This window comes from Lactuca sativa, chromosome 6, assembly GCF_002870075.4.
Source record: "Lactuca sativa cultivar Salinas chromosome 6, Lsat_Salinas_v11, whole genome shotgun sequence".
NCBI lineage: Eukaryota > Viridiplantae > Streptophyta > Magnoliopsida > Asterales > Asteraceae > Lactuca > Lactuca sativa.
Genome location: NC_056628.2, coordinates 119,090,109 through 119,157,587, shown reverse-complemented (window position 1 = coordinate 119,157,587; position 67,479 = coordinate 119,090,109). Strand labels below are relative to the sequence as shown.

The 67,479-nt window shown below is 42.5% G+C and overlaps 1 protein-coding gene and 1 non-coding gene across 2 annotated transcripts; one reads left to right on the top strand and one right to left on the bottom strand.

The window, feature by feature from the left end:
• Positions 1–29,140: 29,140 nt before the first annotated feature.
• Positions 29,141–29,247, bottom strand: LOC111916483 (small nucleolar RNA R71). Its single transcript, XR_002858531.2, has one exon. It is a non-coding gene; the product is annotated as a small nucleolar RNA R71 (small nucleolar RNA).
• A 1,132-nt stretch (positions 29,248–30,379) lies between these two features.
• On the top strand, positions 30,380–30,961 carry LOC128126860 (uncharacterized). The gene has a single exon (XM_052765005.1). The coding sequence runs from the start codon at positions 30,380–30,382 to the stop codon at positions 30,959–30,961; it is 582 nt and encodes a 193-aa protein (XP_052620965.1).
• Positions 30,962–67,479: the final 36,518 nt, after the last annotated feature.

Genomic DNA, 67,479 nt, shown 5'->3' with positions numbered 1-67,479 from the left:
CGATGAATTAATGGATGGGGATTTGCAGGCGGGGAGTGTGATAGCCTATTTGTTTGTAAATAGGAAGTCGGTGTTATGAGTAAACTGTCAGAATTAATGTTTATGCATCCGCAGGGAGTTCTGATGTTAGAGGCAGTTATGATTGGGAGGGTTTTGAGGTCTCCATCTGAGATTCAGAGTAACCTTGAGTTCGCTTGGTGTTTATCTGGAAGACCAACTTATGTTGTGTTATATATTCTAGAGATTTGGGGATGTTACGCGTCCGGTTGAAACGGTTTGAGATGTGGCTTTTTTGCAACGTCATTTTGTGGTAGTTTGAACCATAAGTGGGGGAGAACTAGCTATTTTGCTTGAAGGATCATCGTTAGGCACGAGTTTATGATTTCAGAAGAATGGGTCTTAGGGATTTGTGGTTCGGGTATGCGAAACTTTGTTTAAGGATTTGGTTAGGATGGAGGTGTAGAGCAAGTTATCATCAGACGTATGTGTTCACGAATGCAAAAGTCATCTTCACGACAAGAAGATGTTGGATAAGGAGCTTGTTGTAGCCAGTGGTTCCTTTCAGAATGTCGCTAAATAGACTAAGAGGCTTTTGGGACGCTCAGGTTGAGTATCAGTTGCTAAGGGACTTTTCAGCTCGATGTATGGATTGTTATTTACAGTCTAGAGTGGGTAGTTGTCGATCGGTAAATCAGTTTTAGAGATGGGTATGTGCAACTCCAAGTGGGTTTTGGTTCACTAGATTAGGTGTCAATGTGTTCTCGATCATTGGTCATTTCATACATCATCAAAGCAGATATTCTTTGGAAGTTTTGGGCTGTATTAGTTGAAGTTCAACAGATTCATTGACCTATCATCAAGTTCAGATCGACTTTGGAAGATGTCCTTGGTTATTGGGGGTCTAGAATTTGGGATACTGTTGCTCAGTTTTCCATACGGGACATTAGATCTACGTGGAATTAATTTTTGGCATGTCGTGTTGTCCGGGTTGGTATTTGGATGGATCCAACTAAAGACTTAGCAACATTTCTAGATAACCTTCAGTGTTTTATTGAGATAGTTACATATTGATGGGATCTGTTATGTCACAATCAAGGAATCGAATCTTGTTTTGATCATTCATGAAGATCTCTTCTTCTAATGATTAGGGTTCGTCATTTCGTTAGAACTCTGGTACTCCGCCCTTTTGGGTAAGGTTATGGGTTCCCTAAGGGTGTGTATTATAGTAAGTTCATTAGATATTGTCGTGAGGGGTGTATATGGGTTGGACAAGATAGAAATGGAGCACTTGGTTCGAATTATATGCATGGTTCTTATTTGGGTTATACCCTTTGAATTAGAACAAGAGTGTGACTGTCTATTCCATTCTCGAGTCATGTGAGTCAATCTTTTCGTCGGATTTTGCGTTGGTAGCAGTTTGTACTGTGAAAGGAATTGTGCGTGGTAACAGAGTATGGAATTTTTTTCGCTCGGTTAGCATTAATAGGGACATTAATTAGGCTCCTGCAAGGCAGTGGAATGAGGTTGAGTATCTTGAGGCCCCCGTGGTGCTAGTCTTGAGTTTCCAGGCGAATGACGGAATGTCGACAAGATCGGTGTAATACTGGGAGCATTCCAGACATAGGATGTGGGCCCAATGATCATGATTGTTTATTTCTTCTGCGTGTGGTACTCTCGGTGTTGGTGTATTATTGGAAGCTGGGAGACTCACAAACCAGATGGATTGGGTAAAGTGAGCAGTGAAGGGTTGTTGGGAGTATCAGTCGTGCATTAGAAAGTCTCTGCGGAGTGTTTGCATTATAAATCCTGTTTGTTCGCGAGCTGTTATTAGGGGTTTGTTTACCAAGGTTGGTTATCGGTTATGGAGTCTAGAGTCATGAAGTTCATTGTAAATGTCTCGAGTGATTTGCCAGGTGGGGGTACACCTGAGCTGATAAGAGTTGGATGCAATCTGAAAATTTTGGGATTAATCATCTTTGCTTGTAAGAGCAGTGGTTGGTAATGGTGTGTCAAGGAGTCAAGGGTTTATTTAAGGTTTTAGATACATCTTATTGTTGGGTTTTTGAGCATTCTAACACTCCTAACTGTACATGCAACCCTAAATACCTTGGATCTATGTTTTCTCTGTTATACATGCAAATATCAATTTCCAAGGTATTTATCCTAACTAGCATATTATGAAGTACAAATAATATAAAATCTAGTAGAATGAAATACCTCTTTGTTGGTGCTTGATTCCATGTAGCTTGAGAGCCTAGTGCCCCAAGTGTGACACCTCAAATGGTTCACACAACATCAAATGCATTTGGAATAACTTAGAGAGAAAATAGAACACTTCAAAATCGGTTTGCCCTCACTTGTTTCACTAGTGGCCGATTTCTTCAATAATAAGATCATTATATAGTTAGTCACAATTAGGGTAAACTTTAATTGTCATGGCTTTCCATTTCCTTGGATCCATGGGTTCAAATACACCATGGAGCATCCTATGGGTTTTAGTCCAACTTGATAATCCATGGAGCATTAGCCCACTATATAAGTATGGATCATTTACACAATCAACCCATATATTTTAATTAGTCTTCTTTTGATCACTTAATTAATTCTAGATTAATTCTTGATTAATACAATTAAATAATCTTATTAATATATTAATAAACCTTAAGTGCTATTTCTCTCATTTTAGTCTATCCAAATGCATGATGTCATGCAACCCAAATGGACCATGTCGGGTCGGGTCAAGTCTTACCAATTATAGTTATGGACTTAGACATTAATCCAACACTTATGTATTTGGAATTGGTTGAAATTCACGATCGATGTGTTTCGAGATGGTCCTACCTGTATGGAGAACATGTAAATTTTTGGGGGTTTCGAAATTTTAGCAGAGAGGTGTTGGTATGTCAGTTATGAAGGGTTTTGAGCATTCTAATACTCTTATGGTGTACATGCAACCCTAGAAACCTTGGATCTATGTTTTATCAATGATACATGCAAAATTTGTTTTTTACAAGGTTTATATCCTATCTAGCATATATGGGGAACTTTTAATCATAAAAGTAAGCAAGAAAACATACCTTGTAGCAGATTGGATTCCTTAAAAACCTTGTGAGCCTAGCACCTCAAGTGTGATGCCTCAAATGTCTCACACAACACCAAATGAAATTGGAATAACTTAGAGAGAAATGAAGAACACTTAAAAATCTGCTAGCCCTCACTTGTATTCTTAGTGGCCAGTTTTGGTGAACAAAGTGATGCTTATATACTATGTTACAATTAGGGTTACACCATGTAAACCCTAATTGTCATGACCTTTCCTTTCCATGACCCATGGGTTCTATAAACACCATGGAGCATCCTATGGGTTTTAGCCCAACTTGTTAATCCATAAAGCATTAGCCCACTATACAAGTATGAGTGATTTACACAATCAACCCATATATTTAATTAGTCTTCTTTTGATCACTTAATTAATTCCAAAGTTAATTCTTGATCAATACTAATTAAATAATACCGTTAATATATTAAAACTTATAATATATTGATAAACCTTAAGTGTTATTTCTCTCATTTTAGTCTATCTAATATGCATAATGCCATGCAAACTGTAGCACCTGGTTTCCGGTATGTGAAATTTATTTGAGCATTGCCCTAATTTAGCCTTAGACTCGGCGAGTCACAGGGTCCGACTCGCCGAGTAGGGACGAGACTCAGGACGCGTTTTAAGTAGGCGACTCGACGAGTCCATATCCTGGACTCGGCGAGTCACCGCTGCGGGATGAAACCCTAAGTTTCAAGGGTTTGCACCCTATTTAAACTCTCATTCCGCCCCAACTCGTCCCCATTCACCCCCTAGAACTGCCCCTACATCGTTTTCCCTTGTTTTCTTGAGAGTTTGAGGTGTTCTTGGTGTGTTCTTGAAGGTTTTGAAGAGTTAGAGGAGTAGATCAAGAAGAGGAGAAGGAGATCAGCCATCCTTGTGTCATTTCAACATTTCCTTTGAGGTATAACCCGTTTTCCCCTTGATTCTATGCTTAAAACTTCATTTGGGTCCTTCTTGGTCAATTCCCCAAGTTTGCATGTTCATTATATGTTGTAATAAGGCGTTTGGCCTTTGGATCTATGTAAGATTGAGCTCCAGGAGCTCAGATCTGTTAGCTTTTTGGCCTCATGAGGATTGTTAGCCCTAGATCTACCATTTTGAGCCTTATAATCCATATTGGTGAATATCCACACGTAAAGTTGGAAACTTTACGTGTGATTCGTGTCCTAGAAGTCCAGATCTATGAATGGCATGGTCTGGAACCGAGCAAATCGGTATATTTAAGGAGTGCATGGCGACGACTCGGCGAGTCGCATAGGTGACTCGGCGAGTCTGGTCGCGAGTCACCGAATTGGTCCCTTCTTCATGTGTCGAGTTGAGCCTTGAGTCACAGGGGGTGACTCGGTGAGTTGGGAACTGAACTCACCCATGTTAGGACTCGGCGAGTCAATGCCCTGACTCGGCGAGTCCAAGGCAATCTTCTTAGCTCAAGAACAGACTCGGCGAGTTGTTCATACAACTCGGCGAGTCTTAGCATAAAGTGTTCATCGGATGAAGATGAACTCGACGAGTTGTTCATACAACTCGGCGAGTAGGATGAAGGTGTTGAATGGCAGTTAGAAGGTGAACTCGTCGAGTCATAGCCCGACTCGACGAGTAGAACCAGGGACCCAGGACATTGGTTTGCTAGGGACTCGGCGAGTGGTGATCCACTCGGCGAGTCGGGTCAACTGAAAGTTGACTCCAGCTTTGGCTTAGAGTTAATCCAGGGGTAAAATGGTCATTTTACCTAAAGGACAGTCAGCAGTGTTTGATTGAGTATGTCGTGGAAATTGCAGCCGGAGGACTCCCGGAGCAGCAGCAGTCAGTTAGTTCCCGATCAGTTCAGCAGCTACTTTGAGGTGAGTTACCTTCCAGTAGCGGTGGGTCTAAGGCCACAATGCCGACCCACCAGTAGGAGTTGTATGATAGATGATTGTCTTTGTGATATCATCTAAGTTCGCTAGTACCTGACATGTTATATGTTAGCATGATATGCTGTATGTGATAGTAGTAGAGTTTGGTTGTTCGGACCGAAGGGTAGTCAGACACCCCAGATACGTCTGACAGTATGTGACGATATGTATGCATGTTGGCTTGTTATGTTATATGTGATCGTAGTAGTAGGGGTGAAATAGTCCCCGAGGATCGGTTGTTAGGACCGATGGGTAGTCAGCACCCCAGAATGGCTTGACACGGGTAAGACGGCACCCCAGAATGGCCGTATGGGTAGGTCGGCACCCCAGAATGGCCGTACCGGGTAGTCAGGCACCCCAGAATAGCCTGGCAGTATATATATATGTTATGTGTTTGTATGGTATGCGGTACGTTGGGGGAACTCACTAAGCTTTGTGCTTACGTTTACAGTTTTGTTTTCAGGTACCTCTGCATCGAAGGGGAAGGAGCCGGCGCGGTAGCGGCACGTCATACACACACTCTTCGGTTTCCGCATTTATGAGATTTACTGGGATTGTACTCTGATATTTGATGGGATGTACGGTTTGGCTTTTGAGAACATGGTTGCAATGTGTTATGGTGTGAACAAACAATGTTTCTTTTATTTAGACAATGTTTTTATTTATTAATATTTTCTAAAGTAATATCAAAAAAAAAAAAATTGGGTCGTTACAAGTTGGTATCAGAGCCCTGGTTTGAGGGATTCGGACACGCCTTCGGGAGTGTTTGGACTCAAACCGAGGGATTGAAAGATTTTTCCAAAAGAAATTATTCTTTAAAACCCGGAAAAGAGTCACGAGAAAGAGTAAAGTGTGTGACGCGCACGACCGGCCGAGCTCAAGTAAGTATTCCCCATAGTACCCATACAAGTTTATGTTATGTTTATCAGCTTTATGAATATTGCATGCTAGAATAGGCTAAGGATCTAGGAGTGATGCCTTATGTGCCTGTTTATTTGTTCCAGCTTATTGAATATTGCATGTTAGAATTGAGTAGACAGCAGTAGGGTAGCCTGTTTAGGTTATGCCTGATAGTATGAGCTTAGCATCCTATGTTAAGTGTCGTTTCTTGTTCTAAGAACAGTTTTGGCTTGAGTCTGTTTTTCCTTATCCGAATGCTGCTTGCTTCGTGCTTGGTGGGATTCTGAGTAATGGGAGTGAGCCACTAGGTAAACACGTCACACCACAGGTAATCAGGGTTGAATAATCCCAAAGTGTTGGAACTGGCCCTATTGCGCAGCTCTTGTTTGAGTCCAACCGTTGTAGGGACGGATCTTTTACTTGAGGGATTATCTAATCCTCATTACATGTGATGGTGTCTAGGTAGTGGCTAACTGGCATTATGAGGAGACCTACAGCAGCTGAGGACCAGTTGTGTTGAACTTGAGTTCTCCCTAGGGCAAGCCTAGGGTGAGAATATCGGAGAGTAGCAGTAGTAGAGGGGAGTTGGTGGAGTCGAGGAATTCCTCGGAGAAGGTACGGATAGATGTGGAAGGTAGTATGGGCCCGTACTACTGAAAGCAGAGGATCCGTACCCGAGCCGAAGAAGGCCAAGACGAGACCAAGGAACCTGTAAGTAGTTGAGATCCCTCAGAAAGTAGCAGTACCACTAATGATTATTATTGATGTTTTGCAGAATGGTGGTACTTCGACCGAGACCGACAGATGGCGGGTCAGGAGAGGGGTCAGGTTCGGGATCTGGCACCGAGCCGATTGAGGAGAGGCTACGTGAGTTCATCACGTCGGAGATCACTAGGGGCATCCTTGAGTCGACCCCCATCATCTTTGGGTCGATCAAGGAAGGGATCGTGGAGATGATGGAGGATCGCCTACGGGCATTCAGGAGCGACTTGGCCTCTAGCCAGTCAGGATCTCGCACACTGTCCTTCAAGGACTTCAGGAGCAGTGGTGCGCCGGATTTCCATGGGGTGAAGGACCCCATTGTCGCCAGGCGGTGGATTGCGGATATCGAATCCGCCCAGTTGATCAGCTTCTGCCCCGAGGGGTCGAAGGTGAGGTACGCAGCAGGGTGTTTACGGGACCGGGCCCGAGATTGGTGGGAGTCAGTGGGTGACTCGATGGGAGCCTCGGCTATCGAGGCAATGACCTGGTCGGACTTTGTGGCTAGGTTCAGGGCAGAGTTTGCACCAGCGGTCGAGCTTCAGCAGCTGGCCAGGGAGTTCTTAGACATGAGGCAGACGACAGAGACCGTGGCGGAGATCACCGCCAAGTTTCGGGAGAGGGCTTTATTGGTGCCCCAGTATGCAGGTGACGAGGATATGAGGAGGACTCGTTACCACGATATGCTACGAGCTGACATTCAGGAGCATGTTAGTTTTTCGGCTTGCCCTACCCTGGACTCCATGATTGCCAGGGCTAGGGAGAGAGAGATAGATTTGGAGCACATCCGGAAACGGAAACTTGAGGATGGTCAGTCATCGGGGGCTTCGGGGAAGAAGCCCAAGGGATCAGATGGGAGGCCGAAAGGCCAGTCGGGACCGAGCCGCTGCAGGAGGTGCGGCAGGCCGCACGAGGGGGCGTGCAGGATGGGATCGTCAGGCTGCTACAAGTGCAGCAAGTTTGGGCATATCAGCAGGGATTGCACTGCTCCTGCGACCGTTATTCAGACATCGGAGTTGCTGTGTTTCCACTGCAACCAGAGGGGCCACAAGAAGGCCAATTGCCCCATGTTGACAGCTTCAGCGCCAGTGAAGGCGCCAGCTCCAGCGACCCTGCGGATCACGGATGGCCGTCAGGGCAAGGCAGAGGCTCCAGTGGTGAGGAGTCGGGCATTCCAGTTGACTGCCGAGGAGGCACGCGCCGCGCCCGATGTGGTGACGGGTATAATTCCTTCCTTCTATCTTTTATTTTACGTTGTTATGATATTGATATGTGCTCTGTGTGTATACATGTGTATTAGGATCGTTCCATGTGAACGGCATCCCGGTTCAGGTATTGTTCGACTCGGGTGCATCCCAATCGTTCGTTTCTCTTGCTCTTAGCAAGAGATTTCATGAGACTTCAGGCGAGTTAGATTGCCCGTTAGAGGTAGAGATTGCCGATGATCGATCGGTGCGAGCATCGACGGTGTTTCGAGATTGTGTCCTGCGACTGTTTGAGGAGTGTTACCTGGTAGACTTGGTTCCCATTCCATTGCGTGGGAACAAGGTGATTATTGGCATGGATTGGTTGAGCCCTAATGGGGCAGTGATAGATTGCGCACAGCAGCTAGTGCGAGTCAAGACCCCAAGCGGGGGAGAGTTAGTGATTCATGGAGAGCGGCCGCAGTGTGGACCCACTGTATGTTCAGCAGCGAGGGCTAGGCGCTACCTTCAGCAGGGATGCGCGGGCTATGTCGCATACGTGATGGACACCCGGGAGGCGGGTAAGGCGACCGTGAGCGAGGTCCCGGTGGTTCGAGATTTTACTGATGTTTTTCCGGAGGAACTACCTGGGATACCTCCGGAGCGACAGGTGGAGTTCAGGATTGACCTCGTTCCTGGTGCGGCTCCGATAGCCAAAGCACCGTATCGGTTGGCTCCTCCCGAGATGCAGGAGTTGTCTACGCAGCTGCAGGAGCTGCTGGACAAGGGATTTATTCGGCCGAGCAGTTCGCCCTGGGGAGCCCCGATTCTGTTTGTGAAGAAGAAGGATGGGTCGCATCGGATGTGTATAGATTATCGGGAGCTGAACAAGGTAACGGTGAAGAACCGTTACCCGCTTCCGAGGATTGATGACCTCTTTGACCAGCTTCAGGGCGCATCTTGGTTCTCCAAGATTGATTTGCGTTCGGGTTATCATCAGATGAGGGTCAGGGAGGAGGATATGCAGAAGACCGCGTTTCGGACGCGCTATGGCCATTACGAGTTTGTGGTGATGCCGTTTGGGCTCACCAATGCTCCTGCCGCGTTCATGGACCTCATGAACCGTGTATGCAGACCGATGCTGGACCGGTCTGTGATAGTCTTTATCGATGATATCTTGGTTTATTCCAAGACCCGGGAGGAACATGAGGAGCATTTGAGAGAGGTGTTAGAGACCCTGAGGAGGGAGAGCTTGTATGCCAAGTTCTCCAAGTGTGAGTTTTGGTTGCGCGAGGTGCAATTTCTGGGGCACCTCGTCAACCAGAACGGGATTCTGGTCGATCCGGCCAAGGTCGAGGCCGTGATGAGATGGGAGGTTCCGAAGTCCCCATCTGAGATTCGGAGCTTCCTAGGATTGGCAGGCTACTATCGGAGATTTATCCAGGATTTCTCCAAGATAGCCGTGCCCCTGACGCGGCTGACGAAGAAAGCCGTGGTCTTTCGGTGGGGACCCGAGCAGCAGGCTGCATTTGAGACGCTGAGGCAGAGATTGTGTGAGGCGCCGATCTTAGCCCTGCCAGAGGGCGTAGAGGATTTCGTGGTTTATTGCGATGCGTCCATTTCTGGGTTGGGCGCGGTGCTGATGCAAAGGGGGCATGTCATTGCTTACGCTTCGAGACAGCTCAAGCCTCACGAGGCGAACTACCCGACGCACGATTTGGAGTTGGGGGCGGTGGTATTTGCCCTCAAGATTTGGCGACATTACCTCTATGGGGTTCGGTGTACCATCTACACGGACCACAAGAGCTTGAGGTACCTCATGGACCAGCCGAATCTGAACATGAGGCAGCGTCGGTGGCTGGATGTGGTGAAGGATTATGATTGCGAGATCCTTTACCACCCGGGAAAGGCCAATGTGGTGGCCGATGCGCTTAGCCGCAAGACGGCGCCGATCAGGGACGCCTGTTTGAGGATGACTGTGGTGACACCCCTGTTGGAGCAGATTCGGGAAGCTCAACAGGAGGCTATCAAGGAGGAGCATCGGAAGAACGAGCGCGTAGTAGGTCAGGTTTCCTCCTTCGATTATGATAGCCGAGGGTTATTGACACTACACCATAGGGTGTGGGTGCCGTATCCCGGGGGCGTGCGCCAGATTTTGATGGAGGAGGCGCACAAGTCCCGATTCTCTATTCATCCCGGGGCGACGAAGATGTATAGGGATCTTCGTCTAGACTATTGGTGGCCCTGCATGAAGCGGGATGTGGCATGGTACGTCGAGCGGTGCTTGACCTGCAGGAAGGTCAAGGCCGAACATCAGAGGCCGCATGGCAAGATGCAGCCGTTGGACATTCCACTGTGGAAGTGGGAAGATATCACGATGGATTTTATCACAAAGCTTCCCAGGACCGCGCGTGGAGTGGATTCGATTTGGGTCATCGTGGATAGATTGACCAAGAGTGCTCACTTTATTCCGATTCCGGAGAGCATATCGGCCGAGAAATTGGCCGACATCTATATCAGGGAGATTGTGGCACGGCATGGGGTGCCAGTATCGGTGATCTCGGACAGGGATGTGCGTTTTACTTCCAGGTTTTGGAAGAGATTCCATGACGAGTTGGGCACTCGTCTGCATTTCAGCACCGCCTTTCACCCGCAGACAGATGGACAGAGTGAGCGGACCATCCATACTTTGGAGGACATGTTGCGGGCGTGTGTTCTGGATTTCGGTGGTAGCTGGGATACCTATCTTCCTTTGGCTGAGTTCTCCTACAACAACAGCTATCACGCGAGTATCGACCGCCCTCCCTTCGAGATGTTGTACGGACGGAGGTGTAGGACCCCGATATGCTGGGGTGAGGTTGGCCAGAGAGTTATGGGAAGCACCGAAGTGGTGCTCAAGACGACTGAGAGGATACAGCAGGTCCGGAGCAGGCTTCAGACTGCTCAGAGTCGACAGAAAAGTTATGCCGACAAGCGTCGATCCGATTTAGAGTTCCAGGTCGGGGATATGGTCCTCCTGAAGGTGTCGCCGTGGAAAGGCGTCATCCGATTCAGGAAGCGGGGCAAGTTGGGCCCGCGATTCATCGGACCGTTCAGGGTCTTAGCCCGGGTGGGCAGGGTAGCGTATAGGCTGGATCTGCCAGCCGAGCTTAGCCAGATCCACAGCACTTTCCATGTTTCGCAGTTGCGGAAGTGCCTAGTGGACGATTCTGCAGTAGTACCTTTGGAGGATATTCAGGTTGATGACAGCCTGAACTACATCGAGCGCCCAGTCGCAATCCTCGACAGGAAGTCGAAGGATTTAAGGAACAAGAAGGTGGAGCTAGTGAAGGTGCAATGGCAGCACCGCAAGGGTTCAGAGTGGACTTGGGAGCCGGTAGACGAGATGATGGAGCACTACCCCGAGCTGTTTCAGGATCAGGCAGCAGACTTCGAGGACGAAGTCTAAAATAAGTGGGGGAGATTTGTAGCACCTGGTTTCCGGTATGTGAAATTTATTTGAGCATTGCCCTAATTTAGCCTTAGACTCGGCGAGTCACAGGGTCCGACTCGCCGAGTAGGGACGAGACTCAGGACGCGTTTTAAGTAGGCGACTCGACGAGTCCATATCCTGGACTCGGCGAGTCACCGCTGCGGGATGAAACCCTAAGTTTCAAGGGTTTGCACCCTATTTAAACTCTCATTCCGCCCCAACTCGTCCCCATTCACCCCCCAGAACTGCCCCTACATCGTTTTCCCTTGTTTCCTTGAGAGTTTGAGGTGTTCTTGGTGTGTTCTTGAAGGTTTTGAAGAGTTAGAGGAGTAGATCAAGAAGAGGAGAAGGAGATCAGCCATCCTTGTGTCATTTCAACATTTCCTTTGAGGTATAACCCGTTTTCCCCTTGATTCTATGCTTAAAACTTCATTTGGGTCCTTCTTGGTCAATTCCCCAAGTTTGCATGTTCATTATATGTTGTAATAAGGCGTTTGGCCTTTGGATCTATGTAAGATTGAGCTCCAGGAGCTCAGATCTGTTAGCTTTTTGGCCTCATGAGGATTGTTAGCCCTAGATCTACCATTTTGAGCCTTATAATCCATATTGGTGAATATCCACACGTAAAGTTGGAAACTTTACGTGTGATTCGTGTCCTAGAAGTCCAGATCTATGAATGGCATGGTCTAGAACCGAGCAAATCGGTATATTTAAGGAGTGCATGGCGACGACTCGGCGAGTCGCATAGGTGACTCGGCGAGTCTGGTCGCGAGTCACCGAATTGGTCCCTTCTTCATGTGTCGGGTTGAGCCTTGAGTCACAGGGGGTGACTCGGTGAGTTGGGAACTGAACTCACCCATGTTAGGACTCGGCGAGTCAATGCCCTGACTCGGCGAGTCCAAGGCAATCTTCTTAGCTCAAGAACAGACTCGGCGAGTTGTTCATACAACTCGGCGAGTCTTAGCATAAAGTGTTCATCGGATGAAGATGAACTCGACGAGTTGTTCATACAACTCGGCGAGTAGGATGAAGGTGTTGAATGGCAGTTAGAAGGTGAACTCGTCGAGTCATAGCCCGACTCGACGAGTAGAACCAGGGACCCAGGACATTGGTTTGCTAGGGACTCGGCGAGTGGTGATCCACTCGGCGAGTCGGGTCAACTGAAAGTTGACTCCAGCTTTGGCTTAGAGTTAATCCAGGGGTAAAATGGTCATTTTACCTAAAGGACAGTCAGCAGTGTTTGATTGAGTATGTCGTGGAAATTGCAGCCGGAGGACTCCCGGAGCAGCAGCAGTCAGTTAGTTCCCGATCAGTTCAGCAGCTACTTTGAGGTGAGTTACCTTCCAGTAGCGGTGGGTCTAAGGCCACAATGCCGACCCACCAGTAGGAGTTGTATGATAGATGATTGTCTTTGTGATATCATCTAAGTTCGCTAGTACCTGACATGTTATATGTTAGCATGATATGCTGTATGTGATAGTAGTAGAGTTTGGTTGTTCGGACCGAAGGGTAGTCAGACACCCCAGATACGTCTGACAGTATGTGACGATATGTATGCATGTTGGCTTGTTATGTTATATGTGATCGTAGTAGTAGGGGTGAAATAGTCCCCGAGGATCGGTTGTTAGGACCGATGGGTAGTCAGCACCCCAGAATGGCTTGACACGGGTAAGACGGCACCCCAGAATGGCCGTATGGGTAGGTCGGCACCCCAGAATGGCCGTACCGGGTAGTCAGGCACCCCAGAATAGCCTGGCAGTATATATATATGTTATGTGTTTGTATGGTATGCGGTACGTTGGGGGAACTCACTAAGCTTTGTGCTTACGTTTACAGTTTTGTTTTCAGGTACCTCTGCATCGAAGGGGAAGGAGCCGGCGCGGTAGCGGCACGTCATACACACACTCTTCGGTTTCCGCATTTATGAGATTTACTGGGATTGTACTCTGATATTTGATGGGATGTACGGTTTGGCTTTTGAGAACATGGTTGCAATGTGTTATGGTGTGAACAAACAATGTTTCTTTTATTTAGACAATGTTTTTATTTATTAATATTTTCTAAAGTAATATCAAAAAAAAAATTTGGGTCGTTACACAAACCAAATGGACCATGTTAATCGGGTCAAGTACATTCCATAAATAGTTATGAACTTAAACACCTAATCCAACAGTCTCCCACTTGGATAGGTCTAATAACTATAACTGCAAGAATGACTTTTGGAACCGATCAGCAATCGTAGCTCTTTCAAGGTCTTGCGGAACTGAGATGATGATGGTACGCCATTTAAGATAAGTGATCATATAATCCTCTGTTCTAGATATCAGCCGGACAAATACATGGAACAATGTCTTACTTATTGTCCAACAGTTTGTTTCTCGATTTCCGATTTGTTTGACATAGAACTTAATTGAACACATCAACTTAGTTCTGATCGGGCCCGGTACAAGGATCAACACAAAATCATCGAGGGGCCCAGATATCACTTCTAATCCAAGAAGGAACATATATGCTTGTTCTACTACTTGTTGAATCATACAAAATGGCATGTTTTATAACATCGAGTTACCAATGTGTTTTCGTACAATCATTGTATAACCAACTCATAGGCAACAAGTCATATCTCTAGGTTTGAAAACTTACATGATGTTACCGCCTCACGATCACTTGATATAAATTCCATGAAGTGATACCAATGATAGTGGGTTGAATCCAATACTCAGAGCTTATGAGCACTCATGAGTGTTGTAGCTAAGTCCAACATCTTAGACCTCTACAAGCCAACCCATAACAGTCTTAATTCATATCTACTTCCAACATATGACCGACTGTGGAGAATTTGAATAATATGAAATAACATAACATAATTATTCTAGAAGTCAAAACATGCAAAATGAAATTATAGTAAACGATTGAAAAAAGATAGCAACACTTTACTCATAAATAAATACAACTTTTATTCATCATCAAATGTCAATTACACTTTACACACTTCAAATCTATCTAACTACTAAAACTAATATCATCCTTCAGCCCTATGCTCCTTGCATGTTGGAGATGCTTAACCCTGCCCAATCCTTTCATGAGGGGATATGCCGGGTTCTCATATGATGATACCCTCTTTCCCACGAGGAGTCCTTCTTCTATTCGATGTCTGATGAAATGATATTTTCGGTCGATGTGTCTAGATCTCCCGTGATCTTTTGGTTCCTTGGCTAAGGCAACTGCACTTTCACTATCACAGAAAATCTCTATCGGATCCTTAATAGCTGGTACAACTCCAAGGTCTCCAATGAAGTTCTTTAGCCATATAGCCTCCTTTGCTGCCTCGTTTGCCGCTATATACTCTGATTTGCAAGTTGAATCAGCTACTGTCTCCTACTTGGAACTTTTCCAAGAAATTGTTCCTCTGTTTAAGGTAAAGACCCAGCCTGACTGAGAGTGGAAATTATTCCTATCAGTTTGAAAGCTAGCATCACTATAACCCAATACTCTCAAGTCATCACTCCCACCAAGGGTAAGGGCCCAGTCCTTAGTCCTCCGCAGGTACTTGAGAATGTTCTTTACCGCAGTCCAGTGCGCCTTGCCAGGGTTCCCCTGATATATGCTAACCATGCCTAATGCAAAGGCCACATCAGGACGAGTACAAGTCATTGCATACATGATCGAGCCTACAATGGAAGTATATGGTACTCGACTCATTTCTGCTATCTCAGCCTCTGTACTAAGACTCTGAGTTTTACTCAGTCTGGCGTTACTCTAGATCGGTAACTCTCCTTTCTTGGAATTCTGCATGCTGAATCTATTTAGCACCTTCTCCAAGTAGGTACTATTACTAAGTCCAATTAGTCTTTTACTCCTGTCACTCAAAATCCTTATCCCTAGGATATAGGCAGCTTTTCCAAGGTCCGTCATAGTGAAACACTTCCCAAGCCAGGACTTAACTTCTTATAGAGTTGGGATGTCATTTCCTATGAGTAGTATGTCATCCACATACAGTACCAAAAATCTTACTATACTCCTACTAGCCTTGACATATACACAAGATTCATCTTCACTCCTCGAAAATCCAAATTCTTTGACCTTCTCATCGAAGAAAAGATTCCATCTGCGAGGTGCTTGATTTAATCCATAAATAGATTTCTCAAGCTTACACACTCTATTAGGGTACTCTGTACTGACAAAACCCTCTGGCTGACTCATATAAACATCCTCAGCCAACTTTCCATTAAGGAAAGCGGTTTTTACATTCATTTTCCATATTTCATAATCATGAAATGCAGCAATGTCTAACATAACCCTAATAGACTTAATCTTCGCTACTGGTGAAAAGGTCTCATCATAATCAACTCCCGGAGTTTGAGAAAAGCCCTTTTCAACCAGTCGCGCCTTATAAGTGTGTACATTACCATCCATGTCGGTCTTATTCTTGAAGATCCATTTGCACCTGACTGTGTTGCGACCTGTTACATTGTCAACCAAGTTCCAAACTTGATTGTCATACATGGATTGTATCTCGATGTCCATAGCCTCTTTCCATTTAGCAGCCTCAGGGCCTGCCATGGCTTCTGTGTAGCTGTTAAGTTCATCCAGACTCACCAGTGTGCTATCACTGATAAGTGTATCACCTTCTGCAATAATATGGAAACCATAGTAGTGCTCAGGTGCATTCATAACTCTCGTGGAACGCCTCAGAGGTATAGGCTCTTCTGTCGGATCAACAGGAGTTTCATCCTCAGATTGATTGCTAGGGTTTGAGGTTCCTTCACCACTTGACTCTTGAATTTCTTCAAGGTCAATTTACTTCCCACTGTTTCCTTGGCTCATGAATTCTCTCTCACGAAAGACTCCTATCCTTGCCACAAAGACCACATTATCACTAGGTTTATAGAAGAGGTAACCAAAGGATCTCTATGGGTAGCCGATGAAAATACACCTCTCACTTCAAGGTTCGAGCTTATCGTGAGACTCACGCCTCACAAAAGCCTTGCAACCCGAAATCTTGATGTGGTCCAGATTGGGAACTTTTTCGGTCCACATCTCATGAGGTGTTTTGGCAAACTTCGTTGTAGGGACTAGATTAAGAATATGAGCGGCAGTCTCTAAGGCATACCCCCAAAATGAGATTGGTAGCGAAGCTCGACTCATCATGGAACGAACCATATCCAACAAGGTTTGATTGTGCCTCTCATCCACACTATTAAGTTGTGGTGTCCTGGGAGGTGTCAGTTGTGAGATAATCCCACATTCCTTAAGATAGTCAAGGAACTCTATACTAAGATACTCAACACCTCGATCGGATCGAAGTGTCTTAATGTTCCTACCCAACTGATTCTCCACTTCTTTCTTGAACTCTTTGAATCTTTCAAAGGTCTCTAAATTATGCTTGATTAATTAGACATATCCATATCTACTAAAATCATCAGTAAAAGTCACATAGAAGCGGATAGCATCTCTTGTGGCGGTTTTGAAGGGTCCACACACATCAGTGTGTATGAGGTCCAACAAACCCTCACCCCTAGCACAAGTACCAGTGAAGGGTGACTTTTTCATTTTCCCAAGCAAACAAGATTCACAACTATCATCTGACTTTAGGTCAAACAACTCCAAGACTCCATCCTTTTGGAGTTGGCCTATGTGTTTCTTGCTTAGATATCCAAGATGACAATGCCATAAAGATGATTTATCCAAGTTAGTGGAAGAATCGATACACAATACATTATTTCCTAGGTTATCAACAACAGACACAGTTTCATATACATCATCACAAGGTAATGCTTTAAAATAAAAGACATTATTAAAGAAAGCATTATTAACACACTATCATTATCAAATGAAAAGGTAAAACCTTGTTTGTACAAACCATGAAAGGAAATAATATTTGTTGCCATATCAGACGAGTAACAACATTTATTCAAATCTAATACTAATCCACTACTTAGAAACAAAGAATAAACTCTAATCTTGGTGACAGGTGAAGCTTTCCTATTCCCCATGATCAAGTTTATCTTCCTATGCTCCACATTCCCACTTCTTCTTAGTCCCTACAAATCAGTAAATATGTGAATACCACAACCTGTATCAAGGACCCAAGAATTAGAATGGGGTGAATTATTAGACAAAATAGTGTATGTAGCTGCATGGTTGGGTTTAACTTTCCCATCCTTCACATCTTGCTGGTACTTTGGGCAGTTTCGCTTCTAATGCGACTTTTCATGGCAATAGAAGCATTCCGCCTCTTTAGTATTAGCAGAAGGAGTGACGAAACCTTTCTTGGTTCCACTTGAAGAGGAGCCATCAAGGGTCTTCCCCTTGGTGCCCTTCGAAGGGCTCTTCCTCTTCTTTCCTTTGCCTTGCCCGATTGCCAAGACAGGGGTTGTGGTAGGAGTAGGAATGGTAACAACCACCTTACCTTTAAGACCACTTTGCGTGGTCTTCAAAAGTCCTTCAAGTTTTCTGAGTGTAACTTCCTCCTTGTTCATGTGGTATCTCATACGGAATTGATCATAACATGAAGGTAAGGAGTGCAAAATGATGTCTATTGCTAACTCCTCAGGGAAGTTCACATTTAGCTTCAGCAAACGGTCCACATACATTTGCATTTTCTGCATGTGGCCCATCATGGGTTCACCATCCTTCATCCGGGTTGTTATCATGGAGGAGATGATTTCATATCGCTCTTGACGAGCACTCTGATGGTAGCGGTCCATCAAATCCTGGTGCATCTCAAAAAGATAGTAGTCCTTATAGGACTTTTAGAGCTCGGCTTTCATAGTGGCCAACATGATGCATGCCACTTTGGTAGCATGTCTTTCATGGGCCTGATATTCAGCGATCTCCTCAGGAGTAGCAGTCGGCTCGAGTTCTTTAAGCTCCTTGTCGAGGACATATTCTTTGTCCTCATACCGAGTGACCATCCTGATGTTCTTGATCCAATCCATAAAGTTGGATCCATCAAAGATAACTCTCCCACAAAGGTTCATGAGAGAGAAGGAGCCGGTAGAGTTAGATCCAGAAGCAGCATTGTTGGAAGACATCTGAAAAAGAAGAAAGACAAGTTTAGATTAGATATAAAGATAGTCCTTAATAAAACATCCAAATGTAATATTAAGGCTAGGACCCAACACCATATTTTATAACTTAGAAGAGGGACGCCGTAATCCAAGCTATAAAATATTTGAAGGTAGGTGAATGACGATTCACAAGTTTCCACCATGAAAGCCGAAATAAATTATTAGGTTTTAATTGGTTTTGAAACTCCTAGATTCATTAAACTATTAAATGGAATGTTTCAATCTCGAGTGTGCCCTTCAGGTTTTGTGACTGGGATGCCAAGGATCACAAAACAAGGTGTGAAATAACCATGTCAATTACTTGGTACCCTTAATATTTATCCCTCAATCGATGTGCTGATTAACCACACCCGCTCCACCGATACTATGATATATATTAAGTTACCCTTTGCCTACCTTGTTAAGTCCATGTTAGTGTGTCGGTTAACCACACACGCTCCAGTAACGACTTAATCAAAGTGCAAAGTGTAATTTCATGGGTTAGCACCTTATTCACATTTTCCTAAAGTAACAAAGATTGGGAATTTATAAAAACATTTAGTTACTTTATATTCATCGTACTTTTAATGAAGATTTAAATTCCTTGTCTTACCCGTTCGGCTAACGACCCTCCACCGATCAAGGAAGTAATGGGTGAGAGTGGACACCCATTAAGCTGCCATTTTATAGGCAACAACCTTATACCCCCCTTATAGACCGACTTCGTGAATGAGGCCTACTAACGGTAAAACGACTTTTTCTTATACATATATAATTATTATTAAACTTATAATATTATAAAGTATAAGGGTTGAATTTTAACTTTTAAAATTCTAGGGGTTGGAACTAAAGTGTTTAGAGTGACTTTACATGTTCCAAAACTTGAGGGCAAGTTTTGTAACTTTACAAAACTTTTCATTTCATAACTTATGAGTTAATGATGTAATAAAATGAGTGACCTTTCATTTTATGTAACCTATGTGTTTAATAATGGACTTTAAAAGAAAGACTTTTGGTAATCCATAACTTTAGGACAAATTATGGATTCCATTAAAACACATAATCATCATGAATTAAACATTAACCAATTTTAACAAGTAATTCCTATGATCTATCAAGAACTCATAAGAACATGAATATTCCGATCAAAATTCCAAGAACATATGAACACATATAAACATGAAATTTTGATATTAGCCATTGTAAATGGATTAGAACAACCATTACACCATCTAAAACACGTTTTATAGCACCAAAACAGTTTAGGGTAATGCTTCTAGTCCATTTCCAACAGCAAAACTTGAAAAACTGCATTATGTGGCTCCTACTCGTCGAGTAGGATGAGTTTACTCATGGACTCGTCGAGCCCCCCATGGACTCGGTGAGTTCATGATGCAGAGTGCAAAAAAACTGGGTTTTTTTTCACCATTTTGCATCAAGTATCAAACAAACAAACCTAGGCTCTGATACCACTGAAGGGTTTTGAGCATTCTAACACTCCTATGGTGTACATGCAACCCTAGAAACCTTGGATCTATTTTTTATCTATGATAAATGCAAAATTTGTTTTTCCAAGGTTTATATCCTATCTAGCATACATGGGGAACGTTTAATCATAAAAGTAAGCAAGAAAACATACCTTGTAGTAGATTGGATTCCTTGAAAACCTTGTGAGCCTACCACCTCAAGTGTGATGCCTCAAATGTCTCACACAACACCAAATGCAATTGGAATAACTTAGAGAGAAATGAAGAACACTTAGAAATCGACTAGCCCTCACTTGTATTCTTAGTGACCGATTTTGGTGAACAAAGTGATGCTTATATAGTGTGTTACAATTAGGGTTACACCATGTAAACCCTAGTTGTCATGACCTTTCATTTCCATGACCCATGGGTTCTATAAACACCATGGAGCATCCATTGGGTTTTAGCCCAACTTGATAATCCATGGAGCATTAGCCCACTATACAAGTATGAGTGATTTACACAATCAACCCATATATTTAATTTGTCTTCTTTTGATCACTTAATTAATTCCTAATTAATTCTTGATCAATACTAATTAGATAATACTATTAATATATTAAAACTTATTATATATTAATAAACCTTAAGTGTTATTTCTCTCATTTTATTATATCCAATATGCATGATGCCATGCAACCTAAATGGACCATGCTAATCAGGTCAAGTACATTCTAGAAATATTTATGAACTTAGACACCTAATTCAACAAGTTAGTGGGTCAATAATTGTTTACCCTTAGGCTGTCTGAGTTATGCTAAAGTTCGGCTTTAGTGGTAGCATTGGAAGGTCGCTATAAGTATGAGTCAACTTCTTCGATGGAGCAGGATTTAAGAGGTATTGGTTAAGTTGCGTGGCTTTCAGGAAGGTGGCAAGGAGTGATTTCGAGGATGAAATATAATTTAAGTCGGGGAGAGATGTAACACCCTATTTCGAATCGTTTCGTAATTAGGGGTTGTAACCTGAAGATCAGTTATCATAAGGCTTTGTTCCTTAGGATAAAGACATATTTAGACCCTCTTTGGATGTAGGTAATGTAGATTAGATAATCCGAGAGTTAGAGTGGTGCTTTGGATCCCGAGGGTATAACCGTAAAGTGATAGTTCAGGCCTTTTATGAATTTTGGATTTAATTTCATTAAGTTTTATGGAAAATGAGAGTTGATAGGGTTGTAGAGCTTCTCAACACCTTTCCGTGGATATAAAGATCATTGAAATCGGGGTTGAAACGAAGAAGTTTTAACCGTTTGAAGTTAGGGCGATTTTGAGTTGAGTCGCATATGTTGGGCGTACTCAACGTGTATGCTGGGTGTACTAGGGCATCCCTAGTACGCTAGGCATTAGTTGTGCACGATGGGCATACGCGATCAGTTCCCATATGCTATTTTTATGGTTTGAGCCCTAATTAAGCTCCTTAACTCCCCCATACTCATTCCATTCTCAGCCTCCACCTCTCTAACACCCTCTCTTGAAACCCTAAATCTAGTTTGAGCCTTGTAAGCAAAAAGAAGGTGTTTTTAAGTGCTTTTGAGTGTTCTTTGAGCACCTTAGAGAACAAGGAACTCATTAAAGAAGAGTTGGTTGCATTGGAGCTTGTAGATCCAGACTTTATTCACCTTGATCTTTCTTCTAGAGGTATAAAGTTTGAATCTTGATGATGAAATTGTTAGATCTAGCTAGTTTTAGGTGTTATGAGCTTTTGGTCACTTTAAGCACATAAATTTCAGATCTTGAAAGTTTGTGATCTTGTTATGGATAAAGTTGGAAACTTTATCCATCTAAACATCATTTTAATTCGGATCTTAAGATTGGAGACTTGGACTTAATGGATTAAGTTGAAACAGATGCACTTTTGGGTCCATTTGAGACATAAGACTAGATCTTGTTTGTTGGGACCACTCTAATGGATAAAGTTGAAAACTTTATCCATTATAGAGCTATTATGAACCATAAAAATGTGATCTTGGCCTTTGTATCCCTTCGATACAAGAGTTGTGATGTCTTATTGGTTAAGAAATTAGGGTTTTGGACATTAAGCACTTTATAGCTATGAAAAGTCGTAAAGTTGGAAACTTTATGACTTAGGACTATATTTTGGGCTTGGATCTGGTTTTTGAATGTAAGGGCTTAATGGAATAAGCTCTTAATGGAGTTTTGGGATTAGGTTACGTACGCTGCGCTTACTTGCTGGTACGTTGTATATACATGGTCAGCACCCCGTTTTTGGTCAACATGAGAGTACGTTAGGAAGAAATATTGACTTTTGGACCTTCACTGTTGACTTTGACTTTGACCAAGTTTGACCTAAGGGAATTTTGGGTAATTTGATTTGTAGTTTGAGATTTGGGTTCCTATTAGTTGTATAGGTGATCGGTAGAGAAAAATTTTAGATCAGTGATTGGTGCAACTATTCTTTTAGACTCTGAGGTGAGTCTCTTCACTGTACTCGTGGATCGAAGGCACCAATACCGGCCCACTGGATTATATTTGATGGATGATGGTTGTCTTTATGACAATTGTTGACATGCCTTCACGTGCTTGTTGTCTTAGTGACTCATGCTTATATGCTTGTATGATTTATGTAGTAACTCATGCTTATATGTTTTCATGCTAGGATGTGGCTAGGGATACTTTCAGGAATTGCATGATAAATTGGCTTAATATGTGATGTCATGCAGCCTAGGAGAATTAGACGTTATTCTAGATTTGGAATTTGTATTGGTAGAATTGATTGCTAAGTATATGCTTTAAAAATTGTGTACGATTAGGATCATATAGCCCTAGAATGACTGATTTAGCCTTATTTCATGTTCCTTGTTTGGTTGTGGTCTTAGGGTAGAGTCTTTTATTCGACAGTCTATTTGATCATCTATTGTGTATAATATGCATGCATAAAGCAAACGACAATGAGATTGGAAGTTCCTAGCATAGTTATTAGTAAGTGAGCTTGGGGATGTCCTTTGTTTTTTATTTGGCTTGGAGTGTTACTGCACGAATGTTGCTTGCTTTGTGCTTGGTGGAACTCTTAGTGATGTGAGTTAACTATTAATTGAATATGTCAAGTAACATGTTGCAAAGGTTAAATAATCTTAGAGTGATGGATTTGACTCTATTATGCAGCTCTCGTTTGAGTCTAACCGTTGTTGGGTCGAGTCTGTTACTCGAAGGATTATCTAGGCTTTGTGGCATGTGATTGTATTCATGAAGTAGTCAACTGTCATTATTGAGAGTTCTTCATTATGTAACGACCAAAAATTTCAACCAAATTTAAAACATTTTCTTTCATTCAAAAACCATTAAGTTCATACATTTCGTTTTCAAAATAGTTTAAACATCAGAGCATCCCCAGATCCGTATCAATTAAATCATAAAACATGAGGAGCGGTACAATCACGCCTTCGCCTTGCCACGATCTCCTGAAGTAGCTAAAACATAACACTACAACTGTAAGCCCGAAAGCTTATTGAGTTACCCCCAGAATACCAACCACACCTAACATACTCGTATCATATTGCAAATAGAACAACCGTTCACATCGGGTCTGCTGTGTGACTGGTCTGCCCTCATCAGGCCTTCAGTCCACCTGGTCCACCCTCCAAGTCTAGCCATGTACATCGAGTCTACAGTGTGATTGGTCCGCCCGCACCGGGCCTTCAATCCACCTGGTCCACTCTATGAGTCTACAGTATGACCGGTCCGCCCGCACCGGGCCTTCAGTCGGCCTGGTCCACTCTCCGAGCCTCGGCACGTCTGGTCCGCCCTCTTGGGGCCTTCAGCCTATCCGGACCGCTTGCTGGGCCTTCGGAATATCCGGTCCGCCCTGGGTATGTTGGCCTACAACACTAAGCAGGACCCACCTCAACCCAACCCCCGTCAGACAACCATGAGCACATAAAACAATCAATCACATAACAAATCTCTAACCAGACAAGCAGTCTAACAAATCACATAGCATATCAACATCCTAACCAGGATTCCGACCTAACCGGTCACTAGCATAACATTACCCTATATCACGGGTACCGACCTTAACCAGGTCACTAACATAACACCATCCTAAATACCAGGATGTGGATCTAGCAAAACAACAACGTAACAAACAATACCCGGACTTCCATCCGATAAAGGGCCGGCCTTGTTGCTGTAGACCCTGTCGATATAGTGAGGATAACTCACCTTACAACTACCGAAATCCTGCAAATCTCCGACCGCAGACTCACCGGGACTCCCAACTATCACATGATAATCACCAAGTTAGAGTCCAATCATGACTTTCTAGACCAAGGGCCCACAACACTCATTAAGTCCATCATCCTCTTATTGGACCAAGTCTCAAAATCAAATCCTCATTCAAAGCCCAATATTGGCCCAATTTACTAAATTGGGCCCACCTCACCAAATGGGCCAAGATCCAAGGTCCATAATAATTATTGAGTCCAAAATACTCCATCCATAATGTTCAGTCACGGCCCAAGCCCCACTAGCTCAATAACAGCCCAATCACTTACGGCCCAAAAACAAAAACCCAACAGAGGGTGTACGATGGGCATACTCCTCTGGTACACAGGGCGTACCCCGTCTCAGGTTGACTGGAAAACGGGTTGTTGACCCTGTACGCTGGGCGTACAGCTTCCTACGCGGGGCGTACGTGATTTCCACAAAAATCCTCATAAGTGCTTAATGGCTTAAGCTCTTAAGCCCAAACCTCAGATCCATCGACCAAATATGCCTAGGACTCATAAAGTCTCGAACTTTATCACTTTGGACGTCCATAAAGTTCTTAATCCAAGGTCTTAATCCATTAAGACCTTTCTACTACTTGCATGGGACCTCATAGGCCATTAGGACCTCATTTTTATCACTCAACACCCCATCAAGAGTCTAAAAGGATAGATCATTTCGCCCCACACAACATACATCATCTTGGGACTTTTGGGACAAGAAAGGGTTTCAAAATGCTAGAATGGTTAGATCTATGATATACAAGCATAAAGTTCCAAGCTTTTTACCTTTTGGAGCTTCAAAGACACAAACCAACTTCAGATCTACAACCCAATCTTCTTCTCCAACTTCTTGGTGCAATGCCTTCACTTCCAAGAGCTCAAAATACCCACCAACTCACACTCTCACACAAGATCTAGGGTTTGGGACGTTTCTAAAGGATGGAGGTTGAGAGTGATGAGAGGAAAATGAACCTTAAGGATGCTTATATAGCTCTCAAACCAGGACATTAGGGTTTTCATCTTTTATGAGTACGCCTAGCATACACAAGATTATACCCAGCGTACAAGGGCGCGCCCTAGTACGCCCAGTGTACCCTTATGTACGCGCGGCGTACTCCTTCTGGTCCCAATTTTACAAATTAGCCCTTAGGCTCTTCAAGACTTTACCCCATCCATTCCCATGGACTACAATGAAAAACTTGAGATGTTAAAGAAACCTTCTTGAATGAAACCCATTGCCCACAAAAGACCGAAACGCCTTTACTCTTGATCTTGGAAATTCATAAATAAGCACTTATAAAACAGGGCGTTACAATTCTCCCCTACTTAAATTAGGCTTCGTCCTCGAAGCCTGCAGCAATATAAACTTCCAGATGATACTCCTAGTACCTCTGATCTCAAACCGGCTCAGATTCCCTCGAATACAGGTATTGAATCTCTAAAATCCATCTCTTCCCTTGCAGGGTCCCGATCCACTGCTTCAAGCCGGCCACCGGCTTCAACGCTCATCAACTGAGTGCCACCTGAAGGCACCACCTTACTTACGTCCCAAGCATTCATTCGCAACTTGCGAATACTGGATACCACAACACTTACTGAGCTTTCACCAAGGCACTAGTCCATCTTCCTTCGCCCAGAATTGGCGATAGCCCTGATAACTTGCAACCTGGAACGAATCCTGTTCCATCCTCGGGTTCTATCCCTTACGTTCTGACAGGATACTCCATCCTTCAACACCGTTCCAGACTAATCTCGGGTCTGTTAACCTGCTGTCTCACCTTCCTCTATCCTAATCTCCAATCGGGAATCCCTTTCCTTCTCGTCTTCCAATGAGTCTGAAAACATGCATGCGCATCATCCGACATTACCACAACCTCAACAGACATCCGACCCGTATATGCTTCCATGTATCTGGTACCATCCCAGTGTTTACTACCAATAACCAAAGCATCTTCGATCATCCTTTTACTCTGCTGCCTTCCTCTTAGAGGACCCACACTCCTTCCGGAGCTACATACCTTTCCTTTCCAGGAAGTCTACTCAACCACCCTTACCGCACCCATAAGTGCCACAGAGCTAAACTCCACTCTACACTATCCATGTAGAGCAACCCTTATTCTCTAACTCTCATATACTCTGAATCCGATCACATAACTAACAATGCCCACGCATGGCCTCCAGCCATTTCCATCATCACGATAAATACTTGAGGCCAGACCATATCGACTACTATTGCATGGCGACATATTTACTCATTCTCCTCATATCGATCCACTGTCACATACAGAGTCTTCAGCATGACTGGACCGCCTTTCCAGGCCTTCAGCTTTTCTGGACCACTCTCAAAACCTTCAGCACATCCGGACCGCCCTCCTGGGCCTTCAGCCTATCTGGACCATTCCCCCGAGCCTTCGACCTGACTGGTACACCCACCAGCCTTCAGTCTATCCGGATCGCTCAAAGACTATCGCATATCACCCTGATCCATTCTTCCCGGGAACCTCTCCTACGCAGTCTGTTCTAGCCCTCTTGGGGTTCCGAACTCCAGTTCCATTCCTAAGATCCTTTCCATGGCCTAACCCAGGCCTCACATCGACCAACTCCCTTAACTGAAACCATGGTCTGTTCCCTGCCCCACTTGTCTATCACTTGCTCTAATCATGCCACACTATCGGCTAATGATATGTGCATAATTAGTTAATTATTTAGTACACATTTTTATTCATTTTTAACTAATTATGTGAATAATATGGACAAAAGGTACTTAATATTGTTTAAATTTTTTTTTCAGTCCAAAAGACATGCTTGGGAGTGAAAGAGAGCAAGGGAAAGCAATTAAAGACCAAATAATGAAGATTGAGGAACAAAAGTCCATCTACTCGGCGAGTACACGAGTCTACTCGGCAAGTCCAACTGAATATTCCAGAAGATAGCCACGCCTCCTGATCTAAGACGGATAACAACGAGTCTACTCGGCGAGTTGGGTCTGCTACTCGCCGAGTACCCCTTGTTTTGAGATATCTATAAAAATCGAACCTTTATCCGAGGGGACTACACTTTTGGCGATTTTGGAAGATCCTTCTGCGATTGAGAGCACTGGAAGACGCTGAGGAATTCTAATCTCCAACCTTTTGAAGAATTGAAGCAACTAGGTTAATCATTCCACTTAGCTTTAGGATTTGAGTATGTCTAATCTAGTTGAACTTGCTTTTGTGTGTGATTTTACTGCAACTATGAACTAATTTCGTTTTTGTTTCTATTTGGGGAATACCAAGGAACTCTTATGGTTTAATTCTTAGTTTTGATTAATTGTTTATTGGTGATCTATTAAATTAAGTTTGTTAAAGACCCTTATGCATTAATCACAATTATTTTCTATTAATTGGAAGACAATTAAGTTGCATGAACATCTCTTAGTTGTTAACCTCATATGTCTATGTGAACACCAATTCATATGCTTAGGAATAATAATTATGAAACTAAGATTAATAAGACAATAATTAGATTAATGTGTGAGCTTGTTTGAGAAACCATCAAACAAGAGGTTAATTGATTTACTAAATTGATTCACCACTACAAATCTTATTTAATCCAAATCATTAATCTAAGGAATTAATTAGTTTAAACATTTGATCACCGCTTAAATTAGTTAATTGTCTAAGGGCTAGGAGTAATGAACATGAACCTAACCACTTTTATTGGTAGCCAATAACAATTAATCTATCATAAATACAAATAACCATAGGAGTGAATTTGTTGAACCTAAATAGAAACATCTTTATCAAATTTGGTAAATTAGTTGTTTGTTTTAGTCATTTAGTTAAAAAAGTGTTGCTTAAGTTTCTAGTCTCGTAAAACTAGAAGAAAAACCTTTTATTTTCATTAATTGTTTTAGTTAAAATTAGTTGTTAGTTTAATTTTCCGTTCCCTAAGTTCGACACCTTGCTTACTAAACTATACCACTAAAAGACATGTTCACTGCCTTTGTGTGCTAAATATATTAATAAAAGTAGGGAATAAAACAAGTGCATTTTACACACATTAAGTTTTTGGCGCCGTTGTCGGGTAACGGTTCTAAATAATTAATTTAATTCCTAATTTTTTTCGATCCTTTGTGTGAGTTTACTTGCATAAAGTTACTTTATTGCAGTTAGTAGTTAGTAATTAGGTTTCAGTATCTGTTTTAGTTTTAATATTAAGTTTATAATTTTTTTCAAAACCACACTGGTACTCGCCGAGTGCAGTCGCACCTACTCGGCGAGTAGCAGCGTAATCAGCAGTTAAATTTTCGATTTCTTTTAGTACAATTTTTTTTGTTCTTTTTACGCTTTTATTCTGTTTATTTCAGGACTTTCATGACCAGAGGATCAAACACCCTGCTGGTACCCCCGTTTGAAGATCCCGAAACCGCATTGAAAAGAAACAAGGGAAAGGACGTCGAGAGTTCAAGTACACCAAAGAAGTCACCCTTGTCCAATTTGAAGATTGTTTTTGGGAAAAAGAAGAGCAGCAAATCAGGAGCATCCAACGCTTCCTTAATAATCGACAAACCGGCTAAGGAGGATATCGAGTACGAGACCGAGGAAGAAGAGGACCCGACATACGAGCACGAAACCGAGTCCGAGGAAGAGTTAGCTGTCACAATGGCTAACATTGATGAAATCCCTATGGGAGAATGGAAGAAGAGGATGTGGGACGACACTGGCCCGGGACTTGTGCAACCCGAAATTCCCGCGACTGCTACCTTCGAGCTAAAGGGTCATATCCTAGCTTTACTTAAGGAAATACCTTTTTATGGAAAAGACCATGAAGATGCCTACAAACATTTGGATGAAGTCAATGATGTAGATGATTACTTCAATGTTCCAAATGTGCCCCGCGAGACTCAACTACTTCGTATGCTTCCGGTGACATTCAAGGGTGCTGCAAAAGACTGGCTCAAGTCACTTCCCCCCGGATCAGTCACCACTTGGGCCAAGATGAAAGAAGAATTCATTGATCACTTTTGCCCACCTTCCAAGATAGCCAAGTTGAAGAAGGCCATTGCTAACTTTGAACAACAAGCTGGAGAGTCGCTATATGAAGCATGGGAGAGGTACAAGAGCTTACTAAGAAACTGCCCACACCATGACCTTAACAGCCAGCAAGAAGTATCCATCTTCTATGATGGAGTCAATGTCACAACCAGGCAGTTACTAGACTCGCAAGGCCCGCTCACAAAGAAGCCACCCCCGGTGATCAAAGAATTGATTGAAGAATTCTCTAAACACTCTAGAGAATACCACAACCCTAGGCATGATGTCACTAGGGGAGCCGCTTATGCAGCTATTGAAGACTTATCCGCGGTCATGGCTATGCTAAAAACAATGGATAGGAGGATGGATATCAAACAATCCATGCTATTCGGGTGGGTTGTGAAAACTGCAATGGGCCTCACCTCACTAGAGACTGTGATTTAGATGAGAATGGCAACAAGAAGGCGCAAGTGTGTTATTCAAGTGGAGATCGATACGATGAAGACTGGCGCAAACAAAAGAAAGACTGGCTCCCTTATGAAGAGTACAAGAAAGCCAAGGAGGAAAGGTTTAGGCAAAAAGGGAGAGGGTTCTACCAAAAGGAGGAGCCGATGCAAGAAAGGAAGCCAAGCTTGGAAGAAATGCTCACAAAATTTGTAGCTGCTTCAGAAAAAAGACATAGTGACCATGATGCTGCAATTCAAGAAACAAGGACCATGCTAAGGAACCAGCAAGCATCTATCCACAATATAGAGACACAGATTGGGCAACTTGCTCAACAAATCAACCCAACTTGCTCAACAAATCAACCAAAGGTCACCGGGCGAACTTCCTAGCAAAACTGAAAATAACCCACGAGGCGCGCACATAAACATAGTCACAACAAGAAGTGGGAAGATAATCACTCCCCTGATATCTATTCAGACTGAGTCATCCAAGAAATCACAGAAGGAGGAGGCAGAAAAGCAAGCAGAAAACCAAGAAATGCACTCTGACAGTCCTACTCGCCGAGTACCACGTATGGACTCGGCGAGTACATCACAAAATCCCACCGCACAGATTCCTGAAAAACTTTACCAGCCTCCCATGCCATACCCAGCCCGAGCTAAGAAAGAGAAGCAGGAAGAGGAGTATCAGAAGTTTCTAGATCACATCAAGACTCTTCAAATCAACATACCCTTCATTGAAGCCGTCATGCAAATGCCCAAGTATGCGAAGTTCCTTAAGGAACTTCTCACCAATAGAAGGAAGATGGAAGAAGTGAAGAAGGTAGTACTCAATGAAAACTGCTCAGCTGCTATGCTAAATAAGCTACCAAAGAAGAAAGGTGACCCGGGGAGTTTGACCTTACCTTGCCAATTTGGCAACTTGACCATCATTCATGCCTTAGCCGATTCGGGAGCAAGTGTGAATCTAATGCCATATTCGTTCTTTAAGAAGCTGGATCTCCCGGAACCAAGGCCAATTCGCATGGCAATACACTTGGCAAACAAAACAGTCACCTTCCCAAGAGGCATATGCGAAGACATACTAGTCAAGGTGGACAAATTCGTCTTTCCTGCTGATTTTATCATCCTAGACATGGAGGTGGATCCACAAGTGCCAATCATCCTTGGAAGACCCTTCCTCAACACGGCAAGTGCCATAGTAGACATGAGGGACTCAAAACTCACCTTGCGGGTAGGAGAAGATTCAGTCACATTCGGAGTGGACCAAGCCATGAAGTATTCAAGGAATAGTGACGACACGGCATTCTCAATCGATATGTTAGATGAGTTACTGGAGGAAGGCATAACTGAAGATTCCATCAAGTTCACAACTGAGGATGAATAATTTGATCCAGAAAAAGACTTGATGGAAATTGAAAGATTGCTGGAAGAAGCCGACTACGAAGAATTGGTAAAGAACACAAACAGTTCTACTCGCCAAGTAGGACCGATATACTCGCCGAGTACCTCTGAAGAAAAGGCAGAAGTCGTGAATATAGCCACAAACTCGTCGAGTACCCTACCTGCACTCGGCGAGTCCAACAGTCAGAGCCAAAAATCAGAGCTTAAAACTTTACCAGATCATTTGGAGTATGCCTTTCTCGAAGAAGGCAACCAAAAGCCAATAATTATAGCCTCTGACCTGACCAATTCTGAAAAAGAAGAACTCGTGCAAGTGTTGAAGAAGCGGAAACGGGCCATAGTATGGAGCATCACCGACATCAAGGGAATAAGTCCATCCTATTGCTCCCACAAGATCAACCTGGAAGAAGGAGCAAAGCCGGTTGTACAGCACCAAAGAAGACTGAACCTGAATATGCAAGAAGTAGTCAAGAAGGAGGTGGTCAAGCTTTTAGATGCGGGAATTATATATTCCATTTCCGACAGTCCATGGGTGAGTCCGGTCCAAGTAGTGCCCAAAAAAGGAGGGATGACGGTCATAACTAATGAAAAGAACGAGCTAATTCCGACACGAACGGTAACCGGTTGGAGAGTGTGCATCGATTATCGAAAGCTAAACGATGCCACTCGTAAAGACCATTTTCCCTTACCTTTTATTGATCAAATGCTAGAAAGATTATCGGGCCATAGCTATTATTGCTTTCTAGATGGATTTTCGGGTTATTTTCAAATACCCATAGACCCAATGGACCAAGAAAAGACCACATTCACTTGCCCAAGTGGGACTTTCGCTTATAGACGCATGCCTTTTGGGTTATGCAATGCACCCGCGACTTTTCAAAGGTGTATGACAGCTATATTCCATGATATGGTGGAAAAATTCATGGAAGTTTTTATGGACGATTTTTCCGTTTTTGGATCATCTTTCCATGATTGTCTCACTAATCTTGATTTAATGCTTGCTAGGTGTGAAAAAACCGACTTGGTACTCAATTGGGAGAAATGCCATTTTATGGTCAAGGAGGGTATAGTGTTGGGCCACAAGATTTCCAAACTGGGAATTGAAGTGGATAGGGCAAAGATAGACACTATTGCCAAATTACCCCCACTAACCAATGTGAAGGGTGTGACATCCCCAAAATCACGACCAAAAAAGACCGGTTTGTTTATGCTTTATAAAAATCAGAGTACTTCATTTTATAAAAATGTTGCGGAATTTGTTCCCAGAAAAACATGGTAAATACGTTATTAAAACATTTTCGAAGAAACGTATTTATTTCATTTTAAAACGTTTGGGATGTCATCGTTAATACAGAAACATAAGCATAAACAGAACTTACAATTATTTACACTAGTGATCAACATCTCTTTAAATCTCTTTGTGTAATGTGACTTCATATTAACACCTGTGATATAAATAAACTGAGTGGGTCAGGTTGGGAAACCTGGTGAGTACATAGGGTTTTCAACCCACAATAATATAGTTATTATGTTTAAACAATCAAACAATCAACCCAATTACCCATCCCCATTATCTTCTTTTAGTCTTCCCTAAGGATATTATCTCAAGGGTCATCTCCTATATCATATTTACTTCTCATCTCCTTACATCGTATTTCCTTATTTGACTGTTCCTACGAACTTTACCTAAGGATCATCGCCCACATTGCATAGACAATACTAATCCGGGGATTACTCCCTCAATATGTGTCTAGCAAGAGTTAAGGTATCATCGCATGATTACGCAGCCACAACATCACCTGGACTTGTAAATCATGATAAGGGTTAGTCTATCATCGCATGAATACGTAGCCACAACATCGCCTGGACTCGTACTTCATAATAAGGGTTAGACTATCATCGCATGAATACATAGTTTCAACATCGCCTGAACTCGTAATTCATCACCTACAGGTTACTAGCCTGCTGGTGTTTCCACGGGGTTGTCTATAATAGTCCGTGGTCGCCATCTATAGTCTAGTAGATGACTACATCTCCAAATTGTCGGACAAGGTTGTAGTATCCTACGTCACCGATTCATAATCACCTATCTATCCTCACCTAATTATCATCATCTTCCTATCATCACCTATCTCTCATTATTTTATTTCATCACTCACCAACTATTTCATCTACCCATGTTTTATCCCAACATATTCGTAGATATAAAATAAATATACAGTTTAAATCATTTAAAACATGTATAAATAATTCATCCAGCATAGATAACAAGTATTCAAACAATATGCACACATAGCACGTAATTTATATTAAAATACTTCATATCTATGTGTAAGATGAAAGGGACCATGCACTCACCTGAGTAGGTGGTGACTCAACACTCGGACAACGCTTCGATACTCTCAAAACGATATTCCTTCGATAAAACCTAGTACCGATACCACTAGGGTTTAGTTTAACGATAACCGCGACAAATTAATTAGTCTGACTATTATTAAGCGTTAATAACGCTCAATATAACTCATAATAATAGCTCAAATAATTATTTTAAGGACCTAATAACATTCCTATAATTATTTGAAAGCTATATAAAAAAATTGCGTAAGCGTAGCACACTTACAACGAATTTTATCGAAAACCGGGACTTAATTGGAGCGGCGTTTCAAAACCGAAAAACTCCTTTTTCTCGGGACTCCGGGAGCCTCGGGGCTTCCCTAGGGTGCTAAGGGGTTTTTCTAGGGTTTAGGGGGGTTTAGATGAGCTAGAGAGAGAAACTAGTGAGAGAAAGAAGTGGATTTGGAGTGAAAAACTCGGAATGGCTCGCATGCTATTTATAGCCCCAGCAGCCTCGGACTACGCGGCGCGTCCAGCAGCTACGCTGGGCGTAATCTCGGATTGGGTCGCCAGCTCGCACCAGCTGGCTCGCACTTCGGAAGAGGATAAGGACCGAGGGTACGCTGGGCGTACCGAACTCCGACGCGGGGCGTAAAGCGAAGCGAGGCGACGTGGCGAGATCCGAAGGGCGCTCTGTTGATCGACGATGGACGGCTGCGATGAGGCCACGTCATCTATCTCGCATCAGATTTCGCAAATTGCATGCCCATCTTTAAAAATTCATAACTTTCGCGTACGACCTCCGTTTTCGACGTTCTTTATATCCACGCGAAGGTGGGAACGTACTCTACAACTTTCGTTTAGACTTCGTCGGCTAATTTTGGCTCGATTTTAAATTTTATATTATTAACGGGCCGAGACACGATTGGTCCGTTAAATCCTCATAACTTCTTCATCTGACACCCGTTTTCGCCCATCTTTTTCTCGTTACGCTACTCTCAACGAGATCTTTGATTCTCGTTTAGGTCGTGTCGGCTAAAAACCGCTTGATCTAATATTCGAATTTCGGGCTGTACACTGCTAGTACGAAACTTCGAAAAATCATAACTTCTTCATACGAAGTCAGATTTGGGCGTTCTTTTTATCGATGTTCTTAGTTTAATATATTCTATGACTTTCGTTTAGATTGCTAAAGCTAAATCTCACTCTATCGTAAATTCACTATTTACACTTCCCGGTATTGTGCCGGTTTCGTCGCGAAACTTCAACGGGTCATAACTTCTTCGTTATAACTCGGATTTCGGCGTTCCTTATATGTATGGAAACCTTGTGACATACTCTAAAACTTGGTTAAGATTATTTATTCTAAATAATCTTTTGTCGAAAAGTCGTTTTCGACCCCTATTGCCTCTAAATTGACTAGCCCGGATTCGCGGGCGTTACAAAGGGCATTAGGAGTTTTCTAGGACACGCGGGTTTTTACCGGCGTTTCATAAAAGATTTTTCCAAAATAACTAGACCTCAAACACAACTACTACTAAAAGATGCACCATTTAATTTCACAAAAGAGTGTTTAGAGGCATTTGAATTTTTAAAGGAAAAACTAACTAATGCCCCGATCATTATTGCACCAAATTGGAACTTACCTTTTGAGATTATGTGTGATGCTAGTGACTATGCATTAGGAGTTGTCCTTGGTGAAAGGGTTGATAAGCACTTTCAACCCATATATTATGCTAGCAAGACTCTAAACCCAGCCCAAGAAAATTACACCACCACTGAAAAAGAATTACTAGCTGTGGTGTATGCCTTTGACAAATTCCGCCCTTATTTGGTTTTATCTAAAACCACTGTTTTTACTGACCACTCGGCTATCAAGTATTTGTTTTCCAAACAGGATGCCAAGCCAAGACTGATACGATGGGTGCTACTTCTTCAAGAATTTGACATAGAGATACGAGACAAGAAGGGAATGGAGAATGTGGAAGCTGACCACTTGTCAAGGCTTGAGAACCCGCAATTGCAAGAAGATAAAGTTGGAGACAACTTCCCGGACGAGTACATCATGGTGACAGTGGGAGAAGAGCCATGGTTCGCGGACATAGCTAATTATTTAGCTACAAAATACATCTCGAAAGACTTTAGCAGTCAACAAAAGAAGAAATTATTTGCTGAATTAAAATATTACTTTTGGGATGAGCCATACCTCTTCCGAAGCTGTGCGGATGGAATCATAAGAAGATGCGTATTCGGGAAGGAAAGCCGGAAAATACTAAAGCATTGTCATAGCGGGCCCACGGGTAGACATCATGGAGCACATTACAGGCGAAGAAGATCTTTGACATTGGGTTTTATTGGCCCACAATTTTTAAAGATGCAACCCAATTTGTCAAAGAATGCGATGCTTGTCAAAGGGTGGGAAACATTTCATCTCGAAATGAAATGCCACAACATAGTATCCAAGTATGCGAGGTGTTCGATGTGTGGGGAATTGATTTCATGGGACCATTTACCATGTCTAAAGGAAACAAATACATACTAGTGGCGGTGGATTACGTATCTAAGTGGGCGGAAGCACAATCATTACCAAAAAAATGACGGACGGGTGGTAGTACGGTTTATAAAGAAACTATTCTCACGATTTGGAGTCCCGAAAGCCCTTATAAGTAACCGAGGCACACATTTTGCCAATGATCAATTGGAAAAGGTGTTAAAGAAATATGGGGTCACCCATAAGTTTTCCACATCATACCATCCACAAACTAGTGGACAAACCGAAGTGACAAATCGAGCCTTAAAGCGAATTTTGGAGAAATCGGTGGGGAGCAATCGCAAGGAATGGTCGAATAAGCTAGATGATGCACTTTGGGCCTTTCGTACAGTTTTCAAACACCTATTGGTACCACACCATATAGGTTAGTTTATGGAAAGCAATGTCATTTACCGGTGGAGCTAGAACACAAGGCGTTTTGGGCTTTGAAGAGGTGTAATTTTAACGTGGAGGAATTAAAGAGCAACCGGTTAATGCAAATGAATGCTCTTGAAGAACTAAGGAATGATGCATACTCCAGCTCATGGCTATATAAAGAGAAGACCAAGATGTGGCATGATAAGAGGATCAAAGATAAACAAATTCATGAAGGCCAAAAAGTGTTGCTTTTCAACTCAAGACTAAAGCTTTTCTCGGGAAAACTCAAGTCAATGTGGGATGGGCCTTTTATAGTGAAGACGGTGTTTCCACATGGTGCTATAGGGCTATTATCAAGAGATGGCACGCCTTTCAAGGTCAATGGTCATAGGGTTAAAAAATATGAAGAAGGAGTCCCCCGGAATGAAGGAATGGAAGAGTTGCTGTTGCTGGAAAAGAGTGTAGCCACGTAGAAGGGGAGGAGTCCAGCTAATGACTCCCTAAAAAGAAGCGCTTCTCGGGAGGCAACCCAAGTTTCAAGTTTGCATTTTCTTTCCTTTTCTTTTACTTTATTTTTCTTTCTTTTCTTCATTTATTTTGAGAACATAACTGCTTGAGGACAAGCAATGCTTAGAGTGTGGGGTGGATGGTTTAAAAAAGGAGAAAATACATAAATTTTTCAAAATTGTCACAAAATTTTCAAACTGTAAGGTTTACTCGCCGAGTAGGCACGTATACTTGGCGAGTACCTACCCGAGTAACCCGAAAAAACGCATACTTGCACATCTACTCGGCGAGTAGGTCCTTTCTACTCGGCGAGTAGCCGATTTACACGGGTGAATTATAAGTCTATAAAAAGAGGTTTTTTTCACCCATTACACCTCATACTCACCGTGCACAGCATATCCTCGAGCAGCAGGCGATTTTCGCGATTCCAGTTCTTCGATTTTCTACTCGATTTGCATCATTCAACCAAAAAGGTAACATCTTTACACTATAAACTCCTTAAAGGTTCGATCTTTATCATGGATTTGCCCCGATTTTACTTGATTTTGGATTTGGGGGTTTCCTCAAATTCTAGGGTTTCTAATTAGCCATAAATTACGTGATATTAGGACGGATTTCTTTATGATTTGTGGTTAGATAGTCCATTACAACAAACCCCTGTGAAAAAATTGGATTATTAACCGCTATACACAGGTCCGAGACAATACGGTCCCGCAGTTCATCCTACTCGCCGAGTAGGTCGTGTACTCGGCGAGTAGATGACTATTCAGACCCACTTTCTTGTTTTTAATTACTGGGTATTGTTTGCTTGTGTGTTTGTTGGTGTTTGTATGCAGGAACCATGTTCAGAAGGGGGCAGTCTTCGCGCGGGGGAAGTCAAAATGATATTCCATGGCTTTCCTTTCAACACATAACATCCAAGTCATCCCAAACCCGGGCTAGAAAGAGGTTGGAAGCCCTCAAACAAAAGGAAATTCATCTCCCACATGCGGTTGACTGGGGTTGGCTGGGCAATGTCGGGTTAGAGGAGGAACTTACACCATATTTGGTGAAAGAGTGTAGTTTGGGGTACACCACCATTATGTGTGATGGGTGGTTACAATTGTTCAAAATTCAGGAGTCCGTGTATGCTGAGTTGTGCTGGGAGTTTTTCGCTACCATCTCATTCCGAGGTGGTAGTGACTACTACAATCCCAACGTAATCTCTTTTTCTTTGGGTGGAGAGCTGCGACAATGCAGCATTGCTGAGTTCTCGTGGAGGTTGGGAATTTATGATCAAAGCATGATGTTGATGGAAGATTTTGAAGCATTCCTGGAAAATAGCCACAAAGAACTTCCCGAGGCAGTGGTGGCCTCAACATGGTGGAACACAATCGCTAACCGAGTTTATACCCCGTCCACCGCTCAAGAAGGCCACATCCGCTCACCAATCCACCGCCTTATTCACTGATTTGTTGCCAGCACCATCAACCAAAGGAAGGATTGGGACAAGGTCCCAACCCTTGACATCTTCTATTTATGGAGTATCATTACTCCCGAAGCCTTTTGCAACCTCCCGTACTGCATTGCCAAATTCCTTGCCGAAGGGGCGGTCAAGGAGAAAGTCAATTCAAAAATCAATGGAGGAATGTTTATCACTCGACTGGCCAAGTCATTTGGGATACTTGATCTGCCGCAAGCTAGGGCACTCACGGTTATCCACCCTCCACCATTCAACACGACATTATATCGGAGGGCGAGGATAGTCGAGAAGTTTGGTGACTCATTCACCATCCCACATGAAGATGAGTCGGCGATTCCGGAGGAGCCGGGAAGGCGGGTCAGACAGCGTAGCGAGCGGGTACGAGAAGACCCACCGGTTATTCCGGTGGAGGAGGATAATGATGGATGGAATCAATTAGAGTACCGCCGCTACCTAGATGACATTGGGCAAGGGGTGAACTACAATAACCAATCTTTTGAATATCTTTTTCAACAAATGAATATCACCCCAAGGCCCGGTCCCGGATATCCATATATCATGACTTGGGATGAGCGGATGAGGAGGAGAGCCGGAGAAGGAGGAAGTCGCACGGGAGGAGCCGATATGGAGGATTAATGATGAAGAATTGTTTTCTTTTATGTTTTTTTATGATGTTTTAATTATGTTTTTGACAAATGTTAAAACACTTGGATGATGTTTGTTTTGGTGGTTTGATTATTAGCGTCACTTTTAGTTGTTCAATTTTTTTTTCAGGAAAGAAGATTAGGAGGCATGCTAAGTTGAGGATCAAAAAGGGGATTAGGAGATTTTCAAGAAAAATGGAGTGTTATTCTTAGGATTGAGTCCGTGCAAGTTGAGAGTGATGGAGTGTGCTATTACTGAATGAATTAGAAGAGAGGGTCAGGTTGCATTTCCAAACTAGAGTCGAATGGAGCATCAGTTATTAATTTTGGAACTGACAGTTCTACTCGCCGAGTGCACAAATTCTACTCGGCGAGTACCTGAGTTATTGCACGACATCGATCTGAGACGAGATCTACTCGCCGAGTCCACGATACTACTCGCCGAGTAGGCTGCCAATTTTCGAATTCCAGAACTGCTTTGGGCACTTTCACTGCAACATTTACCCACTTTTTGGGAGGAATTGTCTCTGGAGAGATTCTAAAGAAGCTTGTTCCTTAAAATTTTCGAGCTGTCAACCACACGAGACGCATGACACCCGAGCCATGGATGACCTGTTCCCATGGTGAAAGTCAAGAGAAGAAGGAGCTAAAGAAAAGAGTATCAACCTATCGACTGCTACCCTAGGGGAGTTTGTTCCAATTCTCTCTATATTTGCATTTTTATGTTTGCATAATATGCAATGAGGGCATTGCATAAAATAAGTGTGGGGTAGGGGGTTGGTCACATAAATAGAAAACTTAGAATCTTAATTTAGGCTAATTTTAAAATTTTGTTGCATACAAAAAATATTACTTAGAATTTAATTAGGATTCCATGTTAGAATTGTGTTGATAATTGCATGATAACCCAAATGTTTAGTTTAGCCTATATACGTTCTAGTGCATTTGTGGCTTCCTTATTCCAGTGAAATCATGGGACAAAAACACGACCCCGCTCGGCCGAGGGATGCAATATGTTTAGCAGTCTAAACCTGAAATGTATCCAGGAAAATTGTTATCGTTAGTCAATAAAGGTTGAGATTGAGCGCCCCTGCTTAAGCATGTAGGGATTTGAGTGAAAAAAAGTGAGGTACATGTAAAAAAATAAAAAAAATAAAAAAAAAGAGAGGATTACAAGAAAAGTTTGAAGAATTGTTGGAGCATCAAAGTCAAATATGAAATTAGAAGATCAAAAATTTCAAGAAATTCAAAAAGTTGAAGATACCAAAAATCAAACAATAAAAGGTGGTGAATGCAAAGAGATTAAAGATCAAATTACCAAAGGAAGTGAAGAATTCCAAAAGAGCTCCATAGTGGTATCGAAAAGTTGTAATTCTAGATTATGTATGCTTGGGTTGCTCAATTAAAAATACCTTGAGGGTAAGAGGTTTTCTGAGGATGGATTCGAAGGGTTGCATAAAATGAGCATAGTTCGGGATGAGTGGGCAAGTGTTTATGAGGATTGTGAGTATTTGGAGTATGGGAGGTCCTTAGGAAAAATTTTAGACACAAATGCACGCGTTGCGGTCTCGGCATAATGGCTGGGTTAGATTGGAGTTGTCATATGTGATTCTAATATGTTTAAAATTTAGTTTTGCTTGGGGGCAAGCAAAAGTCAAGTGTGGGGTATTTTGATATGTGCATAATTAGTTAATTATTTAGTATACATTTTTATTCATTTTTAACTAATTATGTGAATAATATGGACAAAAGGTACTTAATATTGTTTAAATTTTGTTTTCAGTCCAAAAGACATGCTTGGGAGTGAAAGGGAGCAAGGGAAAGCAATTAAAGACCAAAGAATGAAGATTGAGGAACAAAAGTCCATCTACTCGGCGAGTACACGAGTCTACTCGGCGAGTCCAGCTGAATATTCCAGAAGATAGCCACGCCTCCTGATCTAAGACGGATAACAACGAGTCTACTCGGCGAGTTGGGTCTGCTACTCGCCGAGTACCCCTTGTTTTGAGATATCTATAAAAATCAAACCTTTATCCGAGGGGACTACACTTTTGGCGATTTTGGAAGATCCTTTTGCGATTGAGAGCACTGGAAGACGCTGAGGAATTCTAATCTCCAACCTTTTGAAGAATTGAAGCAACTAGGTTAATCATTCCACTTAGCTTTAGGATTTGAGTATGTCTAATCTAGTTGAACTTGCTTTTGTGTGTGATTTTACTGCAACTATGAACTAATTTCGTTTTTGTTTCTGTTTGGGGAATACCAAGGAACTCCTATGGTTTAATTCTTAGTTTTGATTAATTGTTTATTGGTGATCTATTAAATTAAGTTTGTTAAGGACCCTTATGCATTAATCACGATTATTTTCTATTAATTGGAAGACAATTAAGTTGCATGAACATCTCTTAGTTGTTAACCTCATATGTCTATGTGAACACCAATTCATATGCTTAGGAATAATAATTATGAAACTAAGATTAATAAGACAATAATTAGATTAATGTGTGAGCTTGTTTGAGAAACCATCAAACAAGAGGTTAATTGATTTACTAAATTGATTCACCACTACAAATCTTATTTAATCCAAATCATTAATCTAGGGAATTAATTAGTTTAAACATTTGATCACCGCTTAAATTAGTTAATTGTCTAAGGGCTAGGAGTAATGAACATGAACCTAACCACTTTAATTGGTAGCCAATAACAATTAATCTATCATAAATACAAATAACCATAGGAGTGAATTGGTTGAACCTAAATAGAAACATCTTTATCAAATTTGGTAAATTAGTTGTTTGTTTTAGTCATTTAGTTAAAAAAGTGTTGCTTAAGTTTCTAGTCTCGTAAAACTAGAAGAAAAACCTTTTATTTTCATTAATTGTTTTAGTTAAAATTAGTTGTTAGTTTAATTTTCCGTTCCCTGAGTTCGACACCTTACTTACTAAACTATACCACTAAAAGACAGGTTCACTGCCTTTGTGTGCTAAATATATTAATAAAAGTAGGGAATAAAACAAGTGCATTTTACACACATCAGCTAACAACGCTGATAAATCTAAACAACTAACCAATCTTGGATACTTGCTGTTTTACCGGAGAATTTTCCAATTCTCCCCACTTAGTGCACTGACTACTAACCGCCGATGCCCAAAACCGGCACAACTCAATCGCCCTTACTCCATATATTCCCTCTTATCCATGAACTGACTCCCTCGGGAGTGAGCAACCTCCACTGAATAACCCTTCCGCCATCGTATACCCGAACTCCAAGGGAGTTCGAACCCCGACTGAACACTTCTTGCATCGCAGTCGCTATTCCTAGCAACGAGATCATAAACCTTATCTTTCGACCAAGAATCCCACTGAACGCTAACCAACTACAACTCCTAACTACTAAGGTCCTCAATCATACCATGATTCATGTGAAAAAGGCGAATAGATATACAATACCACATAATCAACAAGATAACAAGATATCAAAAAGGAAACATACCTGCCACTGCATCCGGCTTTGCCCTGACCTCCTCTGCTGTAAGCTGGAATGCACGTCCCTGAGCCCTCGGAGGCTCCGCTCCTCCCTGACCCCCACCAGTAATCCTCTGTTGGGTTAAATATTTATTCAAGTGTTGCGTCTTTGGGCTCGGTTATTTATTTACTTTATTTGTATTCCGGTTTGGGCCTGTCCAACCGAGTGCCCATTTTGTTTAGTATATAAGTATATGCTTGCATGCATATTAGGTTAACGATTAATCTAGAGCGTAACGATAGTATTACAGATTTCTTTGATCGTTCTTGTAACCTACCAATCCTCTACAGTTGATGTTCTTAATCGAGCTCTTCTGAGGATTTTGTTTTAATCATTCGACACGTTTGATTCACTTTTTCCTTGTTCTTATTTTCGTGTTCTTGCTATTTTTTATAATTATTTACCTGTTTAAGATCTAATCGATCTTCAAAGATTAACGTTTTAATCTCATCAATTGGTATCAGAGCGGGACGCTGTGTAATCGATACACATCTTTTCTGTAAAAAGGTTTCAATTAGGGTTTTTCCGCAACTACCGATATTTATTGAGCCGTCATCTCATTATTGACGTATCTTGATATTTATTGTTTTGCCCTAATCTGCTTTATTACAAGTCTGATCTTTGAACAGGTTTTTCGATCATAATGGACGAGTCGCAATCAAATCCTATCAATATTTCCAACAACATCGGTTCAACCACGAAGATTCCAATCCTATACACCCATGACTATGAAGTATGGGCGCATCACTTCGAAGACTACGTGATAGGATCTGAGGATAATGGATACCTCATATGGGAAGCCATCATTAATGGACCGTTTTCTCATTCTGCAACGTCCAGGATTATTAAAACTCAAAAGGAGTACAATGATCTGCTGAAGGATGTTAAAGATATTGCACAAGATGAAAAAGACAAATTCCAGTGCAATATCAAGGCGTTAAGGTTAATCAGATTCGCCCTTCAGTCCGACACCTTTAGGTTGGTCAGCTCATGCACGAAGGCAAAGGAAGTTTGGGATAGACTTCGCGAACTGTACTCTACAGACGAGGATCTTGAACATTCTATCCAAACCTTGCTCTTATCAGAGTTTGGAGAATTCAGGCAAGGAGCCGAAGAAACAGTGACCCAGACGTTCGATCGCTTCAATCATCTTCTCAGCAGGATGATCAAACATGATATCGAAAGGAAGCTTATCGAGCAGAAGGTTACGTTCTTGAATGGGCTAAGGTCAGAATGGAGAGCTGTGGTGTCAACAGTCAAAGCCCATGAGCAGTTTAACTCATATTCTTTAGCGAAACTGGTGGGTATTCTCAAGTCCCAGGAGAAGATTGTGCTGCAGGAGAAGAACGTTGTTTCAAGCCTTGGTTCGTTGGCCCTCCTGTCAAAAAGTAAAGCTGTGATGGAGGATGAAGACCTTAACTTGGAGGAGTATGACCTCACGTCTGAGGATTATGCTATGATGGTGTCTAACCCCAAGAGGTTCATAAAGAAGAGATTCCCCAGCAATAAAAACCGAAACTGGTAGGGGAGTTATAGTTCAGAAAAGGTCAACAATGAACTGAAGGTTGAAGAGCCCAAGAAGGAACCGAAGGTGGATGGTGATTCTGGAGTAAGCTGTTACTACTGTGGTGGGAAAAACCGCTATGCTAAAGATTGTGTCCTTAAGAAGATGGCTGAAAAGGATGATGAAAAGGATGAGGAAGCTGTGTTGCAGAAAAGGCTGGATGAGATGAGAAAGAAGAAGTCTACCGCTAACCCCTCTATGAATGCTCTTATTGTGCAGGGTTCGGTTGCTGATGACGAGTTCGGTAGCACGGAAGTTTGGTCTACCGACTCAGAAGACGATGAAGTGAGGAAGCCTACTCATGGAAAGGCTTATGTGGCAAAGGAGGAGAGCAGTGGAGGAAGATGCTTCATGGTGTCTGATGTATCTCAGATGAGGGGATACAACACTGATGGTGGAAGAGAAGAACTGAAGGGGCAGGAGGACATGTGCTTTACGACCAAACCACTCAGCCAACAGTTCAATGAGCTTGATGAACTGATAAAGAAGGTACAATCGGTTTTCATTTCATTTAAAGTACCACAATCCTCATATGAGAAAGAACTAAAAAATGTTAATACAAGAATTTCTCATCTAGATAGTAGCTTAACTCAAACTCGAGTCACCAATTCTAACCTAACTGATCAATTAAGCAGGGTGTCTTCGAAGAGTGAGGAGCGGCGGATGTGGATCGAGTTGAAGGAGTCTGAATTAGTTAAAATAAAAGACGAAAACATTTATTTACAACGAGACAATTTAAAGTTGTTAAAACAGCGGAATGTTTTTTGTTTAATTGCAAAATGTCTATATTCTAATATTACTCAACTTCACTTGGACTGTGAAATAGGCCAAAAGATCCATCGCATGATTTTGCCCTTCCTTGAGTTTAAGGAGGATGAAATCGATGCTGAAGCCTATAATTGTGAGAGTGTGATATCGTCTGATGATGTCAATCCGACCTACATGTATGGACTGGACAAAATTGAGTCCTTCATTAAATCCAAGGACCACAAGGACATGCTTAAAAACCTTTTGAATGAAAATGATAGACTTAAACTGAGAACCGAAACCATACAGAAAATTTGACACTTTAAACGCCAACGTAAGCTCAGAAAACAAAATTGATGTTGAAAATGCATCTGAGCTTAACGAGGATGACAACATGAGTGAAATTTCTGTAGAGGAAACGGTTGACTGCTCAGAATTTGTAAAAAGCGAACCTGAAAACCACAAGAATCTAATTTCTGAAAATTCAGTGGAGTTCGCTCGATTGTCCTAACAAAAGTCCCCGATCTTAGCAGAGAAAGCAGTTGTGTATCAAAAGGTCAGGACCACTCCAAATCAAGTTTACAAGGTCACTGGAGTAACCGAACATCAGACGGCTGAACTCACAGCTATTGTAAACGAAGACAATGCTGATGGCTGTGATGAGTACTTCTGGTCAGCTCCGATAGATAATGCAAACGAAACTGTAGGCTTATCTGAAAGAACCTCCTGGATGAGTAAAGGTAGATACATACCTGAACCCTTGAACAAGCCAGATAATTTCGATGAGCCAAGCACCAGTGGTACGAAAGATATTCCTCAGGAGAATGAAAGTTCGGCAAAAGAAGACGTTCCCTCTACTCCCTCAGTTCAAAGTGAAACTCCTACAGTTCAAAATGAACCAGCCAAGGAGAAACCGAAAATGAAGGCTAACATTCATTATCAACCGAAGCAGATGAGGAATAAGAAACGTGAAAGGAACCAAAGATACAGGAAGAATCTCTCTGAAAGGAGACAATTCTGGCAATCCCAGAATGCATACTTCTCACATCAAGACAAGAATCTGAAGTATGAAAACAATCCTGTCGGAAAGCCTGAGAGCCACAACAACCGAAAGCCAAGGTTCGGTTCACAAGAGAATACCAACCGAAAGCAAAGGTTCGGTTCTGAGAATGACTTCAACCGAAAGCAAAGGTTCGGTTCAAAGAACGATTCCAACCGAAAGCAAAGGTTCGGTTCTGAAGTCGAAAGAGATCAAAACTCTAAGGTCAGTCCTTCCAATGATCAAAAGCAAAAGGGTCACCTAGAGTCTCCAGCCAAGAAGTCTTCTAAATCTAAACCCACTTCTTCTAGTTCATCTAATTCTTCTACTTCCACCAATTCATCTCCATCTTGCTCTAAAGCTCATTCTGTTCATTCTCAAAAATCTCATTCGTCAGCTGAACAAAAGGGCAAACAGAAAGTCAATGAATCCAAACCAGAGTCCAAACCAAACTCAACCAATCCTAATAAAATAAAAGTTTTTACCATTAAAAAGAAAGATGAAACAACACTCATAAAACGAACATATCTTGTTGACATCTCTCTTACTGTTCCTGTTCCCATGAAAAGCTCACGTGGACCCAAGAAACTTTGGGTTCCTAAATCTGCTTAATTTTTGTAGGTTATAAGTGACGAGCAGTTCGACGAAGAATGGTACATCGATAGTGGCTGCTCACGTCACATGACAGGGAAGAAAGAGGAGCTCAGGGAATACAGGTCTCTTGCAAATGGTGGCAATGTCAAGTTTTGAAATAACTCTTTCGGCACCATAAAGGGATATGGGATGATAACAAATGGTGACTTTACTATAAGGAAGGCGGCTTATGTGGAAGGACTCCAACACAACCTCATCAGTGTATCTCAGCTTGTTGGAGGTACAGGTCTCAAAGTCACATTCGATGATGAAGGTTCTGAAATTATTGAGAAAAAGACAAAGAAAGTAATTCTCAAGTCGGAGCAAAAGGGTGAAATGTTTCCTCTAAACCTTAAACCCATCAAAGGAAACCCAGCTATATGCTTGCTATCAAAAGCTCAATCTGACGAAAGCTGGTTGTGGCACCGAAGACTCTCTCATCTCAACTTTAAAGAAATCAACCGACTTGTCACTGGAGGTCATGTTAGGGGTCTTCCATTACTCAAGTTTGATAGAGATCATTTGTGTGCTGCATGCGAAATGGGGAAGCAGAGTCATCAAAGTCATCCATCTGTAATTAACACAAAAGTTGTTGAACCACTCGAATTACTTCATATCGATTTGTGTGGTCCTTCATCTATCGAAAGCATCGGTGGTAGCAAGTATATTCTTGTTATTGTTGATGACTTTTCACGATTTACATGGGTGTTCTTTCTAAAGCTCAAATCTGAAGCGACTCATAAGTTAAAAGTGTTTATCAAGCAAATTGAAGTACATCTCAAGAAGGTCGTTCACAACATCAGGAGCGACAATGGTATGGAATTCAAGAACAGGGAGTTTGAAGAATTTCTAGCAGAAAAGGGAATAAGTCACAACTTCTCAGCTCCTTACACACCTCAACAGAACGGAATAGTCGAAAGACCAAACCGATCTTTGTGTGAAGCTGCCCGAACTATGCTAAGTTTCGCTTCCTTACCTCTTTATTTTTGGGCTGATGCTATTTCTGCTGCTTGTTTTACACAGAACAGGTCTTATCTCAACAAGCGATTCACGCTCACACCTTATGAGATACTAAACAACAGAAAGCCCAATGTGAAATTTTTCCACGTGTTCGGCTCACGGTGTTTCATCTTTAACTCTAAAGAACACCGCAACAAGTTCGATGTCAAAGCCGACGAGGGAATCTTTCTGGGCTATTCTCTCACATCCAAAGCATACAGAGTCCTAAACAAGCGTTCGAGAAAAATTGAAGAGACATATTACGTGACCTTTGACGATAGCTATGTCAAAAAGCTACAGGCCAAAGAAGACACCGCTGGGGAAATCTTTCCTCAAACTGGCCAAGTCACAGTCTCGATCGCTAATCTATACGAGAAATTTCTGGAGCTCTTTGATGAACCAGAGAAAGCTTCTCTCTCAGAAGCAGGTGCAGCAGACAACAAGGCAGACCACATGAAGCAAATTGTCGAAGAAGCTGCCAGGAGAATGAGTGAAGGAGGATCGACTTCTGATGAACCTCCATCCAACGATGCTTCAGCCGAGGGGGAGCCAAGCTCACAAGTCGAGGGGGAGCCAAGCTCTACAACTGCAACCGAAAGTGCTTCTCCAACCGAAGGTGCTTCTCCAACCGAAGGTGCCTCAACGCCTGCAACTCCAGCATCACTAGAAACCCCTGAACCTCAAGTTTCTCAAAGCTCATCAATCGAGGGGGAGCATGATGATATGACGCTTGACTATGATAGCCAATCCGACCCAGAAGAAATGATCAATGCTGAACTAGACCCAACCTTTGATCTAAATTATCCTCCTCTTACCAAATGGACCAGAGATCATCCCATCTCTCAAGTCGTTGGTGATGTCTCTAAAAGGTTCTGACCCGATCACAACTGAAGGCAAAACAGACATCCTTATTTTCAAAAGTTGAGTTTTGTTTGTTTAACTCATTCGTATCAAAAGTTGAACCGAAGACAGTTAACACTGCCCTTGATCACTCCGATTGGGTTCAAGCAATGCAAGACGAACTGAACGAATTTGAAAGGAACAAAGTCTGGCGCCTCATTCCAACTCCTCCAGATGCTTCGGTTGTTGGTCTTAAATGGGTCTTTAGGAACAAAATGGACAAGGAAGGGAATGTTATAAGGAACAAGGCTCGTCTGGTTGTAAAGGGATACTGTCAGGAGGAAGGGATTGATTATGAAGAGACTTTCGCTCCCGTAGCTAGGCTGGAATCTGTAAGAATATTTCTTGCTTATGCTGCCCACAAAAACTTTGAAGTTTTCCAAATGGACGTAAAGTGTGCATATCTTAATGGAGAACTCGAAGAAACCGTGTATGTGGAGCAACCTCCTGGGTTTGTGAACGAAAAGTATCCAAACCATTGCTATATTCTGGATAAAGCTGTGTACGGCCTTAAACAAGCTCCGAGAGCCTAGTATGAAACGCTAACTAAATTCTTAAAGATGTCTAAATTCAAACAAGGTTCGGTTGACCCAACCTTCTTTCGCAAAAAGGAAGGTAACCACCTTATGATAGTTCGAATTTATGTCGATGACATCATCTTTGGCTCAACGAATCCCAGCCTAACAGCTGAATTCAGAAAGCTGATGGAGACTAAGTTTGAAATGAGCTCAATGGGTCCTATTAACTTTTTCCTTGGTTTAAATATTAGACAGGGACCCGAAGGCATCTTTATCAATCAGGAAGCTTACACGAAGACTCTCCTAGCAAAGTTTGGTATGATGGGAGACTCCAAAGTCAAAGTCCCAATGGCATTCGCCACCAAGCTAACTCCATCCCTAGAAAAACCAGCTGTCGATATCACGCTCTATCGTCAAATGATAGGCTCACTAATGTATCTAACTGCTAGCAGGCCTGACATCATGTTTTCTGTGTGTTATTGTGCTCGATTTCAGGCAAACCCACGCGAACCTCACATGCTTGCAGTGAAAAACATTTTACGCTATCTCAAGCGAACCACCTCCTTAGGTCTATGGTATCCTTCCAACTCAGGCTTCTTCGTTCAAGCCTATTCTGATGCTGACCTTGGAGGATGTGGACTCGACAGAAAAAGCACAACTGGTGGCTGTCAACTCCTTGACGGGAAGTTGGTCAGCTGGCAATCCAAGAAACAAACGTGTGTGTCGTTGTCTACTGCCGAAGCGGAATACATTGCTGCTGCTTCCTGCACCTCACAAGTGATTTGGATCCAGAGTCAACTTCGAGACTATGGACTCAATATGAAGAAGATCCCACTATATTGTGACTCTGAAAGTGCAATTAGGATCTGTCATAACCCAGTGCAACACTCTAAAACCAAACACATAGCACTGAGGTATCACTTCATCAAAGATCACGTGGAAGATGGAAACGTCGAAGTTCACTTCGTAAGAACCACTGATCAACTGGCTGACGTCTTTACCAAAGCTCTTCCTGAAGCATCATTCAACAGAATATTGCAAGGGCTAGGTATGATGGAATCAGAGTCAGTACCTCATACTACCTCTCAACCTCAAACATAAGAAGCAAAACCAACCGAACGTTCGGGTTCGGTTAAACCATCTGACTCGCTCATCACTTCAAAGGTAGTTTTTCTTGGTTGTATATTTCTTGTACAAAATTGTTTTTCTTTGTGTTGAAAGTATTTTCCAATTGCATGTCTAAATTCCTTGGTTTATTAAAAATTTTCAAAACCGAAACCTACCGAAGGTTCGGGTTCGGTTTCTCAAAATTTTCCAAAACCGAAACCTACCGAAGGTTCGGGTTCGGTTTTTCAAAATTTTGTTGAACCGAAACCAACCGAACGTTCGGGTTCGGTTTTTCAAAATTTTCTGGAACCGAAACCAACCGAACGCTCGGGTTCGGTTTTCCAGTTTTTTCCCAACCGAAACCAACCGAACGTTCGGGTTCGGTTTTTCATATTTTTTCCAAAGTTTTTTTTAAGTATTATTTTTTCTTACTTATTTTTTTCTAATTTTATTATTTTTTTTATTTTCTTTTATTTTTTTTTATTTCTTTCAATAAATCTCAAAAACTTCAAAAATATTTTTCTCTTTCATTTTTTTTCTTGTTGTGTGTTCGTTCGTTTATGGGGTTATAATTGATGAATTACTTAAGTGTCCCTAGAAGCATGCTGCTGTATGTGTCCCAAGCCTCATAAGATTTTGAATAATAGCCTTTATGACCTGGTATACACAAACCTTGTCTTCCCAATAAGGCTAACACATTTATTCTAATCGTGAGCTACCTCACTCTCTTCTCACATGAGATAAGAGTTTCCTGCTTGGTCCTTATTTTCACAGCAGAGGTACTTTATCTTCTTACACCATCTCCATCACACTTCTCCATTACATTCGTTTCATCAACGTAACCCTTGAGACTCTCAGAAATTACCACTGAGGTTTATGGTTACACAACATCTGTGTTTATGATCTTAGTTTCGTGTCACTATGAGCTGAAGGAAACCCAACATTCAACACCAAATCTGAATTGACGGTGATCAATTAATTTGCTCAAGTTTTCACCAAAGAATTGACAGATGTACCTTCATGAAATCTCAAATTTTATTTTGTGTGATTCCTATGAAATTGTTAAACACCATAACATTTCTTCCCTTGGGATCCAGTTTTTATTTTTTTTGAGATTTTATATTTTCCACGTCACTTTAAAATAAATTCCTACCTATTTGTTCAACAGACTACACCGGTCTCACAAGTACTTTGATCACTTTCTTTCTTATTTCAAGATTAGAATTGATGCATCAAAGCGAAAGCCACCCAAAGTAGCCTAATTAAAAGAAGCCTTTCAACATTTCTTAAAAAGTGTTTGATCGTAATTCAACGGGAATCCACATTAACACTTTAAGGTCTCTCTTGACCTTGAAGGAAGAGATTCGTGCCCGGTATCATCAGTTTCGTGTCATTATTGACATCACAGTTAATTCCAAAAAGAGTTGCTTTATTTCTTTTCTTTTTACACTCTTTGCACGAAAATCTTTGATTTTCCAAAAATCCGTTACTAATTAATTTCAGGCTGATTTATTGCATTGGTGGTTAATAATTAAGACGTGGTCAGCAATTCTCCACGTGGGCAGTTTATTCAAAAAGATGCGATTTACAAGATAAGACGAAGGGTTGCTGACTCAGGCGGGAAATCAAATGATTGAATCTCAACCGGTGGTAAAAATTAAAAAGGGGCGCGTGTGAATTTGAAACGGCCTTACTTTTACTGACAAAGTGGACGCGTGTGCGAAATCCAAGCGTCATCTCTCTGACACTTAAAGGCACGTGAGGAAATGAAATGGTTTTCTTCTGAAACGGCGCTTGTTGGGCGACGTGATCCTAGGAATCTGACACTCTCTCTCCTACGTGATCATCGCACGCCTCAACTGTCGCACAACTGTCATTCAGGAAACCTTTTCGTATTTCCATAGAAGATTTGAAACGATTTTTCTCTCTCCTATCACCCACTATAAAAGGCAGTCTTCACCACCATTTACCTCTTTACTGCCTCTGAAATTTCAAGAGAACAAATACTCCCAAAAAGCTTTCCTGTTCATCATCTTCTTCAATCCTCAACAATGGCAGAATCATCTTCCGTCCATGCTACCTCACAAATCCTTCCCATTCGTCCACAACAATGCCTGGTGATCGACCTCAATCCTCTGGCGTATGACTCTTACATGACGCCGATAATCGAGTGCCTGAAGTACTCCCAAATCGCTCCAGCTCTCTCCAGGATTGAGTCTGTGCCAATGGTGGTCCTCTCACAGGTGTATGCGACTGCTTATTACGACAAAGCGGTTGAGCGTGTATTCTTTGAGGTTGCTGATCACAAGACCTCGATTTCAAAGCAGCGATTCTGCACTCTGCTAGGGTTTGCTGCCGACTCTTCAAGAATCAACCCGGAGACAATTCCGGTGGGTCATCTCTACAACATGTTTTATAACATGGGGTACACAGAGGCGTTCGTCTCAGTTGCAAAGTTCAAAAAGTCTTGCTTGCCGCCACAGTGGAACGGCATGTTCACAGTCCTATTCAAGGGCCTGTCGGAACGGAGCTCAGGATCCGACGGTGCTAGTCAACTTTTCTTGTCGATCATGTATGCAGTCTACAACGGGATCAACTTGGATTTTGGGTTGGTCCTATGGCATCAGCTCATCCAGAGCCTTTCTTCTTCATCTCGACATTCTGAGGTGTCGCTGGCCCGGTTCTGGATTCTCATCACCAAGTGGGCGATGACTAAGCTGGATATACCTACTGCTGTTGGTGCAGTGATGTCTTCGGTCGGTACTTTTCATACCACCAAGATAATCGTTTCTGATGCATCCAAATTTTCCTTCATTGGCTCTATTCCGGAGACAATGTATGGCGATGTTCCTTCTGATAGCAGGATCATCAGGACGATCAAGTAGTTCAAACAGTCAGGGCCAAGGGAACTCACACCGGAGATGCTCAAGTCCATCCACGATGCTGACAAACCGGTGCCCAGGGGCAAAAAGGCGGACAAGGGGAAGCAAGCGACCAAAGCTCCTAAGGGTCCTTCTCCCAAGAAGAGGAAACAGACAAGAGCTGCACAGTCCCCGCAGCCGAAGAGGAGGAAGACTCAACCGAAGCGCAAGCTTGTCATCCCTTCCTCTTCAAGTGACTCAGAGGGTGAGAGTTCGGGTTCGGACGGCTCTCAAGGAGGCGAAACCCCTCAAAGAGGCAACACCCCACCCCGATCACCTACCCCAGAAATGGAACTCCACAACTCACTCATCCCTTCACCCACTCAAACCATCCCTACTTCCATTCCCACCATAAACCCCACTACCACTATTCCCCCAACCTCTTTCCCTATACCACCACCCATTTTCACTGATACAACAACAACCACTGCAAAGGTTACAACCAACGTATCTGATACGGGGGTTCATACCAGTGCAACCGAAACCCCACCCGTAACCGAACCACCACAAACCGAAACACATACAACCAAACCTACCCACACTCAACCACCACCCGAAACTACCCCACCCCATACTCAACCTGAACATACCCAAACCACAACACCCCCGGCTTCACCTCCTCCACCATCTCCAGATAACGCCTCTGATGGAGATAACCCGTTCCTTGGCGGGGATAACATGACCTTCGATTCGGTCTATTTTAGTCCGTTTCAGGTTCAGAGTGACGAAGAGGATGATGCTCCAGTGACAAAGAAGCATCTTAAGGAGCTCAACGAGAAGGTTGACTTACTTCTCGCCTCTTCTTCCAACCAACAGTCATCTTTATCTGAAGCTGCACTTCAGAAGATTGTTGATGCCTTCTCCAGGGCTCAGCATGATTCGGTAGCTTCAGCAACTGCCGCCATCGAAGCCTCTACCAAATCCTGTGAGGCTGCGACCGCAAAAGTCGATAAACTATTCTCAGACGCCTCTTCGATGTTAAAGTCACTACAGGAGAGTGCGGATTCTACAAAGACAACTTTGGAACCGATTGTTCAGCAATTGGCCAAGTTCGTCTCAACGGAGTTGACCTCGTTTGCCAACCTTCGCCAATCACTAAGCGACGACAACTCGGCCCTTCGTGCCTCCATCGATGAGCGCCTTGCTAAGCTACAAGAGGATCTTGCAGCGGAAAACTCTTTGATGGACGTTCTAGCAAGCAAAACCACCGCCCTCAAGGTCAAGAGCACTCAGCTATCCAACTCTCAACAACAGCTGGAAGCTCTTCGATCCGAAAGGGAGGTCATCAATACATGTGTTTCGGATGTACACGCTGCCTTATCCAACATCCTAGAAGCACACGATCCAATTCTCAACCACTCGGTGAGGCGAACCCTTGCTGAAAAGCTTTCTCCTGTCATGGACCTCCTAAGAAAAATAGAAGGCTTACCTAGTTTCGTGTCCAATCCGAAACAAGGGGGAGAAGAGAAGAAGACCGGATCGAAACCACCTCCTTCCTCCAAAGCTACTCACACAACCGAACCACCTCCAACTGGTCAAGCTTCGGGTTCGAGTGTGAAGGACAAAGGGAAAAATATAGCTGAGGAAGAGGATGAAGATGAAGATGAAGACAAGGAGACCATTGCCGACATGTTAAAAAGAAAGAACAGTCGCAATGCTGATGATGACGTAAATCGTGTGGCGCGAGAGGCTGAAGAAGCCGAACGCAAGCAGAAGGAAGCCAACGATCTGCTTGAGAGCAGGAAGACTCTCTTCCCTGCATGGACTCGGGAGCGAATGATCAAAGAGGCCATAGACACTCCCAGCATCTTATGGCTCGAGCCGGTGATTTCGTTCGACTGCGTTAATTCTGTCGATTCGCAGTTCGACATGCCGCTGACTCGAAAAGCATTTATCTTCCACGCCTTCTCAAATATCTTTGAAGTCCCTCATCCGAACGCTGAGCTTGACAGGGAGCTCATCGACTTCTATCTGAAGGCTGCTCGTCCTCAGTGTCTTACTTGGAGCGCCCAGAAGATAGTGAATGTTCGGGTACTGAAGCCTTACACCGAAGGTAGATTCATAAACGTTCGGTTCAAGGTGATTCGGGGATCTGCAAGAACTGCACATCATATCTCCCTGGCAGATCTACCGAACTTAAATCCTCATGATTGGATTGTTCTGCATAACATCCTCTTGACAAATGAAGCTGAATATGGTCCGATCATAGACCATCTCAAGAGGATGATTGTATGTTATATCATGGAGGTTGCCCTTATGGATCAGGAAGTTGCCACTGTCTTCAAGAAGAAACCGAAGATAGCTCCTGTGGGATCGGCCAGTGATCTCAACCAGATGAAGATGGGCAAGATCGACCCGAGACGCAATTCGGTTATGTTCACTAGAGCAGAAGGACAGAAATGTCTCTTTGCTTTAGCTGACAAACATCTATACACCACTGCTTGTCTAGAGCATGTGTTGTCGATCATCCAAAGGTGCAGAGAAAATACAGCGGATGATGTTAAGTACTTCAATGACATGATTCAGTGGTACATCAGGTTTAGGCAGACGATTATGGCTCTTATTTCTCGTCTGTTTAACACCGTGAAGAAGAAGGTACCTGGCTCCGCTGCTGGCCCAAGTAACAAGTGAAGGTCTCACTCCAAATGACGCAAAGGGGGAGATTGTTGGGTTAAAGATTTATTCAAGTGTTGCGTCTTTGGGCTCGGTTATTTATTTACTTTATTTGTATTCCGGTTTGGGCCTGTCCAACCGAGAGCCCATTTTGTTTAGTATATAAGTATATGCTTGCATGCATATTAGGTTAACGATTAATCTAGAGCGTAACGATAGTATTACAGATTTCTTTGATCGTTCTTGTAACCTACCAATCCTCTACAGTTGATGTTCTTAATCGAGCTCTTCTGAGGATTTTGTTTTAATCATTCGACACGTTTGATTCACTTTTGCCTTGTTCTTATTTTCGTGTTCTTGCTGTTTTTTATAATTATTTACCTGTTTAAGATCTAATCGATCTTCAAAGATTAACGTTTTAATCTCATCATCCTCAAAGTGGCCGGTGCTGGAGCCTGCACCGATCCTGCAGCAAACTGTGGACAGTTGGCCCTCATGTGTCCAACCTAATGGCAGTGATAACAAATCCTCATATCCCGCACCGGAGCTGACTGGCGGCAATCCCTCGCATAAATCCCCTCTCTCCCACACTTGTGGCACGCACCACCGGACCTACAAACTCCGGTATGACCCTTCCCACACTTCTCACAAGTGTGGCTGCCCTGACCCCCAATCCTAGAGTCAATGGTTTTGAACTGTTTCGGCGCCGGCTGCGACTGCACACTGGGCCTGCCTCTACTCTCGCAACTGCAACTCAATCTCCAACTCACGCCGCCTTGCGGCCTCCTGCAGCTCTAATAAGGTATCACATCTCTACGTGGACACAAACTGTCTGATATCCCTCTTGGGCATACACAGATACCGGGACATCTGAGCCTCCTCCGATGAAAACTTCGGGAAAAACATCACCCTCTCAGTGAACATCCTGGTGATCTCCGTCACCGACTCTGAATCCTGCTTCAGCTCCAGGAACTCCTGAGCCAACCTCTCTCTCTAAACCTGCGGAACATAACGAGTACTGAACATCTCCCGGAACTGATCCAAAGTAACCGCAACCCGTTGCGCATCAGAATAAGATCCCGTAGTTAACCTCCACCAATCCTTTGCCCGGGCCTTAGAAGGTTCAGAGCACACCTCACCTTCTGATCCACAGGGCATGAACACGTGAAGAAGCAACCCTCCACACCTGACAACCACCTCATAGCAACGATCGGATCCTGGACTCCATCAAAAGTAGGGGGCTTCATATTGTCGAAGTCCCGATAATGAAAACCCCGACTGGCTCCTCCCCCTGCCGTTGCGGCTGCCGCGGCCGCTGTCTCTGCAAGAGCTGCATAACGCTCATCAAAATACTCAACCATGGCGGTCTTGATCGACCCAAACAGTTCCGAAAACTCAGCTCGGAAAATAGCAGCAACCTCCTCATGTAGGATATCACGAATCCTAATGTCCAACTCATCCGTACTCATATGGCCAATGACTTCGGGTGATATGGGTCCCTCCCGGCCACCCTCTCCTGATCCTGATCCCGAACTGGATCCTGCCTCCAAACGTCTCGCATCCGCCATACTGGAATGAACCATAAAAATCTCAGATCCCTCGCATAACCATCGAGAACTAACCTCAAATCAACAACCTAGGGGTTGTGACTTCCTTGACACGCGTATGGGTCCTGTGCTTTCAGTAGTACAGGCCCATACTACCTTCCACACCTACCCATATTTGTCTCAAGTATCACCACAATGCCCTAAGCACTAACATACACAGCAAGCACTCAATCCTCACCCCTAGAGGAACACTAAATAGCCCATAACAAGGAAACCCTAGGCTAGCAGGCATCATTAATCATGCAATTCCTGAAGATCCCTAGCCTAGTGCTAGCATGCTGTTCTAACATATCACATAATCAAATAACTTGCATGGTATTTTGGGGTCAACTTACTGGCTCTGGCTGATCGTACCCTCTGCATCCTCCTTTACTTATTTCGAAAACTTTTTGAAAACCATTTTGAAAATCCCTCCTTGATTTGAGACTGGATTCACATGAATGTTCCTCCAATTCACTCAAACCAAGGCTCTGATACCAACTTGTAACGACCAAAAATTTCAACCAAATTTAAAACATTTTCTTTCATTCAAAAACCATTAAGTTCATACATTTCATTTTCAAAATAGTTTAAACATCAGAGCATCCCCATATCCGTATCACTTAAATCATAAAACATGAGGAGCGGTACGATCACGCCTTCGCCTTGCCATGATCTCCTGAAGTAGCTGAAACATAACACTACAACTGTAAGCCCGAAAGCTTATTGAGTTACCCCCAAAATACCAACCACACATAACATACTCGTATCATATCGCAAATAGAACAACCGTTCACATCGGGTCTGCTGTGTGACTGATCCGCCCGCATCGGGCCTTCAGTCCACCTGGTCCACCCTCCGAGTCTAGCCATGTACATCGAGTCTACAGTATGATTGGTCCGCCCGCACTGGGCCTTCAATCCACCTGGTCCACTCTTTGAGTCTACAGTATGACTGGTCCGCCCGCACTGGGCCTTCAGTCGGCCTGGTCCACTCTCCGAGCCTCGGCACGTCTGGTCCGCCCTCTTGGGGCCTTTAGCCTATCCGGACCGCTCGCTGGGCCTTCAGAATATCCGGTCCGCCCTGGGTATGTTGGCCTACAACACTAAGTAGGACCCGCCTCAACCCAACCCCCGTCAAACAACCATGAGCACATAAAACAATCAATCACATAACAAATCTCTAACCAGACAAGCAGTCTAACAAATCACATAGCATATCAACATCCTAACCAGGATTCCGACCTAACCGGTCACTAGCATAACATTACCCTATATCCCGGGTACCGACCTTAACCAGGTCATTAACATAATATCATCCTAAATACCAGGATGCAGATCTAGCAAAACAACAATGTAACAAACAATACCCGGACTTCCATCCGATAAAGGGCCAGCCTTGGTGCCGTAGACCCTGTCGATATAGTGAGGATAACTCACCTTGCAACTGCCGAAATCCTGCAAATCTCCGACCTCTGACTCACCGGGACTCCCAACTATCACATGATAATCGCCAAGTTAGAGTCCAATCATGACTTTCTAGACCAAGGGCCCACAACACTCATTAAGTCCATCATCCTCTTATTGGACCAAGTCTCAAAATCAAATCCTCATGCAAAGCCCAATATTGGCCCAATTTACTAAATTGGGCCCACCTCACCAAATGGGCCTAGATCCAAGGTCCATAATAATTATTGAGTCCAAAATACTCCATCCATAATGTTCAGTAGGGATGTTATTCGGGTCGGAACCGACCCGAACCCGAATAAACCGAAAACCGAATAAGGGTAATTATATGAATCGAAAACCGAACCAAATAAACAATACGGGTTCGGTTCGGTTCCGGCCCGAATAACCCAAATAACATGTACAAGATGATTAACGAGCTGAATAGCCCGAATTACCCAAATAACATTTACAATGTGATTATAAATATTGTATTTTGTATGACTTTTGTAGCTTATGATAAACACAAATAACACGGATTAACTATTCTTGATATATAAAATGTAAATCCAACCACCACATTCTTAAGCTATAGTTATTAAGCAACATATTAAACACTAAACATTAAACATCTAAAACACCCAAAAATCTATCTATAAGTATATAAGTTAAACATTAAACATTACGTGGGTATTTTAGGTAACGATCGATAGAACACAAGACCGAATAAGCAATCGAGCAAGTGGAAAAAAAATATGACTTTTCATATTTGGTTCGGTTCTTTTGGATCGAATAAGCCCTTATTCGGGTAACTCGGACCGAACAACCCGAAAACCGAATAAGCCTTACATAGATACCCGAAAACCGAATCGAATTGCTTATTCGTGTCTAATTCGATTCGGTTTGGTTCGGTTTTCGGTTCGGTTCGGGTTTTCGGGCCAAATTCTCATTGCTAATGTTCAGTCACGGCCCAAGCCCCACTAGCCCAATCACTTAAGGCCCAAAAACAAAAATCCAACAGAGGGCGTACGCTGGGCATACTCCTCTGGTACACGGGGCGTACCCCATCTCAGGTTGACTGGAAAACGGGTTGTTGACCCCGTATGTTGGGCGTACAGCTTCCCACGTGGAGCGTATGCGATTTCCACAAAAGTCATCATAAGTGCTTAATGGCTTAAGCTCTTAATCCCAAACCTTAGATCCATCGACCAAATATGCCTAGGACTCATAAAGTCTCGAACTTTATCACTTTGGACGTTCATAAAGTTCTTAATCCAAGGTCTTAATCCATTAAGACCTTTCTACTACTTGCATGGGACCTCATAGGCCATTGGGACCTCATTCTTATCACTCAACACCCCATCAAGAGTCTAAAAGGACAAATCATTTCGCCCAAACACAACATACATCATCTTGGGACTTTTGGGACAAGAAAGGGTTTCAAAATGCTAGAATGGCTAGATCTATGATATACAAGCATAAAGTTCCAATCTTTTTACCTTCTGGAGCTTCAAAGACACAAACCAACCTCAGATCTACAAGCCAATCTTCTTCTCCAACTTCTTGGTGTAATGCCTTCACTTCCAAGAGCTCAAAATACCCACCAACTCACACTCTCAGACAAGATCTAGGGTTTGGGACGTTTCTGAAGGATGGAGGCTGAGAGTGATGAGAGGAAAATGAACCTTAAGGATGCTTATATAGCTCTGAAACCGGGACATTAGGGTTTTCATCTCTTACATACTCGGGCGCGCCCTAGTACGCCCAGCGTACCCTTATGTACGCGCGGCGTACTCTTTCTGGTCCCAATTTTACAAATTAGCCCTTAGGCTCTTCAAGACTTTACCCCATCCATTCCCATGGACTACAATGACAAACTTGAGATGTTAAAGAAACCTTCTCGAATGCAACCCATTGCCCACAAAAGACCGAAACGCCCTTACTCTTGATCTCGGAAATTCATAAATAAGCACTTTTAAAACAGGGCGTTACACATCAGCTAATGGCAGTGCGAGGTCGGGACCTAGGAGAGCCTAGGAAGTGCATTAGTGAGCTTGGTTGCGCTGTTTAGCAGGTACTTGGAGTACCGAATTGAGTAGTTACTTAGATGTGACATCCCCAAATTTCTTGGCCAGAAAAGACCGATTTAATTTATGCTTTTAAAATAAAATCAAAGTAATCTTTTAAAAGATGTTGCGAAATTTGTCCCCAGAACAAAACATGATAAAAGTTTATCAAACCATTTCTTAAAGAAATATATATTTTCACTATATATCAAAACCTCGGGATGGCATGTTCCGATACAGACCAAAAACATAAACAGTATATCATAAGCCTTACAACAGTTATTTACAACTATTGGCCTATAATCCAAAAATCCATCTTCATCATCCAAACTATGCTCTGGGTCCACTACCTGTAATATAAAAAGCTGAGTAGGTCAGGCTTGGGAGCCTGGTGAGCATATAAGGTTTTTAACCCACAAATAATAATAAATTTATTAATTTTATTAACCAACAATAAATTTATTAATTTCATCAACCAACAACAACCCTGTTTACCCGTTCCCGTTATCCTCACTTTACGTCCCTAAACACTTATCATAAGGGACCTAGCCTAAGGATCGTCATCGGGATGGACACTACTACTAAGGGGATTCCTCATCCATACATGTCCTTCAGGCAAACATGAGGGGGATGGAGTACACCAACGAACATATAGTTCACCAACACCTACAGGTTGCGAACCTGTTAGCGTTCCACCGGACTGTCTAGAAAGGCTTGTGGTCGTCATCTATACTCCGCTAGATGACTACAACAACAATACATTGACATCGAGGCCTCTCGTCATTTTATCACACATCAACTATTTCATCTACCCATGCTTTACCCAACATATTTGTAGATAAAAATACATATATATAGTTTAAAACTTGTATAAAACATCTATTCAACATCCATCTCAAATAAACAAACAATATATATACATATAGCACGTATTTTATAGAAAACACTTCATATCTATGAGTAAGATGAAAGTGACTATACACTCACATGATTTAACGATAATCGGGCAGCACTTCGTTTCTTAAAATGATCATTTCCGATGAAACCGGGAGCTTTTAATGAAAAACCGGGCCTTGAGAAGGTTAAGCTTCAAACTGAAAAAATAAATTTCTTGGGGTCTTCAGGCACTTCGTAACGTTCTTCGGGTGTTGGATATGATACCGGCGCTTTGGGGGTGTTGGACATAATATCATATCATAGTATCACATAAAGCATAACTAATAGTGGCATACTAGACAATTATCATAAACACAATCAACTCAACTATAATCAACTACTAGTGGGCCAACATTGGTGCCTTCGACCTACTTCTACTGGAAGGTAACTCACCTCAAATGTTGTGAAGTAGTTGAACTATCCTCGACTCTGAAATCAACCCCACTCAAACTCCTACACATAAAAGATTTCCTTTAATTACCCTTTCATACTTATAATCCCTTCCGGGTCAACTTTGGTCAAAGTCAAAGTCATAGTCAACACCCTGGTCAAAGTCAGCCTTCTGGTCAAAGTCAACATCCTGGGTTGACTCAACTCGTCGAGTTGATCCATCAACTTGTCGAGTTCCATGAATCATAAACCCTGAAACCGTGATACAACTTGTCGAGTTCTTTCACAACTTGTCGAGTTCCTCTTATCCACAGAATCGAGACTTCTCCGGTCAACTTGTTGAGTTTTCCCATTACAGAATCGGGAAACTTCGACCCAACTCATCGAGTTCCTCTATGGACTCGACGAGTTCTTTAGTCTGTTAAGCCATCTTAATTGATTAAGCTCCTATCCTTCAGATCTAAGCTCCATACTCCATCTATATATTGAAAAATGTCCTTTTAAGGGTAAAGTTTCCAACTTTATCCATTAATAGCCTTCCTTAATGGGTTTAGCTTAAACCTTAACTCCTTAAGATCTAGATCTTGATCCAAAGACCATAATACTTCAAGCTAAGGCATAAAATTAAGATCTAGACCCTAGACACTATATGAACACGTAAAGTCTCTGACTTTCCCTCCATGCATGGTCTTTTGGAGCCTAAAGGGCCAAAATGACATCCTATAGCTTGCATAGGGATTCAATGGCCAAAAAATTTTCACCTTTATGCCATGAAAGTCCTCCATGGTTTCAGGTCTGATGATATACTCACTTAGGACGTCCATTTCCCAAGGGTCATGCTTCTTGGACCAAAAATCCCATAAAATGATAATAAGGAGATCTAAGAATTTACTAAGCAAATTTGAGACTTGCTTACCAGATAATGATGATAATGAAATGGTATCTCTGGATCTACTAGCTTCTTCATGAATCCCCAAGCTTCTCCTTCCTTCACAAGCTTCAAACACACAAGATTCACTCAAAAATATCTCACAAGTTCATACAAAGCATTAAGGTTTCATATATAGGGTTTGGGACAATGGAGGTTGTAAATGAAGCCAACCTTTGGAGGTTAAGGTGTTTAAGTAGGGAGCTAAACCCTGAAAATTAGGGTTTCACTCTGCCAGTCCTACTCGTCGAGTTGAGGCTCTCGACTTTTTGAGTAGATTTTACATCCGGCATTCAAATTCCATTCATACTCGATGAGTTTGGGGCCTCCAACTGTCACACCCCCAAACCAGAACGGCGGAAACGTTCGGGGGCGGAGGACGTCATATTCAGTATCATAACAGTTCATAGAAAGGAAAGTACACACCACCATATATATTAATGTTTCCAAAATGTTTACATAATCGTATTCGTTACTTGTTCAAAAGATAAATACATAAACATCCTTCAAAAGAAGTAATTAACGTCAGCACATTAATCCTCAAAAGTTGATTTCCAAATCTGCTTAGCGGTTCCCTGAGAATACAAGTTATTTCAAAGAAAAAGTGTCAACAATTAAGTTGGTGAGTTCATAAGTAGTGTTTTGAGAAAATGTACGCCATTCGAAAGTTCGTGTATGTTTTCCAGAAAACGCAGCATTTCAATTGTAAAGAGTTATGATTCGTTGTGTTGAAAATGAATGTATTAGATCCAGAAAATCCCATATTTTCCCTAATAGTTGAGATATGATTTGTTGTGTTTTCCAAGAAAAACCCTTATTTTCTTATAAAAGTATGAAATGCATATGAATGTTCGTGTTATAAGTTGTAAATGGTTGCACCAAGAAAATCCCTTATTTTCCTATTAGTTGTTTGGTTTGTATACAGGAAAAACCCTTATTTTCCTGTTAGTTGTTTGGTTTGTATACAGGAAAAACCCTTATTTTCCTGACATAACTGGCAGTCTCCAAGACCGAAAATCGCAAGCAACCGACGTGCTTGTAAGTTGTGTCATAGTTTTACATAGTAAAGCTACACGAAGATCGCACTTGTTAGATGAAGAATAGTTTTAATCACTACTCGTTCATAAAAGCATAATACCATAATAATTGTATATCCAATGAGTTTTATAACCATACTAAACATAATATGCCTGTAGCGACGTTCTTCAGGCGTCGTAGCGTTATGACAACTGTCACCCCAAAAGACGGACTGTAGCTAACAGTCAGGGCGCGGGATCATGACTTCCCGTATAGATCTATACACATTTGACACGTTCTCCGAACGGGAGACTCTGGTTATAGACAGGACTTGTAGCGATACCTTTTATCAAAAAGGCAGTGTTTGAAGATGTACACGTCTCATGGATTCTCAACTAAGTTTGTATTAAAGTAGTAGTTTTGTATGCAAAGTTTATCCTTTTTCACAATATTTGACAAAGCATAAATCATAAGTTCTTTGGATGTATAAAACGGTTTAGTAAAGAATGTTACCCTTGATATGATGAATTTGTATGTAAACGTATAAATAAAACATATTTCTATTTATAAACATACTGTATCCCAAGAGGGTAAAGTTGTGTTGTGAGGTGTTTTGCATCATAATAACTTCATAAGATAGTTAAAACAACAGTATGAAAAGTATATAAAAAGATCGATGTTTCACACGATTTTAGTCGTGTGTTTACTTGTATTCCCCCCCTAAAAGAGTATAAAAAGCATTTAAAAACGTATTTAAAGTGTGTTTGCAGGGGTATGAACTCACCTGATTGATTGGGGAAAACGAGAAGAAAATCGAGCAGAACTTAGGCTCGTGAAAGTCGATTTTTCTCGGGACTCTCGGGAATCTCGGAAATTTCGGGAGAGTAGAACCTTTTTTCGGAACTTGAGTGTGAAAACCGGGGATTCGGGAGGGCTTCGGGAGCTTAACCGCAGAGTTTCAGCACGAGAGAGGGAAGAATGGAGCACCTAAACCCGGCACCCCAAGAGTTCTATTTATAGGGGGTATTTTTGAGTGCCACGTCGTGGCTAGGGTTGGCCACGTCGTGGGGAGCAAGCCCTATCCCCTTCCGTTGATTGGATGCCCTCAGTCGCTTGCCGGGTCGCGGCCAAGCTGTGCCACGTCGTGGGGGCCTGACAGCCTCAGATTTTGGACCCCGAACTTGTAAAATCCATAACTTTCGCGTACGAGCTCCGTTTTCGACGTTCTTTATATGCACGCGTAGCTGAAAATATGATCTACAACTTTCGTTTAGACTTCATCGGCAAATTTTGAGTTTATTTTTAATTATTTATTTTTAACGGGCCGGGACACGAAAAGTCCGTATAAAATCCATAACTTCTTCATCCGATGTCCGTTTTCGTCAGACTTTTCGCTGTTGCGCTACTAATGTTGAGACCTTCGATTCTCATTTAGGTTGTTTTGGTCAAAAGTATCTCGAGCTCTATTTCGAGTTTTTAGCTGTCTACTGCTATACCCAAACCTTGGAAAAATCATAACTTCCTCATACGAAGTCAGATTTGGACGTTCTTTTTATGTACGCTCACGGTTTGATGTTATCTATAAGTTTTATTTAGATACTTAAGGCTAAAAACTATTGTATTGAAACTTCGCGTTTTTCGTTTAATCGGTGTTGCCGGTTTTGTCGGAAATCTTAGAATGGTCATAACTTCTTCGTCATAACTCGGATTTTAGTGTTCTTTATATATTTGGAAACCTTAAGACGATATCTACTACATAGTGTACTCCAATCAGAGCTTTTGAATAATTCATTTATCGATGATATTCCTATTACATTCCAAAGAGGTTACAAGACTCGATTTATGATGCCCGGAAATAACGGGTTGTTACACCAACTCATCGAGTTTCCATACAAAAGCGAATAAATTTTTATTTAAAATACATAACAGGAACCGAGCGTTACATCTCATCTAACATCCCGTTTTTTAAATAAATAAATAAATAAAATTTATTAATGAATAGTAACCCTAAATGCAGAATAATTTAGCAAGGCATTGGTTTTGGGGGTTAAAATGTAATTTCCGGATTAAATTGTAAAGAATTTTGAAGGTTGAGGCTTGTGTGGTAAATTATGCATTTAATTTGAAAAGGATTTTACAAGTGAGGGTATGCTTGGTAATTATTAGGACTTATTATGAAAGGAATTATGGCAACAAGGGCTAAAAGGGTAAATGTTGGATTTAATTTGAAAGAAAAGGAGAAGGAAGGACTGAAAGTGTCATTATGGACCATTGTTTGAATTTGGACGGGGCTTATATACCGTCACCACCTTTTATTCAAATCCTAACCCTAATGTAACCCTCCAGCCGCCACCTTATACCTCCTAACTGCCGGTCGCCGTCATCACCCATTTAGTTCGTTTTTCTGACTAGCTAACGGCCACCGAGCGACCACCATACGTCCACCATTCTTTTTCTTCTCCTACTTCAGCCGCCGCCATGTGAAGCCCTCATCCGCCACCTGCTACTTCGCCAATCGGACGTCGACCGCCACATATTTGTTGCCTGTAACGCCACGAGCAGCCAGATGATTCGTTAAACCATTTTTCATTCACAAGTTGATGTTCCGTCGACTATCGTTCTCAGCCACAACTTCCACCTTCCGTCTCGTGGGTTGCCGAGTTGGGGTGTTTTTGTTATCACCGAGAAAGGATGGTTGAGTTCGCAGACTCGTGAAGTGAGTGGTTGAGCTCATCTTGTGCAAGGATGTGTGTATGTGTTTTGATGTGTTACTGGGCAGAGGATCAAGAGAAACCATCGCCACCACCATGAGGTGGTGGCTGTCATCGCAAATCGCGGCTGTTGGCCGCCATCTTGTGTCATCGCCGTCGTCGTACGCCACCAGGTGGGTAGCTGGACTTATGTTGCAAACAGGAAGCATGTTTGTGTTTTGTTTGGCCGGAATTCACGGAAAAGCCACCACCACCATGAGGTGGTGGCTGCCACCTCCAACCACCGCCTGCCGCCACAAGGGTGGTTGGGTGTGTGTATGTGTCATTTGTGTGTGTGCATTTATTTGGATATCTTGTTGTAATATTGTATTTTGATCGGAATTATTAAGGAGATCCGTCACCACCACCATGAGCCGCCATTGACCACCACTACCCAAGGTAGTAGTGGGTGGTGCCCGACTTAATTAACAGTTAATTAACCTAAAACTTAATCAATGGACTAATTTGCATACGATTGAATTGGAAACCCTAATTAGGGTTTAGAAAACCCTAATTTTGGGAATATTAGTTTTGGATTGTTGGGACCCGCAATTTGGACCATTGGATTTAGAATTTCGAATTACACCCGAACACATTGTATGTTTGGACTAGCGGAGTGGACTTAATGGATTAAGTCCTTAATGGGTTAAGTAAGAAACACTTAACCCTAATCGTTATTTTATGTGAAAAACCTAATTTTGCTTGGGCCTTGAGTTGGGCCTTTCTATTGGGCTTTACTGATTGGGCTATTGATGGGCCATCCAAGAACACGTATATAGATTACAATATTTGGAATGGGCTTTAAGATAAGGCCCATTAGACAGGCTTGGGCCCAATTAGGAAAAATTGGGCCATAGATGGGCCATAACCGGGCCTTGATGATTATGAGATGTTGAACCATGGGAATTCCAAATGAATGGACTAGAATAAATGGTTGGGCCTTTAGGGTAAGACCATGTAA

What these genes read in the sequence shown, in the direction of transcription:
- LOC128126860 (XM_052765005.1), top strand. Translation starts at nt 30,380, where the DNA reads ATGGAAGAAGTGAAGAAGGTAGTACTCAATGAAAACTGCTCAGCTGCT.